Raw genomic sequence first — 69,607 nt, forward strand, 5'->3', positions numbered from 1 at the left:
GCACATACAAGAATGAACCGGTGAATACATACATAAGTGAAACAACGAATCGATGTTTCTCTCTCAAACCAATAATAATAATCAATATATATCACGGTTTGGACTAGCCGCATGCCGAGCCCAATGCAAAGAGCCCCTTACTATTTGGACTTTGGTTATTACTGAACAGTGAGCCTCTGCCTCCACTCATCGCTCATTCATTGGTCAACAAGCACGGGGGTGTCTACTGTGCACCAAGCATCATGCTGGAAACTGGAAATAGAAATGTGAATCACACATTGATTGCTCTAAAGCTCAGTTTTTGAAGGCTAGAAACACATAAAGAAGCAGTTATAAAATAATGTGAAAGAATCATGCCTGACATAGATGCACTGTTTTATCAGCACCTGAAAGGGAAAGGAAGTGACAAAAATGTAGTTTTAGAGGTGGCCCTGAGCTGGCTTCAAGAATGTAATGTTATGTCTATGAAGGGGATGGGAAAGGGCACTCCGGAGGTGCCAGCTTGAGCAAAGGCCCTGACACAAGGGAGAGTGGGGCCCAGGAAGCCCCTTAAGAGTGCATGTGAAGGCAAAGATGAAAGAGGAAAGCGGATACGTACGCAATGCCAGTTGACAGGCCTGGTGAGTTATGTTTAGCTTCTAAAATAAAGTATCTCTGACAATTCCTAAAATTTCAGAAGGGATGAAATGCAAATGACGTTGGATTTAGGCTTTTGCTGGTAACAGTCTTGGGTCCTCTGGATTAGCTGCTCCATGAGGGCAGGGCCATCCGCTTTGCTCACCACCCTACCCCAGGGCTTGCAACACTGCCTGGCTTAGAGCGGGCGCTAGAGGGTTTCCGGTAGCTGGAGTTCCCCCCATCATTCTTTCCCTTCCAGTTCTCCCCAACCCCCTCAGCAGAGTGGGAAACGGGGGAGGTTGCTAGTCTGGCCCGGAAACCCCAAGCTCCAGGGTGACTAACCCAGGGGGCGCCTCCACCCTACCCCTCCGGAGGTAACCTGACTCTTGACCGCTTCACCCGCCTCTCGCAAAGGCGCCACCTATGGACGTGGGGAGGAGGAAGCAGTCGCGCCCCTAGACTGAGGAGTAGCCCTGGTAGTCTCCAGGGTGGGAAGCCCTAGTCGCCCCGCCCGCGCCCCTAGAGACCCCACGCAGCCGAGCGCAGTCGACCCCGCCAGAGTGTGGGTCCGCGGGCAACCCCTCCCGACGCGTCGGCGAGGAGAGGAGGGTGGAGCGGCCAGACTCCCACAGCCAATAAAAGCAGCGGGTTCCTGGTCCGATCTCCCGCGCGGCTCGCCATTGGTTGCCACCTGGGTCTCGGCCCACCGAACCTTTGCAACCCGAACCAATCGTGAGGCAGCAAGGCGACCCCCGGCTCACTAGGAGCCGGCAACTGGAGCTGGCGGGCGCAGGCGGGAGCTGAACGGGTGGCAGTGACAGGCGACGCGAGCCGGCAGCCCCCTCCCCCGCGCGGCGCGCCGCCGGCCCCACCATGGAGCCGGCTGTGTCGTTGGCAGTGTGCGCACTGCTCTTCCTGCTCTGGATCCGCGTGAAGGGGCTGGAGTTCGTGCTCATTCACCAGCGGTGGGTGTTCGTGTGTCTCTTCCTGCTGCCGCTCTCGCTCATCTTCGACATCTACTACTACGTGCGCGCCTGGGTGGTGTTCAAGCTCAGCAGCGCGCCGCGCCTACACGAGCAGCGCGTGCGGGACATCCAGAAGCAGGTGAGCTCTCCCTGGCGGTCGTCGGAGCCTCGGGCCCACGCGATTAGGTAGTCAGCTTGCACAGCGGGGTGCGAGGCGTGGACTGTTGTACTGTGCCGGGGGAGCCCAGACTGCACGGAGTGGGAGACGTTCGAGGGGGATTTGAACTCAGAAGTGTGATTGTGGTAGCTTCCCTGTGAGGGAGTGGGGTAAGCAAAGGCTTGAAGAGAACAAAAAATTGTTCCTATGCTTATGGAGTTCCCACTATGTGCAGATTACGTGACAATACCAGGAGGAATATAAAGAATCATAAGATAGGGGGTTGGTGGGCAATGAACGTGTAGCTATCACAAGGCCTGAGCGATTTCAGAGGTGGGAGGGCTTCGGGGAGGTGGAGCTGGCTAAAGACTGGGAAGTAGGAGAAATGATTGGGGAGAGATGTATGGGGTGGAGGGTCGAGTGTGAGCTGAAGGTTGAGTTAGGGATGAGGTTGGAAAGTCAGTTTGGAGCTAGGTTATGGAGGGGCCTGGAGTTTAGAGTTTACTCTGTAGCAGCAAGAAGCTTTTGACACACTTAGAATAAAGGACTAAAGTGGCAGCCTCTGGGCCAGGTGCTCACTCCTGGGCAAGGCAGTGAGTGGGCCACCTCCCAGTACCTCTGCACATCCTTGCATGTGTCAGCACCCAGAGAGCCTTGCCCTACTGCTGCTCAGAGCCGAGCCTCCTTCTTGTGTCCAGGGCTGACATGGGCATTGGGCCTGAGCAGGTTCTTGGCTCCTTCTGCCCCTCCTTAGGTTCCTCTCTCACTGGAGTCAGGTTGCAAAGGGTTTCTGTTTCCTGCTACCCCTCTCACCACAGGTGTAGCAGCCTCCATATTCTTTGTGCACTGGGCTGGGTGCTGCAAGCAAGAGTGTGAAGATGGATGCTGAGAGCATTCATTCCCACAAGAGAGAAGAAACCGTGGGCCGGGTGGGAGAACACAGGGTCTGCAAGTACTTTACTTGGGCTGCCCTGGGTTTTGCTAGTCACAGTCATTGCTCCAGAGCCCTGCCTACCCGCTCTCCACAGCTGCACCCTCTTTCATCGATCTTTCCTTGCCATCAGATTCTCCATTCACCTGTTTGTCTCTCCAATCAGAGTGCATGCTCCTCGAGAGCAAGGACTGTTATCCAACTCACCTCTAGCCCATGGGACCTGGCCCAGAACAGCCTACTGAGCTCTTATTTATTTAAACTAAACCAAAGTGTTCACTGTGGACAGGAAGACAACAGGCTTGGGACCTGGCCTACTGCCCTGGACCTGCCATGGGCCACATACAGTACTGCTGATGTTTATTATTTCTAGTCCTGATAGCAAGACTAGCAGGTCTTATACCTGTTCTACAGATGGGAAAAATTGAGGTTCAAACTGTAGGTCATCTGATTTTGGAGGCTGAGCTCTGACATTTTTTCTCTCCCATTCCATTCCACCCTGTAGGTCTGGTTCTGTTGCCTCACACCTGGCATGTTGTAATAGCTACCAGACTAGTTGCCCCTGTCCTACCCCCACCCCCCTTTTGCACCCCTACCTTTTTGGCCTGTACATAGTCACAAGGGCCACTCTCCACAGCATTGCCTCCCTGCCCAAAACCTTGGTTGGCTCCAATCCAACCACTGTTTCAGCCTTTATGGCTTCTGCATGCACTTCCTGTCTCATGGCCCACCCTCCAACTTGGCTGTAGCACCCCATCCAATTCCCACACCTCTGAGCTTGGATTATGTCCTGGGACTGCAAAGCTGGGCAGGGGCAAGGCCTACGTGGCTACGGAATCTCCCTCCGTGCCTTTGCTGCTATTCACAGGGCCCCTTCCTCCATAACTGCCCCCTGCTCAGACACCTCTCCTTCCCATGGCGCCCTGGGCTCCAGTCACAGGAAAGTTCTTATCCATGCTGAGCTGTTTGTTCGATCAGCTTCAATGCACTACCTTCCCAGACTCTTGGTTGCACGTGATAGAAACTTAGTTTAGACTGTTGAGCCAAAAAAGGGACTTCATTGACCCAGGTCCCGAAAACTCTGGGAGTAAAACTGGCTCAGACATGACTGGATCTAGAATCCCCCATCTCCACCTTTCTATCCATCTGCCATCTCTTGGCTCTGCTTTCCTCTGGGTTGACTTCATTCTCAGGGAGGCTGTCCCCCTGCAGAGGCTCCAGCAGTTTCTAGCTTTCATCCAACCAGCTTAGCGGCCCCAGTACAGCAGGAGTGCCTCTCCTGGAGCCAGTCTTATTGGCTTGACTTGGATGGCGTGTCCCATCCATGAACCGGTCACTACGGCCGGGAGGGTGGACTCAGACCTCGGTCATATGCCCACCTCCTGGGGCAGGGGGAGAAGCAACATCACCTGGACCAAAGGAAAACGGGCGCATTAGAAGCAGACAAGGAGAAATGGATGGCCACAGGTTACAGCAACAAATAGCCACCCCCCTGCTCTTGCCCATCTCAGCAGGAAGGGAGCACTTTCTCCCATGTTCTTGATGGCTTGTCATCTTCTAAGCCATTTGTTCCCTGTGTTTTGTGCTCTGGTCACTTACAGCAGAGGGTTTGCAAAAGCTCTTCCTTCCATTGGTTTGGTGGCCCTTCCCTGCCTCTTCTCTCCTCTACAAGTGATACATGAGTTACACATGCAAATGCTTAAAACAGGGCTTGGCGCATAGCACACTTCTATACATGTTAGCTGTTACTCTCTCGACTGTTAACACAAGCACTTCTGTCCTTCCAGAAGTCTGATAGTCCTGGCTGTGAATCTGGGCTCTGCCCTTCATTGGTTGTGTGACCTTGGGCAAGTTACTCTTTCTCAGTTTTCTCATCTGCTAAAGGAGATCATCCCAACCTCCTGGAGTTGTTGAGAATTAAATGAGATGGTGCCCAGCACAGTGCAAGCACATAATAAACGATCATCACTTGTATGGTTGCTACTATTACCATTACAAAACCTTCCCTGGCCTTCCCAGTTAGAGTTAGTCTTCTGAAAGCACTTTGATCCTGTAGCTTGGCTCTTTCTTCGTTCTGCCTTGTGGTGTGACAACACCCCAGCTTTTCTCTCAGCCTCAGTGACCAGAGAGATTCCAGAGGGTGAGGCCAGTGGGCCTTCCAGTGCCTGGAAGAAGGCAAGGGCTCAGAAATTAAAAGGCAGGGATTGTTGGATTGTTTTTTTAATATTTGTTGACAAGCAGAGGTATGCTTCCCAGCTCCCTCTCCTGAAAACAGGGCTGCCAGCTGCCCTAGGGATCCAGGAGGAGCTAGCTCAGCCTCTGTCCCCGGTTGCAGGTACGAGAATGGAAGGAGCAAGGCAGCAAGACCTTCATGTGCACAGGGCGCCCGGGCTGGCTCACCGTCTCGCTCCGGGTTGGGAAGTACAAGAAGACACACAAAAACATCATGATCAACCTGATGGACATCCTGGAGGTGGACACCAAGAAACAGGTGAGAGCGACATGGTTCCCTGGCCCTGGCAGTGGGCACGTGCTGCCCCTGGTGCAGTGACTTGCAGGGAGATGATTGCAGCCCAGGGTGTCCCAGAGGGGACGGGACTGAGAACTCCGGTCAGTACCGGAGGCTCTGCTCACTGTTGCCATCGTCCAAGGCCTCACGGCTTCGAACAAGGAGATTAGTCGTAGCCCCATCACACAGAATGTTGTTCAGTTTATTGAGATTTACTTGGTGGCCCAGAATGTGGTCTGTCTTGGTAAATGTTTCATGCACAATTTTTCTTTTCACAGATTTTGTTTCTTCTAAGTTATTTATTCATTTATTTATTTATTTTACTTACATTCAACATTATCTTGTATTCAGGTGTACAGCATAGTGGTTAGACAATCATATACTTCATGCACATTTTAAAAAATGTGTGTTCTGCTGTTTTGGGGTGGTGTGTACTGTACATGGCAGTTAGGTCAAGGTGGTCGATAGTGTTCAAGTCTATCCAGTTTTTTTATATGACTTGTGGTAATATGGTGTATCTTTTCCATCTTTTTAATCTATATTTTTAATATACACATTCAAGATATGCTTCTTGTAGGCAGCATTGAGTTAGGTCTCGCTTTTTTGTCCAACTTGACAGTCTCTGCCTTGTCATCGCCGTGGTAGACCATTTCTGTGTCGTGGTCGTGTTGACAAGGTTTGGCACTTGACTCTGTCACCTTGTTCTTTGTTGTCGCTTTTTCCCCACTTGTGCTTTGTTCCTTTTTCCTTTTTTCTTTTTGTTTTCCCTAGCTTCCTTTAGATTACTGATTAATTTTTTAAAGACAGAAGAGTATTTATTGAATATTCTTTTTGTTGTTGTTTTCAACTAATTTGTTTTTAACATTTTTTTCAGTGTTCACAGGTTATATTCAGTGTTATTTTGTATTAGCTTCAGGTAGATTATCAAATAATTTTTTTGATTCTATTTTAGATTTTTTGTTGGATTATTAACTACAACTCCCTGTTTTGTTATTTTGGCAGTAGCTTTAGGATTTCTAGTATACATTTTACTTACCACACTCTGCCTTCAAATGATCTCCTATGTTGTGTACAGTGTAGGAATCTTGTAGAACATCTATGCTTCCATTTCTCTCCCGACTCCTGTGCTGTTGTTGACACACTTTTATGTATGTTGTAAAGCGCACACTGTATTATTATTTTTTAATAGCTATCCTTTAAGTAAATGTAAATAAGAAAAAATCTTGTATACTTGCCCATAAGCTGCCATTTCTTCACTCCATTGTGTAGATTTGCATTCCCATCTGTTTTTACTTTCCTTCTGCCCGAAAGGTCTCCTTTAACATCCTTTGCTGGTGATCTTGCTGTGATGAATCTTTTGGCAATTGTGTATCTGAAAACAGTTACCTTACCTTCATTTCTTTCCCAGGTTTTATTGTGGCAAAATACACACAACATGAAATTTACAGTCTTAACCATTTTTACGTGTACGGTTCAGTGGTATTAAATCTGCGCACAGTCGTAAGTTTACGTAGCCGTCACTGCCATCCAGCCCCATCAGTCTTTTCCTCGTGCGGAACAGGACGAAAGCAGTGACTCCCGTTCTGCCCTCCCCCCAGCCCCTGGCGGCCACTGTTCTACTTCCTGTCTCTGTGAGTTTGACCACGCTGAGCACAGCTGGTTTCGCACAGATTTGCCTTTTTGTGACCTTTCGGCTTATTTCACCAGCATAATGTCCTCAAGGGCCATCCCTATCATAGCACACATCAGGATTTTTTAAGGCAGAATAACATTCTATTATACGCATATGCCACATCTTCCTTATCTGTTCATTTGCTGTTGGGCACTTGGTCACTCCCACGTTGCAGCCATTATGAACAGTGGTGCTGTGGGCATGGATATACAGATGTCTTTTCAAGACCCTGGGGTGTACATTCAGAAGTGGCATTGCCGGCTCATATGGTGATGATGTGTTTCATTTTTTGAGGCACTGCCGTATTGTTTTCCACAGTAGCTGTACCATTTTACATTCCCACCAACGGTATGCAAGGGTTTCAGTTTCTCCACATCCTTACCGATGCTTGTTATTTCCTGTTTTTGTTATAGTAGCCATCCTAATGGATGTGCAGCTGCCTTTATTTATTTTTTTTATCCTCACCCAAGGACATGGGTTTTTTTTTTTATTTTGGAGAGAGAGAGAGAGAAAGAGAAACATCAATTGGTTTCCTCTCCCACGTGCCCCCAGCAGGGACAGAACCCGCAACCCAAGCATGTGCCCTTACCAGAATCGAACCTGTGACCTTCTGATTAACAGGACGATGCTCCAACCAACTGATCCACAGCGTCCAGGGCTGCAGTTGCCTTGATATTTTCACTGGGCATGGAATTCCATGTTGACTTTAAAGATGCGTCACTCTCCCCTGACTTGCATGGTTTCCAACAACAAGTCTCTCATCCTTATCTTTGTTCCTCTCTCACATCTTTATTTCCTCCGCCGGTTTTTAAGGCTTTCTCAGTGTCGCTAGTTTTGAGCAGCTTAATTATGATGTGCCCTGGTATAGTTTTCTTCATAATTCTCTTAGTTGGGTTTTGTTATAATTTTCATCAAATTTGGAAATTTGGGGATCTTTATTTCTTCACATATTTTTTGGTCCACTACCCTCTCCCTTTGAGGATGCTGTCACATACACATGAAGGCCACTTAAAGTTATTCCCCTGCCCAGCACACTCTGATACATTGTTGATTTTAATTTTTTTCCTTGAGTGTTTTTTCATTTTGGATCATTGCTCTTCTGTGTATTAAGTTCACTACTCTTTTCTTCCACAATGTCTAATTTGCTGTTGGACATTGTGGTTTTACTTCTAGATGTTCAACAGGGGTCTTTTTGCTATCTTTTTGTGTCTCGACTTAACTTTTGAGCGAAAGGAATACAGCAATAATTATTTTCATGCCCTTGTTTGCTAATTTTACTCAACAGATTAACTGAGTTTTCTCCTCATTGTGGGTTGAATTTGTCCCTTTGCATGCCTAATAAACCTCGACTGGATTTTAGACATTGTGAGTTTTACTTCACATTGTGAGTTGGGTGCTGGGTATTCCTGTATTCCTAGAAATCTTCTTGAGCTTTTTCTGGGATATAGCTAAGTTCCTTGGAAACAGTTCGATACTACTGGGTCTCGATTTTTCAGGTGGGGCCAGAGCAGCATTCAGATCCAGGGAGAGCTGTTCCCCCGTGTGAGGCACCACCCTGCTGAGTACTCCACGCAGTGCCCCGCGAAGCTGAGGCTTCCAGGCTGGCTGGTGGGGACAGGCGCTGTTCCCTGCACCGTTGCCAGTTATCCTTTCTCCTGGCTCTTTCCCCGGCCCAGCCTCAGGTGTTTCCTCGTGAACGTGCACTGATCTGTATCGGTCGAGTACTCAGTGGGCACCCTTTGCAGCTCCTTAGTCTTCTCTCCGGGAGTTTGTCCTCCAGGACTCGTCCTGCAGGTTCTCTTCGCCTCAGTCCCCCGGGGCTCTCAGCTCGGAGGCCACCGGGCCCCCTGCTCCCCTCCCGGCACTGCCTCACCCCCAGCAGTGAGCTGGGGTGTCCCCAGAGCTCCCTGCGTGTGGTTTCTTGTCTCTCAACGGTCATTAACTTCCTTGCCTGCTGTCCGCTCTGTTGAAAACTCTTGTTTTATGTGTTTTGTCTGTTTTTTTTTTTGTTTTCAGGCAGTAGGATAAGTCTGGTCCCTTTTCTTCCATCTTGGCTAGAAACAGAAGTCTACATGATGGCACATTAATGTGTACATTAACAATCACATTTTCCAAGGACAGTAGTTATAGTGTCAGGTTGGATTTTAAAAGCAAGACAAGAAAGTGTGTGTTTTGTGTGTGTGTATGTATGCATTGTATTAAAACATACAAAAGAACAGCATAGGCGTGCATGGGAAAAGACTGAGAGTAAATACACTCCAGTATTAACAGTGATACAGATGACTTTTCTTCATATATGCTCTTTCTTCCACATATAGGGTTACTTCTTCTATAACCCAGAAGAAAAATAAACTAAGTATTAATTGTAAAGATATTAGCAAGGACAAGATTGAACTGTTGCAAAGCCAGGTTCAGAATCCCCACTTGCTGGAAGGAAAGATACTGGAATGTTCTGGAAAGAGACTGAGGGCTGACAGGGACCTCCGCAGTGATTGGTTGGGAAGGTCTGAAGGACACCCTCTGCGTGCAGACGCCTGAGTTAGGCCCGGCAGCCTCCTTGTGACTCAGGGTTCCTGTTCTTGTGTCAACAGATTGTCCGTGTGGAGCCCTTGGTGACCATGGGTCAGGTGACTGCCCTGCTGACCTCCATTGGCTGGACCCTGCCTGTGCTGCCGGAGCTCGATGACCTCACAGTGGGTGAGGACTCAGTCTTAGGACCTTGGCCCACCTTCCCTCCAGCACAGGGGTCACCTCCATTCCATCTGTCACAGAAGTCCCCCCACTTCCAAAGACAGGGAGCCCCTGCTGGCCATTGCGTTTCTGAACAGCTCGACGACCAGACAGCGCTCTTTACTCTGGGGCTCGAACCCGCTTCCCTGTGGCATACCTGTGGCTCCAGTCCTGCCCTGGGGCACATGCAGAATAAGTGTAGTCTCTCTTTCCCTCTGGAGGACTCGTGGGCCCCACAGCCTCCTCTTCCCCAGGGGAAACACCTTCAGTTCCTTTAACTCTTCCCACGGGACACAGCTTCCTGCCACCCGCACAGCTCCCCTTGCCATTAGGGTCCCTCTGAGAAGGAATGCACACAGCTTTGAAGGTTGGATCTGGCCAGAGATGAGGGTGGGAGAGCCCTGCACGGGGTCTAATATCCGTCCCCTTCCTCCGAGCAAGCCCTCACGCTCCCATCTGAGCCCTTCCTGCTCTCCAGATCCACAGAGATGGGAACTGTCCCCAAGGTGGACAGCCCATTTCTGCCAGCCCTGTCACACCACCCTCGTGCTATGAGCTCCCCAGCTCCAGTGAAGTGCCCTTTACCCAATTCCCCTCCCCCCACCACCCCACCACACACACACACACACACACACACACACACACACTGGAGCTCTTCCTCACTAACATGTGTGTCTCTGCAGGGGGCTTGATCATGGGCACAGGCATCGAGTCGTCGTCCCACAAGTATGGCCTGTTCCAGCACATCTGCACCGCCTACGAGCTGGTGCTGGCCGATGGCAGCTTTGTGCGGTGCACACCGGTGAGTTCAGAGAGTGGGGATGGATGTCCCCACCTGCCTGCCTTGGGGGTCAAGGACCCTGTCACTGAGGAAGTGGCACCTTGGGGTTGCTTCACTGCAAACACACCTGTTCAGTCTGGGTCTCAATTCATAACAACAATAAAGATTTATAAGGCCCCTTTATGTGCTCAGTCACTGTTTAAATGCTTTACATATATTAAGGCTTTTAATCCTTCAACAACTTTATGAGGTTCGTACAATTAGCCACGTTTTACAGATGGGAAACGAAAGCGTAGAGAGGTTAACAAGCTTACCCTAGGTCACGGAGCCTCTTAGTGCCACACAGCTGGCATTCAAGTCCAGGTTACCGGGCTCCCAGATCCACGTCCTTAGCCACCCATTACACTACACTGCCTGTGTAGGGGGAGTCAGGCCTTGGTGACAAAGCTCTACGCCAGATGGTGTGCGGGGCAACTGAAAGTGGTAAGAGAGGCTGTTTCAGAGAAATAAAAAACCAATTCTATTGCCCAAAGCAAGACACAGACATTTGAGGTGTTTTGAAACCTTAGAGAAACTCAGGTCTCCCCGGGCGTGTCCTCGGGGTCCCTGGGAAGGGGGTGACAGTGTGAGCCTTTAGAAGCAGGTGTTTGAGAGCCACTGGAGTCGCTGGCCTCTCAGAAGAGTCCCGGGCAGAGCCCCTAGCTTGGGAGCTCAGGTCTTGAACAAGCGTGACCCCTTTCACATCGGTTTCACCCGTTTCCCCAACAGGCAGGGCCTGCCTTCTAACATTTATTGCCAGCAAAGAAGGGAGACAAACATTCATGAATCACTTACCTTCTCTGCGGCCCCGTGCCCTATGTGACAGATGCATTGTCGGGAAGAACAAGTAGATGCCATATGGGCAGCTCCTAGCTCAGAGCTGGGCCCGTGGCAGATGCCTGGGTGCTCCCCCTGTGATCTGGCGGTGGGATCAACGGGCTCGCTGCGGGAATCCATTGCCCACCTAGGCTGTTCCAGAGGCTCCCGCCGGCACGCTGCAGGGCTTCCCTCCTCCAGCCCCTGCCCTGCAACGCCGCGGGCAGCAGAGACCACACCGCTGTCCTCTGGATAAAGCTCAGACAAGGCTGGACTTTTTCAAAAGGTGCTTTATTGGAATCAAAGAATCAGAGTTAGAATGGCCAGATGAAAAGTCGGTTGTCTGTCTCTGAGACAGTTACGGAAATAAGTAAATGGTGATTTTGGAAGAGGATTTGGGGAAGCGGATGAGGCTTTGCAAGCAGAATCCTGGATCGGGAGTCAGGGGATCTGGCCTGAGCCTCAGCATCTCGGCGCTCCCAGCGGGGAAACTTGGGTGAGCTGTGCACCTCCGGGCACTTGGCTTTCCTCCCCTGTCCAACTAGAAGTGTTAATGCTCTCCCTAGGCTGTGGGGCGGGTTCTGTTAGGTAGGAGAGAGAGTAAACCAAGGCAGAGAGGAGGAGAGAGACATGCCTCACCCACTACTCAGCAGTCCTGAGCCGGGTCGGATAAGGTTGCCAGGCGTTCTGAACATCACAAGCAGGGATAGCCCAGGAGGAGGGGAGTCCTTGAGGCTCTGTGCTGGGAAAAGGAGTCTCTGTAGCAATTTCACTAGGACAAAGAGCCTTTACCAACTGAGAAAGAAAGCCTTTGTAGCTGTACCTTACCCCCAAGCTTTAAAAGTGGAGTAGGAGGAGAACCTCGAAGCTGACTAAGGTATGTAACCCCTGAACCGCATTGGTCGGCACACTCAGGTCAGCTGAGTGTCCACTTGTAGCCTGGACTCAAGTGTATAGAACAAACTAACTAACAATTTTATTTCCTCTGTACGTGGGGCATTCAGACTAGCCTGGTGCCTGCTTGCAGCTTTGTGCTTATATGCATTTCTTAAACAACCTTGCCATCTCATTTCCACTGTACATTTTTGTCCCTCACTTGAATTTGTCTCTTGCAAGCAAGACAAGAACCAAGGAAGCAGCTCAGGGTGGGAGGGGATCCCCTGACCTGGGTCTTTCCCCAGTGATTATTCCACAGCTAATGGACAGGAAAGGCTTTGTAAATGTGGGTAATGGCCCAGAAGGGAGGTGTTTTAATGTCTCCTGGGGACCATCACCCTCTGTAAGGATTCAGCTCCTTGTTTAGCCTGGCCTGGGCTGGCCCTTAGCCCTCCGCTTTGGGTCTTTGGGCAGTGCCGGTCATAGCCTCTTCCTGGGCAGCCTGTGGTCGGGGGCTGTGCCTGGGTGGAGGGGGAGGAGGCAGTCTCCGGAGTGCACATGTAAGGTCCCGTGTCATGCGGAAGCTGCAGCGGGAAGGCTGAGGCCTGGGAGCAGTGTGTGAAGTGCCTTGTGGGGTTTACACAAGACGGGACAGAACAGGAATTTAGCTCAGGCCCCGGGCTCTTTGTGCCCCTGCTGGCAGCGTGTGGCGATGCGGGGCCCAGGGTGTGAGTTCTCAGCGTGTGTTGATCTGCCTACAGTCCGAGAACTCAGACCTGTTCTACGCCGTGCCCTGGTCGTGTGGGACCCTGGGATTCCTGGTGGCTGCTGAGATCCGCATCGTCCCCGCCAAGAAGTACGTGAAGCTGCGGTTTGAGCCAGTGCGGGGCCTGGAGGCGATCTGTGAGAAGTTCAAGCACGAGTCCCAGCAGCAGGAGAACCACTTTGTGGAAGGGCTGCTGTACTCCCTGGACGAGGCCGTCATCATGACGGGGGTCATGACGGACCAGGTGGAGCCCAGCAAGGTAGGCCAGGCAGCAGCTGCTGCAGACTGAGACCGGGGGCGGGGGGGTTTGGGGCGGGGGAGGAAGGCCTTGCGGGGGCTGGGGTGGAGCCTGTCGCCCCACTCTGGCCCAGACAGCCACCCTCTTCCAAGGCTGCAGCCTGGGTCAGCTCACCTGGGGTGTGGCCAACAGGATCTACAGTCAGAGCTGTTTTAGGCTGTGACAAACGCTTCCATTCCCGCTGCTCCACCACCTGCTAGGTGTGCGTGTGTCAGTTGACAGGTGTGATCTCTGATCCTCACAGCAGTTCCAGTTTATAGATAAGGAGACCGAGATCCAAGAGGTCGTACAAAGTGCCGCCAGATGACAAAGCCAAAATTTGAGTGATTGATTTGATGCCGCACAGTCCAGATGGACACTTCTTCAATTTACTATATAATTTTTAATAGCAGTTTTCATGAGTTTAATACGAGAGACTTGGAAGTATAAACAAGTAATAGGAAGGAAAAGACTATCTACAAATGTGACCCAAAGCCAGCTGTTGCTAACGTGTTTCATATAGTTATTTCCTCTCCTTTTTGGTGCATAGATCTTTTTTTAAGTTTTTAAACTACAAAAATAGTAGTATAACAATGTTGAAAAGATAAAGAAAAAGTTAAAATGTGCCTCTTTACCCCCAGGCATACAAACACTTGTAATAGTTCAGGTGTGTGGGATCTTTAAGGCCTAGTTCTGTGTGTGTGTGTGTGTGTACACACACCCTTATTTCATTCCACAGAGTCCCATTATTGCATGGAAATACTTGGCCTCACGGACTGCTTACTGATGAGTATTTATATTGCTTAAAATGTTTTGCTCTTAAAGACACAGTTGCAGTGAAGATCCCCTTGCATGTGTCCTTTGCCTCTTGTGGGAGCATTTCTGTAGAATCGAGTCCAAAAGGCGGGCTTTCTGACCCCAGGGCCTGAGCACACTCCGTGCAGACCGCCAAGACCGGACAGCTCTGCGGGCAAGCAGTGCTCGGTCCGCTTCCAGCAGCGGAGTGTGACGCTGCTTTTCCCCTGTGTTGTTGCCAGCGCTGAGTAGTTTCGGTCTTTCATTTTGCCAATCTGATAGGGTTAAAAATAGTATCTTGCTCTGTTTTGCAGTCCTCAGGTCACTTAGGAGGTTGACCATCTCTTTGCACGGTTTTTTGGGTTGTTTGTCTTTGGCTGTGATCACCTATTCAAATTTGTTTTTTCTTGTCTAGTGTGATAAGCATTTCCCCAGGTTTTTATAGTGTCTTCAGCAATGTCATACTTAATGCCTACAAAACATTGCCTTTAATGAATGCCCTGTTGTTTGCCAAACCCCTGCCCCAGAGCTGCAAACTTAGGTTGCTTCCAGTTTTTCATATTTAAATTAATGTAGCAATGACCATCTTTTGTTTGTAATTTAAACACCATCTTAGAGTAGAGTTAGCACAACAGATCGAAGGATAGGCACTCTTAATTAAGGTGCTTCATCGATACCTGCACACTTAAAACATTTTACAATTAGCAGGGACTTGGAGATCATCTGATACAACTCCCTCCTCAAACAGGGAGCCAACCGAGGCCCAGGGGGAGGAGCCTCCTGGGCGCCCCGTGGCTAGCACAGGGCGGACACCCGTCTGGGTCTCTGACTCGGACTTCACTGTCTCTTCTCCTCCATATCAGCTTCTAGAACGTAGCACCGTCCACAGATACTGACTGAGCACCATCCCCTGTGGGACTCTGGCGAGCACTGGAGGATGGGCCCCCGGACCAGGGGTGGGAGCACCTGACACTGAGCCCAAGTGCCCGCGCTCCCTCGGCCCTGGCTCCACTGACCTGGGCTGAGCCCAGTCCTCCCATGTTCCCTAGCCGCCCAGCAAGGACGTCTCGTTCAGAGCCTCTCCAGCATGTCTGATGCATCCCCGTCAAGGCTGCCAGGGGCAATAAGCTGAGGAAGGGGCCCAGGGGAACCGCCGCCCCCACTGGACCAGCTTCTCTGTCACCTGTTCGATGTGTTAGGTACTCCCTATACTTACAGTTGGACAGAGGGGTTTGTACAGCTTTTAAAATAACAGAACACCCTGACCCTTTTCCCCGAGGAGAAGACCAAGACCTTCCCCAGAGGCTTGTCTGGTGTCGCTGGCAGAGGGGTGGGGCCCCGGCCCTGGCCATCAGCACAGGGTCCTGATAAGCAAGACCCTGACGCCCACTGGGAACAGGGCTGGTGGGGGAGAGCGAGAGATGCCCTCAGATGTGTGGACATTTCCTTCAAGGAAGCTGCTCAGGAATTTATCTCCGTGTGCCACTGCTATTGGCCCTCTGCAGACCCTGGGCGTCTCACTGCAGCCCTGGGACAAGGCAGCCCATCTCCACTCTCAGGGAGGCTCAGAGGTAGGAGGAAGCTTGCTACCTAAGTGCCAGGGCTGGAACCGGAGCTCAGGCAGCCTCCTGGCGGCCCTGGCTGTGTGCCCTGGGAGAGGGGAACAGTCTGGGTTCTTGACCACACCCTGGACTTCTCAGGCACAAAGGTTCCTGAAGAGTCAGTCCACGAGCATCAGGAGCACCTGCCTCCAGATACCCCCAAGTCTCGATTTTATTCTGCAGTTGGTGCCACTGGCAGGTGTGTGGCCAGGCCTCACCGGGAGTTAGATCAGGTTGCCGTGCACCTGCGGGGCTTGGTCTCCTATACCTCAGCAGCAGAAGCCAGCATGCGGTGTCTTTCGTCCCGCCCCACACTGTCCTCTCAGAAACTGACTTGGACAAACAGGTTCTGTAACCCGAGTTCCCTGGTACACCGTGGCCCCACGCTTCCTCCCTGCAGAGGGCCTACCAGCACAGTGGCCTGCACAAGAGGGTGACATCCAGATAAGCAACCACCCACAGGGCTGGCTGGCTCCAGGGTGAACAGGGTTGGTGAGGGGATGAGGTGGGGGCAGGGGTAGGAGGCCAACAGGGACCGGGAACTGGATACTGTGCCGCCGCTGTGGGCAGGCAACTGGCACGGCACTTTCTACACTACCCTTTTGTCTTCCCACCAGCCCAGGAGGCAGCAGTGTCTCCAGTTTGCCTGCACAGAAAATGAGGCTCGAGAGGAGAGGCTGACCGACCCAGGGCCCCCCTAGTGTGTTATGTTATAAGTGAGAGTATGCACCCGATTGTGCCGTTTTTATAAATCTGTGAGTATGTGCTCACAGGAAATTTTCCATCAGGAAAAATCCCTAATGGACACACATTAGTTTCGGAAGGCTGCAGGGCTACAGGGCTGAGGGTGAGGCTGCAGAGGCGTCTCTCTCCAAGTTACGCATTTTTGCAGTGTTTAAAGCTGTCGTAGAGCATCCGTGGCTTTTAGAACCAGGAGGGAAGTGAAAGCTTTTGTGTTTTGTTATGACAACACCCCCATTTCCAAGCCCACCCTTCAAGGTTCTCTGCCCTCCAGCCCCGGCCTTGTGGCACAACATGGGGTGCATCCTTGCCCTGCTTCTCGCCAGCCTTGTGGCCTCGGACAATCTGTCCAACCTTGATGATTCTCAGTCTGACCCATGAAACAGGGACAGCCCCCTTCCCCCGCCCCACCCCACTCCGTGTAAGGTCATAGCGGTAGGGAAAAGGGATGGACTTGCTAGGTGCCTGTGAGGCTGCCTAGATCGTGGCACTCAGCAGCACTGTGATCATTCTCCACCAGCTGCTCTGGGCTGCTCACTTCTTGCCTCCTCTCCTGCCTTTCCCTCCCCGATGGCCCCCTGGCCACGTCTTCCCTCTCCTAAGTGGCCTCCACTCTCTACTCCCTAACCCTTTGCTGAGCCCACCCAGCTGCATGGGATCTCACCTGCCCATAAAACTCTGTGCCTCTCCTGCCCCCCAGGAAAGCTGGTCTGCACGGGGCCTGAGCATCTGCGTATGTGTGCATATTGTATCATCTCCATAGGCCCCAATTAAACTTCCACAGAGCATATATTTTTAATATCATTTTACATGGGAAGAAACAAGCTGAGAGGGTGACTTGCCCAAGGTCACAGAGCTAGTGGGAGACTGGGCCAGGCTTTGGCACCAGCTGCCTGACACTGAAGCCCACATTCCTTCGGGGCTGCTGCCCCACCTCTCTCCGAAAGCACCTGCCCAGAATTCATCTCATGGGTAGGAGGCCGGGGTCCAAAGAAGCTAAGTCACCCTAGAGCTGAAGAAAACATCAGCTAAACAAAATTTAGGCCTTAGGGGCCACAGGGCCCGGTGCTAGAGGAGTGCATGGGTTACTCTGCAAGCTTCCTCCACTGGCGGTGGCTGCAGGGGTGAGTGCCATGCTCAAGGCTGTGGGACTGGTCTCAAGTGGCAGGAAAAGGGCCATGGGTGATAAGTACCGTTGGCCATGGGACCTGGCGAGGAGGAGAGGACCCATGCTCAGTGGTTATGCCAACACCAGCCTAGTGGCAGGGAGGGAGACATTTGCACTTCGATTCTCTCAATGAGACAGAGCAGCAGACTAGGTCAGGGTCGCTCAGCCCTCTAGACAGTCAGAAACTAGTGGTTGGGCCCTAGGCGCACCCCTTAACCTCACTGAGCTCTCGCTCTGCTAGAGAATATCCGCGGTGCCTAACCTTGCCAGGCTTTCGAGAGTCTCGGAAGTGACAAGAGACATGAAAGAGCTTTGAAAGGGCCAGGAGCGCTGAACAGAAGCCAGGTATCACTGTTACACCCTGATGGCATTTGGTGCTTGTCTGCGGGCTGACACAATGCCTTCTGTCATTTCAGCTGAATAGCATTGGCAGTTACTACAAGCCGTGGTTCTTCAAGCACGTGGAGAACTACCTGAAGACAAACAGAGAGGGCCTGGAGTACATCCCCTTGAGACACTACTACCACCGGCACACGCGCAGCATCTTCTGGGAGCTCCAGGTGAGGCTCGGGTTTCCCCGTCGGCCTGGCTCCTCCCGGCCTGCTGGGCAGGGAACCAGGGGAGCTAACGCTGTGGCCACACGCTCTGTATTAGGGGAAGAGTGTGGCTTTGTCCTAGGAAACTGGAACACCCTCTTACACAGCAACAAGTCGCTTCTTTCCAAGGGATCACACCATCTTCACTTAAAACGGCAGGCTGTCACCCGACACCAAAGAATGGGGCACCAGGCATGCACTTGGGGAACACTGACCTGTCCCGTCACTGAGGAGCTGTAGCCTAGCCAAGCAGACAGCCTTTGCCCTGTAAAGGGCCAGAGGAAGGGGGAGTGGCCAGTCTACTTCTCTCTAGGGTTGGAGGCAGCCAGCAAGCTTGGACTTGACCGGTGAGCAAGCATTTGCTGTTGTGTGTGGAAGGATGGGCAGCAGTGACATTTCAAATGAGGGTGTCAGGGAAGGCCTCTCTGAAAATGGCTTATGAACAGGGACCTGAACGCAGGGAGGACACGCCATGCAGAGCTCTGGGAGAGTGCGCTCCGTGCAGAGAAGGTGTGCGATCCAGTGGCATTCAGTGCATTCACGATATTGTGCAACTACCGCCTCTGTCCAGTGCCCAAACATTCCTTCGCCCCAACGAGAAATCCTGTACCCATTAAGCAGTCATTTCCCATTCTCCCGTTCCCTGGCCTCTGCCGCCATCCATCTGTTCTGCCTCTGGATTTCCCTGTTTTAGATTCTCTCATACAAACCGAGTCAGACAATATTACAGCCTTTTGTGACTGGCTCCTTTCACTTAGCACAATGTTTTCCAGGCTCACCCTGTCGCAGTGTGTGTCAGCACTGTCTCCTTTTCGTTGCTGGTGTAGAGACCACAGCGTGTTTGTCCGGCCATCTGTGGTTGGATGTGGGGACTGTTTCCACCTGCTGGCATTGTGAGTGAGGCTGCCTTGAACATTCGTATACAGGAATTTGTTTGGGCACCAGCTTCCACCTCTTTAGGGTATGCCTGTGAGTGGAACTGCTGAGTCACGAGGTAGCTTTGTGTCTAAGTTACTGAGGAGCTGCTGGGCTTTTTCCACAGCGGCTGAGCCATTTCGCCCTCCCAGCTGCAGTGTTCAGTCCCTGCATTCTCAGTAGAATCTCACTGTGATTTTGATTTGCATTTTCCTATTGACTAATGTTTCACATTCTTGTTGGCTGTTTCTACATTTTTTGGGAGAAGTGTCTATTCAGCTCATTTGCCCATCTTTAGTTGCGTTGTCTTTGCTGTTGAGTTGTAAGAATTCATATGTTCTGAATACTAGACCCTTACCAGATATGTGACTTACAAATATTTTCTCTCAACCTATAGGTTGTCTTTTCACTTTCTCGACAATATCTTTTGATGCACCAGAGTTTTTAGTTGTGATGAAGTCCAGTTTATCTCTTTTTATTGTTGTTCTTTGTGCTTTCAGTGTCATAGCTAAGAATCCATTGCTATGTCCAAGATCATGACAATTTATCCCTGTGTTTTCTTCTAAAAGCTTATGGTTTTAGCTCTTGTACTTAGGTTGTTGATTTATTTTGAGTTAAGTTTGTTATATGGTAGAAGGTATATAGTTATCCAGTGTCATAGCAGGTCACATTTTTGAAAAATAGCAAAGAGGCCCTGAGCTAGAACCGTGGTGGAAGATGAGGTCACACAGCAGCCAGAGCCTGGATCAAATGTGCCCTCACAGGTCAAGGAGGGACTTCATACTGTACTCCAGGTACAATGGGAAACCGGTGGAGGACTTTGCATAGAAAAGTGATATGATCCGATTTTTGTTTTAAACGAATAACTTGGACAGCTAGGTGGAGAGTGGCTAGGGAGGAGGGGGGGGCAGCAGGAGTGGAGGAGAAGAAGAAAGAAGATTTCTGTTGTCCAGGGTGGTAGCAGTGGAGGAGGAAGCAATGTCAGATTGGGGGGCTCTGGGAGGGCCACACCATCCACTCGTCCAAACAGACTGGCTGTGGGTGTGAGTCCACACTTAGGGGCCCGAGCAGCCGGGAGATGGGAGGTACCATTGTCCGCTGCGGGTGCCCTGGGGGAAAGGTCTGGGAAGGGAAACGGGAAGTTTGGTCTGGGGCATGTCAGTCTGAGATCCTTTCAGACATCCAGACAGGACGTGGAGTGGGCAGCCGATCCACGTCAGGGCTTCAGGGCGAGGTGAGGTTGCGCGTATCAGTGTGGGCACGGTCGCCGCATTCCTGTCACACCTGGGCCGAGCCGGCTGGTCCCGCCCCTTCCTCTCACCCAGCTTGGTCGATCAGCCATATTTGGGGTCAGGGCCAGCTACATAATTTTCAGGGCTCAGTGGAAAAAGTTGCCATGAAAAGTATTAAATTACAAAGTTTTTTCCTTTCTCGCATGGTTTCTTTCTTGTCATAAATATTTGCTATTTCATGTTAAGTAAAGAAAAATCAAACATTTAACTTCTTAGCATAAGTTTTACTGTTCATCTTTTAAATACAGTGTAAGAGCGTTTAACTCTTCTTGCATATGCGTTTCATTCTTAAAAGACCAGTGGAAACACGGCACAAAACTAGCTCAGCTGTTTCTATTTCCCTTGCTGACAACATTCACGCTCTACCAGCACTGCATCTCAGGAACTCGTGAGCAGGCAGGGCTGGAAGGAAAAGGGACTCCGAGCAGGCCTGTCTCTCCCTTCCCTCCGATGGCCTCATTCTCCGCAGTGTCGATGGCTGGCCGATACAGGGAAGTGAGGAAAGGTAGCTAGGTCCTTGGTTGTTCACGTTTCTTAGAAAGCCATTGTCACAGGGCCTGTGTCTGGGGTTTGGGATCCTGGGCCAGCAGTGGGACCCTGTGGCCCAGGAGAGCGGCGGAGACCAGTAGCACCTGGGCCCAGACAGAAGCCAAGGGCAACTGGAGAGCACGAGGCCAAGGAGGGAAGAGGCTGTGATGAGCGGGGCATGCAGACGGCTTTTGGCTTTTAAACGTAAGAAACGTGATCCAGTCTCACTTGGAGTTAAGGCGGGCGAAACAAGACTACAGGAGTCTCGTGTTCCACCTGTCTGAATGAGAGATGCGCAAGTTCGATAACGCGCGAGGCCGGGGTGCAGGGAAACGGCAGCCTCCTCCGTCGTCTGGGAGCATATACCATGGGACTGGCTCTTAAAATCGTGTCCATTAAAATTGCATTCACTGTCTGAAGCAGAATTTTCCACTTCCAGGAATTTGCCTTGCAGGTAAACATACGTGTAAGTGGGCAAGGATGCATGCACAAAGGGCATTCACTGGACTTGTCAGGAAACAATGTAGACGCCCATCAGCACCAAGCTGATTAAACACATCAGGCTACTCCATCCAGTAGAGCAGAGGTCAGCAAACAGTCTCCGTAAAGGACCAGGCGGTGGTGTGGGCTTCATGGACCCTGAGGTTTCTCCAGGAGCAACTCTGCCCCCACAGCCTGAAAGGAGCCATAGATAGTCTGGGGATAAGTGGCATGGATGTGTTCCAGTAAAACTTTACTTACAGAACCAGAGGGTGGGCCTGCTCTGTCCCGGGAGCCGCGGTCTGTGGGTCTCTGCAGTGCAGCGGGAGGCTCCACGACAAAGAATGGGGTAGCACACTGGGCGCCGGTGCTCAGGACACGGTGATGAGCAGGAGGCTGTTAGATGCCTCCATCTGAGAGCTGTGTTTTTGTAAAGCCCACCTGCTCGTGTGCATCGAATGTCTCTAGAAGGTACACAACAATTCCTAACGATGGTTGCCTTTGGGGATAGGAAAGAGGGCTCAGGGGCATGAAAGGAGGCTTAACATTTTGAACTGTTGGATTTTGGCTGTGGGCATGTGTGGCTTTTCCTAAGACAACCAAGGAAGCATTGTGTTGCTATGTCTCACACCCTTGTTGTGTGCCAGGCATTGGCGTAGGTGGCGGAATCTAACAGAGAAGGGAGCAGGCAGGTCCCTCGCTGGCGGGAGTGGTCTGGCAGTCAGAGCGTGATTCCAGGAGGGTGGAAGGAAGGAGTTGCTCAGCCTACAAGGCTCAGCATGGCTGGCGGCCTCTTTGGGAAGCCGCCCCTGATCTGTAGTCTGATGGGGACCCTTTCATAAGCTGCCTCTGCATCACTTTGTCCCAGCCCTTTCCATACTGTATCCCACAGCCTGTCTCTTGCACACCTGAGGGCAGTAACCATGTCTCAGTCATCTTGGGCTCTCCAGTGCCCAGCACAGAGCCTGGTACCTGACCTCATGGGCATCTCGTAATTGTCTAATGAACGAAAGAATGTCCTTGGCTTCGAGGGCCCAGGAGCTGTGAGAAGAGGGTACCAGGAAGACACTGGTGCCCCTCAGGAAGGCAGCAGACTGGGCACAGATCTTTGCTGTTCACTGGTGGGCAGGACTGCCAGCTGGTGGGGAGCAGAGCGTGTCTCTGGAAGGCAGCAGTGCTGGGTGAGGAGGGGCAGCCCCTGCTCAGGAGGGTTTCCAGGGAGACAGCTGGGGTAGGCAAGGGGGCTGCTCCTGTGAGGGCCACAGGAGCACGAAGAGGAAATGGCTGGTCTTGTCCAGGGATGAAGGTGGCCATTAAGCTTGACTTTGAAAGGTGAACAGCAACTAAAGCAGCAGCCACAGCTACTTGTTTTGCTCCAGGCACTGGGCTGAAAGCCTTGCATTTGGTAGGTGTGTCACTATTCTCAGAAGCCCCATTTTACAGATAAGGAAACTTGAGTTCAGAGAGGTTAAGTAACCAGCCCAAGGACGTCAGAGCTGGTCAATTCCAGAGCTGAGAACAAACCCTAATCCAACTGGGTAAATCCCGGGCACCACCACGCCCCTCCAAATGGGAGAGTGGACCCTGTCATACAAGCTGAGCACTGAACCAGGACCTGGTGCCTGGCACAGAGACACCCAGCCCTTACTGGATCCTCCTCCCCATCTTCTAATTTTGTCTTTCAGGACATCATCCCCTTCGGCAACAACCCCATCTTCCGCTACCTCTTCGGCTGGATGGTGCCCCCCAAGATCTCCCTCCTGAAGCTGACTCAGGGCGAGACCCTGCGCAAGCTGTACGAGCAGCACCACGTGGTGCAGGACATGCTGGTGCCCATGAAGTGCCTGGAGCGGGCGCTTCACACCTTCCACAACGACATCCATGTGAGTGAGCCGTCCCACGGGACCCACGGCCTTCCCCCCGAACTGTGGGGCTGACCGAGGGCCTGCCTGACCCCAGGCCTCAGTTTCACCCACAGCCAAAATAGACCTGCTCAGCCACAGCCCTGATGAGAGACAAGTTGTAGGGCCCAGTGAAGAGCACTGCCATGAGCTGCTCAGACTGTGCCCTCTCGGTGGCAGAGTTGGGTGCTCCCTACTGGGGCTTGGGGGTGAGGGCGAAGCTGTGAGCAGCCAGGGGAGGGGCCCCTGGAGAGAGCTGAAAAGCCTTCCTTTGAGTAGATGTGTGGTGGGCCACCTGGGGGCCTGCAGCCTGCTGGAGAAAAAGCACCAACACCCTCCTCCCGGGTTCACGCAGGTCTACCCCATCTGGCTGTGCCCGTTCATCCTGCCCAGCCAGCCGGGCCTGGTGCACCCCAAGGGAGACGAGACTGAGCTCTACGTGGATATTGGTGCTTATGGGGAGCCGCGCGTGAAGCACTTTGAAGCCAGGTCCTGTATGAGGCAGCTGGAGAAGTTTGTCCGGAGCGTGCACGGGTGAGTGGCCCAGAGCGTGGCACAGTCCCTTCGGCCGCCAGCCCCAGGGGACTGCTGCAGAGGGGTGCAGGGCAGGGCCACAGTGGCCAGCTCTAGAGCCAGACCAGCTGGTCACTTCGGGACTCTGTCCCTGGAGCAGCCTCTGCTTCAGGAAGTGCCTTGTGAAAGGTAAGGAGGTGGGAGTGCCAGGCTTCCCCCCCTCTCCTCTCTGCACCCCCTCCTCCAGCCAGCACACCTGCATCCCCGCAGCTGCCTGCCCCAGGGCGGATGATGGGGTGGCGTGCCATAAGTGCAGGGCCTGCCACTCCAGATGGGAAGACCAAGACTAAGGTGGGGAGGGATCCATGACCGTGACGGCTACGGGGAGGCCTGGGGCAGAGCAGTGCTCACAAGATGGCCTGGAACAAGCCACTGGGCTACACACACAGGTGGCTCTCAGAACACCTGCTGACTGGCAGAAGCCAGGAAAAAGGAGTAGTGATGTTCCCATGCATGAAATCCCTGAATCCGTGACAGGAAACAGACCGGCCTGGGATGGAAAGGGACGGTAACCTGAGGGCATAAGGAACGTTGGGGAGGTCGTTTTTGTCGTTATCTCAATGGCGAGGTGACAGTTTCTAAGTTGTATACATGTGTCAGACTTAGCAAGTCGTCCACGTTTAATCTGCATGGTTCGTCAACATCAGAAAAAGATACAAGGAGAGCAGTCTGTGGCCCCTTCAGGGAGGTGGTTTTGGGCGCACCAGGCACAGGGGAGGAGCCGGCAGTCTGAGTCTGCCCCTGACTTGGCCTCCACAGCCAAGCTACTTCCTACCCTGAGCCTCAGTTTACCACCTGCCCAGTGGGGGGTGAGAATCCCCACACCACTCTCCACGACTAGGTCGTTAGGGGACTGAACAGAGAAACCCTCCAAACGCGCCCCCTTCACTGCAAAGCACGCTGCACATAAGGGCGGTTGGGGTTCTGTCTCATCCCCTCCCCCTCCCTGTCCCACCAACATCGCTGCCCCTGTCCTCACCCCCATCTCTGCTCTGCAGGTTCCAGATGCTGTACGCCGACTGCTACATGAACCGCGAGGAGTTCTGGGAGATGTTTGACGGCTCCCTGTACCACAAGCTGCGGGAGCAGCTCGGCTGCCAGGACGCCTTCCCCGAGGTGTATGACAAGATCTGCAAGGCCGCCAGGCACTGAGCCTGCGTCCGCCTGCAAAGAGACTGACGTGTGGGTGACCTCGGTCCCCCACTGGCCAGGAGGCATCTTCTCTTCACTCAAGCTTGGCTGCTCTCCCAGACCACACTTTCAGAAACAAGCCCCTCCAGAAATCCCACGCAGACAGCCTCAGCGGACTGCTCCCAGCTTCCAGGGGCCACCCTCCCGGTGGAGAGGGAAGGACATGGGACTTGTAGTCAGATGAACCTGAGTCCAGTTCCCAGTTCAGCCACTCGTCAGCTGTGTGGCTCTGGGTGAGCCACTCGGCCCCTCTGAAGCCGGCTCTTCCTCTGGTGACAGGGGCAGCAATGTCTGCCTACAGGCTGTGGTAGCTATTATTGCTTCCCACTGAGCATCACATCTGACCAAAGTGCTCTGCTTTCAGTGGTTGAATCCTGAAGCCTCCATATTAGGTCACCCGGGCACAGGCGTGGCTGGCGTGATGAAAGCATGTCCTGGAGTCGCACTGCCACTGCTTCCATCAGCCAGAATTGCTCCTCACGGAGGGGTGGGAGGGTCCTCTCCATCCCTGGGGTCTCAGGAGGGCAAAAGATGGGCGGGCAGGCCTAAGACGTGCTGTGCCAAAGCCAGGTCCGATCCCAAAGTTTTCTCTGCCATCCTTGGTGATGCTGTCCTGTCCCTTCCTCCTTCACGCTCAGGCTTGCATGCACCACCCCCTGCCCTTGCAGCCATCACTGAGTCTACTCCTAGAGGACCATGTCCCCGGGGAAGACATTTCAGGGTTGAATTCTGTCCCCAGCTTGGGCCTGGGACACCTGCCCAGGTGGAATGAGTGGTTTCTGCTCCGAATCGGATCCAGAGGATCTGGGCTCATCCTTGGCTTCCTAACCCTCCATGCCTCTTGCCCCAAGAACCCACGTGGTTCTGGTGGGGTGCGTCCATGCTGCTTCACAGCGTCAGGGGTGGGGTGGACCACACCTGCAGGACAATGGAGCCTGCCGTTGTTAGGTTCCGTCACCAGGCGGCTGAAAGAAGAGACCGTCAGCGTGACTTCTCCAACCACTCATCCCTCTTTTTCTTTCTCTCCCCACCCCCAGCTGTAGTTAATTTCAGTGCCTTACAAATCCTAAGCTCAGAGAAAAGTTAGCTCCATTTCCGTTCCAGAGGGAAGGGACCCTCCCTAGGTCCTTTCCCTCTTATTAAAGCTTGGTTGTTTATGCAACTCCATCCTAAGAACTGCCCAGCCTCAGCGAAAGACCTGGAATCTGCAGAATTGCGTCCCATAAGGGAAGCTTGAGTTAAGTGAGCTGTGCCAGGCAGTGACCTTCCGAGAGAGGGAGGGAGCACTGTACGAGGAGTCAGGAGACCTGGGTGTCAGCCCCTGACTCATTGTCCATGAGCTGTGCACCTGTGGGCACGTCGTCTGTTCCTCTGAAGTGCAGTTCTTCCTCGTCTCACGTCAGTACAGACAAGACCTCCCTGGGGCCATTCTGCTGTCAAAGTGCATGGCTGTCTTAGACCTCGTGGTTGCAAAACCCGTGCAGAGCCTCATTTGTGTGGAAACCAGAGGAAAAATAAATGATCAAGTGTATACTTGGGGGTGGTGTGCTCATCTCTTTTTCAGAAGGGCTTGCAGGAAGTGGCAGTGTTGTCACTGCAGGCTGCCAGAACCCTCACCATCACGCTTCGGGGACAGATGTTCACCCACCCCGCCCAGGGCTTGGCACGCTGCAAAGTAGCTCAGCTTGGTCCTGTGAGCGCTGGGTGCATTGATGGCACTCAGAAGGCAAAGGAACCCTCTTACCCATTTGGCCTCTGAAGGAGGCCTGGGGAAAATACGAGAAACCTCACTCCCTGGCTTGTATGCAGAGCACATGGATCCCGGCACTAGTTCTCAGAGTGGGCCCCTGTGCTTCCCGCTCGGGGCGAAACCGATGATCCTGCTTGCTGCAGTGTAGAGGAATGGTTAACCCAGCAGATAAGGCTCCATCATCCCACCAGTGGGGCCTGCATCCCCAAGCCACTGGGAGGTGGCCAGAGATGCCAGCAGCCTCTGCTGTCCTTAGTCCAGCAAGCCAAAATCCTGTCCGCAGACCTCACCTGGAACCTGGGGCGTGGAAGGGGAGTTGTTGGCATCGTACCAGCCCCAGCTTGCTGTTTTGCTCCAGTAATCTCTTGCCTGGAAAGGGCAGTCTTCAGTCTTCCCAGCACGGTGAGCTGCCAGCTCTTCCTTGCAGCCAGTCCCTTCCCTGTCCAACTCCGTGGTGGTTTCAGATGGAGGTGACCTCCCCCCAGGTGGGGAGTGGGGATGGGGGCAGGCAGTGCGTGGAAAGTGAAAGAATAGTCCTCTCCCTCCAGAGCCGTGAGTTTCTTGGCTGCACGAAGGTTTTCTGTAGTCAATTATAGCCAGTTTCTTTGGCTGGAAGGATGCATAACTGGGTATTACTAAAAGGGAAGCGGGGGTGGGGGTGTTGTGTGATTTTTTTTACCTCCTTGATCCTGGGTCCAAGGAGAAAGGCCGGAGTCTCCCTTTGCAGACTCTATGCCTACTGTCCAGAATATCTCACATCCCTGCGGCTGTGTGGCCGCTGCTTCTGTAAAAATAAAAGTGTGACCTGGAAAGCAGCCTTTGTCGCCTCTTGCTCTGGGGACCACAGTGTGGAGTCAGACCTGGCTGAGTGCAGGCGCTGCCGCGCACCAGGTCAGTTTCCCTCCGAACCTGAGCACCATGAACAAGGACCGAGGTGACAGGTTTGTCAGGGCAGTGAGGTTGTGGGTGACTCTCATTGGTCACAGTGTGATCCAGCGTAGGTGTTCATAGGCTCTCCCGTCTGCCAGGGGGAGAACGCACTGCAGCAGGGAAGGCTATGAGCCAGGAGACCAGAGAAGAGTCCTGGTGAGGCTGGGGGCTCAGATCCAGGTGGGGGCTGTGCTTTTTAAGGTCCCAGACATGGTTGTCAGGCACTGTGGGACGCAGCCCTGGCTTTATCACCAGGCTGTGACCTAACAGATTTTGTCAAGTTAACCTGTTAAGACTATTCCCCCACGGATTATTCCCTCACAGTGGAGACTACTAGCTCTCCACTAAAATCCATTCCTCCTTTCCTCGGACACTGCTGGACTACATTTCCCAGCCTCCCTTGCGCTGAAGTGTGTCCTCTAGAAGAACCTGGACAGGGTGGTAAAAACCTCTGTGAGGTTCTGGCTCTGACACCATCTATCAGCTGGATGCAGACGACAGCCAGGCCACAGGCCGTGGCAGAGCCACAAGCTGGAAGGAGCCTGGATCCCTGAGTCACTGGAGATGGCCCATAAACCTGTAGCCTGGCGTGGTTTGCTGTGGGAGCAAGAAATAAAATATTTACTGTAGTTGAGCTACTACATACAGGGGTCTGACACAAATAATGCCCCTTTTTATTACAAAATCATAAGCATGTCATTCTGCAACATAACAGTATCACACTCAAGCACACCATATGACATTTAAGGTGAAATGTTCAAATAAAACAATAAATTATTACACTCATTACCCTACCAACCACATTCAACAGGCTTTACTTCTGTTGGACCCTGTATTTGGGACTACTTGGTAGGGCAATTTAGCTCCCCCCAACTGTTGGAGGGCTGTTAGAATTAAATGAGCAGAGAGAAGAGTTGAGTTCAGTGCAATAAAGTCGTGTGCAAATGCACAGATACACACGGTAGACACTTTCCTAAAATGTCTGTGATGAGGGTGTTCCTTCCTAAAGTCATTTGAGAGGACCCTTTTATTTATTTTTTTTTAAAGATTTTATTTATTTCTTTTTAGAGAGGGAAGAGAGGGAGAACGAGAGAGAGAGAGAGAAACATCAATGTGAGGTTGCTGGGGGTCATGGCCTGCAACCTAGGCATGTACCCTGACTGGGAATCGAACCTGGGACACTTTGGTTCCCAGCCCGCGCTCAATCCACTGAGCTACGCCAGCCAGGGCGAGAGGACCCTTTTAGGAAACTCCTTTTCCAATTGTTCAGTTTCACAAATCTGGGTTTTGTGAATTCTCCATAAAGAGGGAGGGAGACATCTACAATGTTTCTTAAAACAGATTTCATAGTTTAAGCCTTTGATCCCACTTTACATCTGAATCGCACACAACACGCAATGTCCCATTTAATCCTCTCCATCCTGTCACAAAAGCAGGTCCATTTCTATCTCCACTTTACAAATAAGGAAGGTGAAGCTCCAGGAAGGCCAGGTGACTTGCCAGAAGACCACGTGGAAGCGATTCAGGAGTGAGACAGGGATGCAGGCGCACCCAGTCCTGCAGCACCGCGGTGCTCAGAGAGCCCTAGCCGGGCCAGCGGAGGCAGGCGCGCCAGCTCTGGACACGGTGGGAGGAAGCCTTCCCGGGCGGCCAGAGAACCTTTCGCTGCATTCCAGTAGGTGGCTGTCCCTTCTCCGCATGCACAGCTTCTGTAGCAGAAGGTTGTTGGTGCCTCCTGGCCAAGTACTTAAAAAACTGCCTCATTTAAAGCTGTCTCATAGGTGTGTCTTACAAAAGGCAAGCACTCCAAATTTGCCGGCTTTATGGTGACGGTAACTGTCGGTAATATGACAGCTAATATATTTGAAAAATGTACTTCTTCTGTGAGGTAAAAGAGGTCTAACATTTTTATTGCATATTTTTTACCCTTTATTTTGAATTAATTTAGACTCACAGAAAAGTTAGGACGATGGTACTGATTTCCTATCCCCTTACCAGCGTCCCTAATAGTAGCATCTGCTGCAAAACCACAGGGAAGTGGTCAAACCAAGACATTAACACTGGCCTGGTGTTAATTTAACCACAGCCTTTATTTGAATTTCACCAGTTTTAACACTGGTGTTCCTTTTCTTTCTGGAGTCCTTTCTAGGATCCTCCATCACATTTTTCCTTAATGTCTTCCAAACTGTAACAATTTATCAAGGTATAATGAACATGTAGTCAACTGCACGTATTGTAAGTGTGCAGTTTGCTCAGTGTTGACACATGTATGGATAAACCACGAATACTTCTGCATTCGCCTGTTGATGGACATTTGGGGCATTTCCACTTTGGAGCGATTAGGAATAAAGCGGCTGGACCATTGCTGTACAGTCTTTGAATGGACAAGTGCCTTCCTTTCTTGGGGAGATACCCAGGAGGGGAGTGGCTGGATCATCTGGTAGGCGTGTGGTTAACTTTGTATCTCGCCAAACTGTTTTCCAAAGGGGTTGTAGTGTCTTGCATTCCCCCCTGCAGAGTGTGAGCAGGCCATCCCAGCAACCGCACCAACGCTGGGTGTGGCCAGGCGCTTTGATTTCAGCCATCCTAACAGGTGGGCCGTGGTATCTCATTGTGGTTTTAATCTGCATTTTCTTGGTGACTGAATTCTGGATATAAGTCCTTTATCAGCTCTATGATTGGCAAATATTATCTGTTGCTAGTCTTTCCATTCTTTTTTAAGAGTGTTTTTAAAAGAACAAGTGTTTCTCTCTTTTTTGCTTTTTTCTATTTTATTTTATTTTAATCATTGTTCAAGTACAGTTTTCTCCTTTTACTCCCATTCCAGCCCACCCACTCATCCCTCTTCCCTCCCATTACCAGTCTCCCCCTGGTTTTTGTCCATGTGTCCTTTAAATTTGTTCCTGTAAAGCCTACCCATTCTCCCCTGAGTGTTTCATTTTAATGAAATCCAATTGAACAAATTGTTAACTAGTTAAACATTTGGATAAGTAGTTACATTGGTATCTAAGAAATATTTGCCTAACTCCAAATTCAAATATTTTCTCTTATGTTTTTTTCCAGAAGTTTTATAGTTTAGATTTTACACTTAGGTCTATGGTCCAGGTTGAGTTAACCTTTGTGCATGATGCAAGTCTGATTGGTCATGGTTCTTTTTATTTTTTGCATGTCAACATCCAATAGTTCTAGCACCGTTTGTAGAAAACGCCACTCTTTTTACACTGGGTTGTCTTTGCATCATTGTTCAGCATCAGTTGTCCGCGCACGCGTGCGTGTGTGTGTGTGTGTGTGTGTGTGTGTGTGTGTGTGTGTGTTTCTGGGCTCTCCAAGTTCTATTCCTTTCACCTGTCCACCTAAACACCCATTCCACACTGCAGACTCAGGTAATGTTAATTCTGCAACTCCGTTCCTCTTTCTAAAATTTGTTTTGGCTATTTCCTGGCCTCCGTTCTTCCCTGTAAGTTTCAGGATACACTGGTCAACTTGAAACTGTGACTGGGATTGCTTTGAATCCGTCTCATCAACACGGGGTCTCTGACCCACGAACACAGCATGTCTCTCCCTTATTTGGGGCCTTGATTTCTCCCATCAGTGTTTTGTAGTCTTCAGCATACAGAGCTTGTATAATTTTTGCCAAATTTAAACCTGAGTATTGCACAGTTTTGATGTGATTTTAAAGGGCATTTTCAATTTTTGATTATTTATTGCTAGTACATAGAAATAGTTGATTTTGGTATGTTGAGCTTCCTAAAACCTTACTAAATAAGCTGACTTACTAAATCTAATTTGTGTCTAGTTTGGCTTATGGGCTTTTTAAAATTTTCTTTGAGGTTTTAGTATGATTTTTACACAGATTCATGTTGTCTATGAATAAAGACAGTGTTACTTCTTTCAAAACAGTCATTTTTCCATGAGTGAAAAAGAAACTGCTTTTTGTAACACACTCAGGCTCTGGAGGAAGCATCTGGAGTACTTTTCAATCATCATGTGGGTTTATGGCTGAGGCTATGGCGTCCTAGTCTCCCTTCTCTAGGGACAGTGATCTCCTATCCTCCCAGCCAACCTCTCACCAACAGAAAAACAGCTCAAGACACTGCAGCCACTGCCCACAGCCCACCTTTGCCCTAGACGGGTGTGCTTACAAGGCGTGACTCTGGGGGAGGCAGGTACCATTCCAATGGCTGCATATTGCTTACAGACCAGCAAGGGTCCTTATCGCCGGAGGACCTGCCGAGCTTCCAGAAGCATCCTGGGGTGGAGACGGAATACTCCTGGAGGGGACCTTGAGCTGCCTCATGACAGACTTCACACTCTCTCGCCTCTTTTTGGATTTTAATGAACAGGGAGCCAAGGACTTTGACCTTAGATTGGAAGGGTCCCAAAAGTGTCCACCATGTTTCACCCTTTTGGTCCATCTGCTGTCTGGCTCCCGTGTTTATGTCACTGGCCAACTTGAATTCTCAGAATAACTGCTCTCTCTCGTAGCAAAAGGTATCTGGCTCCAGGTGTTCCAGCAGACACCACAACCTCCAGGTAGATGACTCCAGTAAAAGTGATCCCGCCACATCCCCACACCTCTCTTCCTCCCATGCGTTCCCGTGTGTCCTTTCTCCAAGACCCCTCCATTCCCTCTTCTGCTCTCCCGTCCCCAGGTTTTTCTGCAGTCCTTTGGGCCCTCTGGCCACCGCCGGCTGTCCTTCATGCGTGGCTTTAAGGAGTAGGATCTGAATTGTAATCCACAGTTGGAGGGCACTTCCCCTTAGTAAAAGGTGTAAGCCTTTCCCTTTAAAAAGACATAAAAAAAAGAAAAGAAAATGGAACTGTTCCCTTGGAAAAGAGTGCGCCGCCCCCCATCCCTGAAGAGCACCCACAGCGATGAACAGGTAGCTGCTGGCTGTGCTTCCCGGGGGACCCTGCACTGGGTGCGAGGCCAAACCGACGACCTCCAGAGCTTTTCCATCAGAACCGCCTGGTTCTAGCCACCACGCTTGGAACTCAAAGGCAAGGGAGCAAAGCCTTCAAAATCCTGAGGGATAATCATTTCCAACCTAAAATTGTATTTCCAACCAAACTATTGACTAGTTGCACAGGTAAGAAAAAAAATTTTCAGGAATGCAGCCTATCAAAAATGTTACCCCCAATTACCTTTTCTATGGAAGCCACCTACTCAGGGAATAGATCAAAGAGGAAGACACAGGACTATTTCGATAAAAATAAACACTTAAAAGCTGGTTTTCCCTGAGCGCTCTGAGCCCCAGAGCCTGGTCCTCATGCCCTCACCAGGGTTTCCAACAAGTGATCAGCGCTGAGGTGCACGCTCACTCTCGCTTTCCCATTTCTGAAACCGAGAACACACGGCAACCGACGGCCGCTCGGGTCCATGAAACGTGGCAGCTGCTAACATTTGTGACTTGTTTCACAGCTAGCCATGGTATTTCATGCACTTTTTCTTTTGGCTTCACAAAACTTCCTCTAATGCTTTTTACCAGCCCCATTGTAAACACCGAGAAACGGAGATTCCATGGGGTGAAGCCCTGCAAGGCAGAGCCCAGAACATGTGGGCGGTGAGAGGAGGAGTTAGTGGTGATGCCACCCTTCTCCTCACCACTGCTTTAGACAGAGTGTCTCACTTCACTCTCCACAGTCCTCTGCTCATTTGACAGTTGAGGGAAATGACGCTCAGAGAGGTTAAGCGACATGCCCCACCTCACACAGCCAGGAAAGGGCAGAGCCAGGCTCTGAACTCTCTCCACTGCCACAGCTATTTGCCTGGCACTAGGGGCATCAGCTATGTTCCCATGGGAACCAAGCACAAGGTGGGGGAGGACCCCGCCCACCCCAGAGTGAGCCCTTCCGCCCCTGGCCCCTCTGCTGAAGCTCCAGTGGCACTCACTGCATGAACTTGTCCCAGTTCAGGTCTGAGAGGTAGCGCTTGGATCCTCCCAAGAACAAGGACCGATATCGCTGCCTTTGGTCCTTCGTCTCCACCGGCCAGGTGTTGAAGTAGCGGCCCACACCCACAGGGTTCTGCACCAGGGACAGGAGGCAGGAAGGCAGGATGTTAGCCGGCTGGACACCTGGCCCTGACACTTGATCTCAGGCCTCCTCCCCTCCCCCAGGTGCATCTCTACTCCATCTGTTATGGGTTGAACTGTGTCCCCCCCAAAAGATACGTGGAAGTCCTAACCCCCAGTATGCCAGAGTGGGACCTTATTTGGAAATACTGTAGTTGCAGATGCAATTAGTTAAGGTGAAGTTGTACTGGAGTAGTGCGGGCCCTTAATCCAGGGTGACTGGGGTCCTTTTACAAGAAAAGCCAGGAGCAAGATGGCCGTACAACATGGAGGCGGAGACAGGAGGGATGCATTTGCAAGCCAAGGAATTCCAAGGACTGCTGGCCACCACAGCTAGGAAGAGGCCAGGGAGGATTCTCCCCAGCAGGTTTCGGAGGGAGCACAGCCCTGCTGACAACTGGGGTTCAGACTTCCAGCCTCCAAGACTGAGAGGATAAACTCCTGCTGTTTTAAACCATCTTGCACTTTGTTATGGCAGCCCTAGGAAACCAGCACAACATTGCACCCAGACACCTGGGTTGGCCGCAGACACAGGAGGCACCAACAGAGGGTCAGAGAGGAGATGCAACCTGCCCAGGGTGACTAGTGAGGGCAGGAGAATGTCAGGACAGGGACCCGGCCTTCTGCAGAGAAGTAGTGCCAAGGGTGAGCTGGGAGATGTTAGGAGCCAAACACTAGTCCCCTGTGAAGCTGAACTTGCAGCCAACAATGAAAAGGCCTGTTTCATGGGGGAGCAGGCTCCCAGCCGGGTGGGCAGGCAGAGGGCTCCCCAAACTGGGCACAGGCAGAGCTGGGACTCTGGAAACCAGACTTCACTTCAGCCCCTCCCACTTTGGCCAGCCCTGGGACAATGGCACGGTCGTTTGACTCTTTTCTGAACAGGAGATGCAGGCTGGAGGTGAGGAAAGGAAGGATTCAGGGGACTGACCCGCTGGTCCTCATGAGAATCAGGTAGGGCAGAGGTGGGGGAGGCTGTGGGCATGCTGGGGGTGAAGCCATTGCTCAGGGACGTGCGGAGGTGGGGAGGGGAGGTGGGAGGAACGCTGCTCTCTCCTCAGAGGAGTGGGAATGGGGCTTGGGGGTGGGGGAGCGGGAGTGAAATGAGAAAGCAAATAAGCTACAGCCCAGATGTTCCTAGGAGAGGCCTTAAAAAGGTACAGTGGTTCAGAGCCAGGCAGGACAGGGAGATTACATCCCACAGGTGGTGGGGCTGGCTGCCTCTGGGGAGGGGGAGAAGAAGGGAACACTGGGGCTCCTTGCCCAACTGGGCATGAGAAATAGGCCAACTCCACGAGCTGCCCCTGAGGCCTCAAGACAAATTCACAGAGAGAATGGAGGGAGGGGAAGACATTCCAGGGAAAAAGTAAGGGAATGAGTTGGTTCCTGGGTGATGTAGCACAGTAGTTCTCAACATTTGGTCCCTGCAATAGCAGAGAAAAGAGGGGGAATCCGCTCATTCAGAGCCTCAGTTCCCAGGGGCAAGAAGGGTTCGGGAATGCTCATAGCCCCACAGAGACCCACTCACCCAGCTTCCCAGGAGCATCTGGTAGACCCGCAAGCCTGTCCGCTTAGAGGACAGCAGGAATGGTGGCTGGTTGGTGTGTATGTACTTCTTCTCCGGAGGCATCCACATACTGGGACCCTAGGGGTAGGGAATGAAGACTGAGAGCCGGGAGGTCTGGCAGTGGTCAGCTGGGGCAGGGCAGGTGAGGGCTCCCTGGGCCTCCGGCCAAGGACCCTGGAAGGTACACAGCCACCTCCCAACACACCAGGAGCCCACCCTCCAAGGCTGCAGGGTCCTCTGGTGCCCTCGTGAGCCATGATGCCCGTGCAAACCCCTGGCCACTAGTCTGACACCTCTTTCCAGGTTCCCAAGGGCCTCCAGGCCTAGCAGAGTCCAGAGAGATGCCCAGACCCAGTCTGGGGAGAGAAGCCACTCAGACTCCGGAGCTAGACGAGTGGGGCTCCCATCTGCCCCTTCACACCATCGCTGGGGGAGCCTGGGCAGATCCCTTCCTATCTCTGGGGGCATTTCCTTTTGTGAAGTGCAAATGGTAATGGCTCCATGGGGGAAAGCCCCAGAAGGTGCCTGGCCCAGAGCAGGCATTCAGAAAACACTGGTACCCTTTTTCCTTCCCCAGGCCCCACTCCTTCCCAAGCCCTCAGCAGTTCTCTCCAAGGGGGCAGACCCTGCAGGGTGGGGAGGGGTGATACTCAGCTACGGTCAGGGGTCTACTCCGAGGACAACAGATCCGGAGCCTGACACTCCCTCGGCCGGGGCAGATGTGCAGCCCTCGTTCACGCTCTGCCCTGGCCCAGGGTCCCCCTCATTTTCTGAGGGACAAGGTAGAGATCAGTGCCAGCCAGGTCCTTTTGGGTACCAGGCTCCTCACTGTGGGCGCCAGTCCTTGACCTCGTTTAAAGCTCACTGTGGTCTGGTCCCGGTTAGATCAAGTGTGAAAACCAAGGCTGGGAGAGGGAGAGGGCTGCAGCCAGCAGGACTGTGAGTGCAAGGCTGGGACCGGGTGGGTCCGACACCGAGCCTGAGCTTCCCCGTGAGACAGCCAGCCCACCCCACCCCAGCCCTGCGGGAGCGGCACCCTCCCAGAGAGGAAGGCAGGCAGGCCCTGGCAGGGACACTGACTAGTCTTCCAGGACACTGGCTGAGGGTGCACCAGTAAATCTTCTCTGTAGGGGTTGTCGGGTAGCGGGAAAGCTTCGAAAACACCCCACGCTTCTTATAGTGAGGGGAATTAAGTTCTTCCACGAAGCTCTTAAAATCCACCAGTTCCCTGGGCTTTTTTTTCTGTGAAACAGAGCGGGGAAAGGGTATCTGTTATGCCAAGACAATCCACGCTCCCCTCTCTGGACGCTCACCAGCAGTCGGAGGAAAGCGGGTGGCCACACAAGGAGCCATCACTGCCACCCTGCCTGAGGACCTGCTATGGCCAGCCCCACCCCCGGGGAAGACGGAGAAGCATCCCCCAGCCCGGGGCTGGGCTCAGTCTGGCTGAGCCCCTAGCCCCACCCCCTCCCACCGCCACGTGCCCCACCCACCCTGCAATCCAGCTGGAGTTTATCCAGTCCTTCTTTCCTTCACTCCTGTGAGGAACACTTACTGAGCTGGGCACAGCTCTACGCAGGTGTAGTAGTCCAGATATTTAAAAGCCAGGGTGATGGGGGAACACAGAGGACTTTCAGGGCAGTGAAACTACCCTGTGTGACACTACAGTGGTGGGTACATTTGTCCAAACCCACAGAATAAACGAACACCACAGAAAGTGGCGCCTGTGTAAACTGTGGACTTCGGTGAGGGCGCATCAGTGTGGCTGCATGGATTATAACCAGCACTCCACTCTGGGGCGAGGCGCCCGCAGGGGAGGGGATGTGCGTGTAAGGGGGACAGAACGCACACGGGAACTCGGTACTTTCCTCTCAGTTTTGCCGTGAACCTAAACTAGAAATAAAGTCCATTATTTTTTAGATAATAAAAAATTCATTCAGAATTCATTCTGAATGTACTGCATCCAGAATGGACACCGGCTACCAGGCCTGAGGAAGGTCCCGAGGTCCCTGCTGCGCTGGGCAGGCGCACCCCAGTAGCCGGTCAGGGAAAGGCCCGAGGAGCCGGCACCAGGTGGAAGGCTCAGTTCAACGGCTGTTTACCAACGAGCACTCCTGACGCCCTTCACCACAGCACTCACCACCTGGCAGCATGCTACACGGTGTTTTACTCAGGACTGTGTTTCTATTTCCATGAGAATGTAAATGCCAGAGGGGCAAGTCTCCCCTGCACCCAGACTACTGCCTGGCCTAAATGTACACACTGAGCGAATGCATAGCAGAGACAAAACTAGGTGATCACACAAATGCTTAAGTCCAGCTGCTATGAGCAGAAGACAAAGCATGGGGTGGTACCAGTTACACAACAGGAACTTCCTAGGTACAGGAAAGGGAGGATGGAGCTAAAATTCCACCTCAGTTTCCCCTCCTGGCCCTGCAGTTCCCTGCCTTGTTAGTAGTGTGCCACTAACCCAGCCAGCTCCGTGGAGTCTGTGATGTCTGGAAGTGTGTCCCGGACAGCAGGACACCCAGACCTGAGCTGGCAAGGTCCCTGCAGGCTGTGTGGCCAGTCTGCCACCCATCCATCCTCGCACTGTGGCTGTCGGCACTGCCCCTGGAGTTCACGCCAGTGCAGAGGAGTGAGAACTGGCAGTGAAGTCAAACAGACATGCTGGCGTTCAAACCCCAGCCCTGGGCCTTAGCTGTGGTGGGCCAGCCTCAGCGTCCCCTCTAACGCTGCAAGGGAGAAACGTGCAGGACGTGAGGAGGGCCCTGCACAGTGCCTGGCACGCAGAGCAGTGCTCCCAGTGGAGGTGAGGCCTGTCATCCTGCTGGGGAACGGCTCCTGCCCCACCCGGGCACACACCTGCGTGGAGTAGTGTCCATACGGCTGGGGCTTGCTTCGATCACCAGTGAAAATTTCATAGGGGCCGCGGGTGCCCGTGGATCGTTCCAAGCAGGCCTCTATGCCGCTTTTGAGGGTGTAGGTGCATGGTGCCAGACCGCTGCCCTGGAACAGAGCACAGACGCCAGTCCCTGCGGGAGGGCTGCTAAAGCAGGCGCATCGCCCCCTCGGGGTCTTGCTTTCCCCATCTGCACCAGGAGCCTATCCCCAGAACTGTGTAGGAAGGCAGCCAGGCCTGGCCAGGCCTGGCCAGGTGAGGGGGATACCTGATGAGCCAAGGCGGGTGGCTTGTTGGTCATCCTGCACAGGAGGTCCTCGGAATGAGACCGGTTCCAGGCCTTCTCCTCCAGCTTCGTGTATGGGTTGCCCTTCTCGCCGTAATTTCCAGGGCCTGGATAGTAGTTCTGTGGGGGGAGGGGGAACATGAAGGCCATCAGTCCCACTCTTCGTGCTAAGTGCCCCTGAGGAAGACACGCCCCCAAGAGGGGAACAGGATTTTCAGGGACCCTGGGGGTCAGCCACCTCCCAACACACAGCACTGCTGTCCCGCGAGCCTCCGCCGCCGATCAGACCTTCGGGCCCACGCTCCGACTCTTCACCAGGGCCCTCTGCCCAGTCAGCTCATGTTGCCTACGTGGGTCCTTGCGGGTCCCCAGACACATGCCGCTCTGCCAGCCTCCCTGCCTGTGCTTACTGGTGCTGTTTCACTGCTACCCGAAATGTCCTTCCTGCCTTCTCTCCCTTGGGAAATTCTTCTGATCCTGCACATCTTCTCTCCTGGGAATGAAGCTTTCCTTCACCTGTCACCTCACACAGTTGCTTGCTTTGGTGGCCTCTGAAATTCCATCCATTGCACCCATGTCATAGCCCTGCATTTGCATGAAAGGGTCTCACACTGTGTCATGAACACTGATGTGACCAGGAAGGATCCGGAGTCCTGGGTTCGAATCCTGACTCTGCTGCTTCCCAGCTGAGTGATGTTGAGCAGACCACTTAATCTTTCTGAGCCTCATGGTTCACCTTTGTCACATGGGGATAGTAATACTTTCTTCCAGGGTAATGAGGATGAAATTTTTAAAGTATCCATAAAGCCTCTTACACAGTTCCCAGCCCATGGTGGGGCAGCTGTCTTGGAGGGGGCGGGAAGAGGTGAGAAAGGCTGAGAATTATGACTGGAAGGCTGGAATGACCTTCTGGAACTTTGATTGCCAAGGTCGGAAATATGTTCTTTGTAGGTAGTGCGAGGAGAGGCACGCTGCAGTGTAGGTGGGTGGGGGTTCTTGGGCAGAGAACCAGCAGGATATTTGTTGCTACTCTGCATCTTTTGGTCACCAGGGGTCGCTCCCGCTCCACGATCGCTCAGCTCTTCCCACCTCGACTCCTCTAGGAGGAAGAGCCCCAAACCAGGCAGGGCGGAGGGGACAGGGACTCTGTTGGGGGAGTCAGGGCGCTGCGGGCGTCCGAATTGTTCGCCTTCAGAGGAACACAACTGAACGTTGCCCTCTTCCAGAGCCGGGGGTTTCCAGTGTGTTCCACAGAAAAGCCCCAAGGTAGGAAGCTGGACCCCGGCCTCATATTTTAGCTGTTTCACCAGCCTACTATCTCGGTCCTGAAGACAACCAGATGAGATCAAATCAGCGCCATCCACAATTAACAGATGGGGAAACTGAGGCTCCAAGAGGCAATCCTTGGCTCCAAGGCCTCACCTCCGGAAAGGGGCAGCTTGAGGGTTCCAGCTCCAAAACCCAGGATCTTTCCGAGCCCCTACGGTTTGCCAGGCACCGTGTAAGCACCGAGGTAGGAGGGCAGTGAGCGCCACAAGGCGGGGGTGGTGGGGAGAAGGCATTAGAAGTGACTGCTGTAAAAGGGGTGAGAGTAACCTCTGCCCTGCTCCTGGGCCCAGTGCCCGGCACTCTGCTGGCAGAGCCTCACCCTTCCTTCCAGGTCCAGAGGTGTGGCAACACATTTGGGAAACCCCGTGATTTCACTTTATTTTTAAATATTTTACATATTTATTTTTAGAGATAGGGGAAGGGAGGGGGAAGAGAGGGAAAGAATCAGTCGCCTGTCGAGCACCCCCAACTAGGGACCTGACCAGCAACCCAGGCATGTGCCCTGACTGGGAATCGAACCAGCAATCTTTTGGTTCACAGGCCAGCACTCAAGCCACTGAGTCGTACCAGCCAGGGAGAAAGCCCATGATTTTAAATAGAATAGTATGCTGTCAGAGCTTTGGGATCCAGGCAGGAGGAGTGATTAATTCTGGGGGGAGGGGTGCATGGGAATAGAGGAATTGGCACTTAAAGATTTTTTTAGCTGGACCTTGAAGAGTGAGAAGGATCCCAGGAGATGGGTGTGGGGAAGGGGCAGTTCCCCCAGGCAGAGGGGCAAAGGCAGGGAGGCTGGAACACTACTGTGAGGTCAGTTGGGAGAGGTATGCGGGGAAGAGGGTGGGAAGGTCCCTAGAGGCCCCACTGAGGCAGGGTAAGACCTGATTCTGAGGTGTGTGGGTGCTTCGGGAGGTGCTGGCCATGTAGCAGACCAGCGAATCCATCCAGAGTCCACCCCTGGGTTGGGGGGGAGGCAGTGGTCTGGGCCAGGGCAGAGGCAGTAGGGATGAGAGGAGGAGGAGAGAGAGAGGAGGCTGAGAACACAGACCCCAGCGACTGCAGGGGAGCGAGGTGTGCTGGGTTCCTGGCTCTGGCAGCTGGGTGGAGCCATTCCCTGGAAAAACAAGAGATGCTGGCATGTGATGGGTGGGGGCTGCAGAGTTTGAGGTGCTGAGGGACCCCAGGCGGGGGATCTGGAACCATCTGCATGGAGCCTGGCTGGGAGAAAGAGCTCTCCCAGGGGGTGGGGTGCTGGGGAAGAGGAGTTATGGAGAGAAGCTGGCAGAGGAACTTCAGGGCTGCAGAGCCCAGGGTCCCCAAAGCCAAGAGAAGGGAGGGTGCGCGGGGGGGGGGGGAGGCGCAGCAGCACCCAGTGCCAGTGGGGGATGGGCTCAGAAACCAGAGGAGAAGGCATTGCCTTTGCAGGGTTTGACACCCCATCCTCCTTGGGGAAGGAGTCACGGGACCCCAAGGCAGGCACCCACAGCTTTGGGAAGTGATGTTTATAGAGCTGTAGTGTGGCGGGGGGTGGGAGGGGGGGCAACAGTAGGGACCAGAGACCAGAAGAGGCCATCAGGGTTCCAGCCCAGGTCTCACAGCAAGACCACGACTAAGAAAAGCAGGTGTTGGACCTGAGCTCCCCCAGGCACTGCCCTCACACCCCACCCTGCCCCCACCCCCAGCAGCGATGCCGCCTTGAACCACTGTCCGGGGCTGAGCCTGTGAGAGTGACTCAGAAAGGTCATTGCAGGAGAAGGTAGTGGCACCACCAGGGAGAAGAGACAGCCGGAATGGAGGGACCCACCATGGCAGTGTCGCCCTGCTCAGCCAGCACTCCCAGATGCCCCAGAGCTGGGAGCTGGGAACACAGGCAGGAAACACACAGTATCCATTATGTTCCCTCAACTCCTCTGCCCTCGGCTGGGCTGGGCTCTGCCTTTAGGCCCCGCCCTTCCCAGTGAGTTGAGGAACAGTAGCTGAGCCTACAGGTACAGTGCAGTGTTAGACGTGAATGCCTGCATTCAATCCTGCTTCTGTCCCTTAGCAGCTCTGCCACCCTGGGCAGTTCCCAAAACCTTCTGTATTCCAGTTTTCTCATCTAGTGCGTGGAGGTAATGACAGTGCCTAGTTCACAGGGTTATTGTGAGGATTAAGTTAATGAGTACACTGAAGTCCTTAGAACAGTGTCTAACTTATGGTAAGGGTTGTTTGGGGTCAGCTATGACTTCTTCAGACTTGAAGGTGATGACTCATTTTTAAATGCCTGCAGGCAGCCCCTCTCCCTGAGTTGCAGTTACAGCGTCTGAACCTGAAGATGCAGGTGATTGTCCCCTGGAAAAGGGGAGAAGGAATTTCCAGGCCTCAGAGAAAGCTTCCCAGTGGTGAGGTGTCGGGGAGAGGCCCTGGGTGGGGGCCTGCACGTTCCTCACTCGCAGCTGTGCAGCCTGGGGCCAAGCTGCTCATCCTGTCTGAGCCTCCAGGGCCTCATCTGGAGCGAATGCAAAAAGGGAGAATGTTTTGGAGAGCCTGGTACTCAGGAGGCATGCCTGCAGGTCGTCCACAGATAACAGTGTGCCGACTGGGTGCCAGGCACTGCCAGGACCTGAGAGTTCTGCAGTAACTAGGCAGACGTGGTCCACCCTCAGGGGCTGATGTCCAGTGTGGGGAGGGGGAGACACTAAACACGCGACCACAACAGGGACTCTCAGGAAAGGGAGATGTCACCCAGTGGGGCTCAGGTCAGACCTTGGAGCTGAGAGCTGAGGGCTGAGTGGGCAATCTTCAGGTGAAAGGCTACTCAAGGGAGAAGGGCATTTCTGACAACAGGGAAGAGCAGGCGCAGAGCTCTAGCTGCAAGAGTGCGGCACAGGTGAGGAGCTGGGAGAGGGCCGAGTGTGCCCAGCACAGAGGGCGTGAGGGCCTGGGAGGTGAGGCGCTCAGCGAACCACAGCACTCACCTGGTGTGGTGGGATCCCTGCCTTCTCTCTCATGACCTAACTAAGCTTGAACCCCACTCAGTGCCCCCTACATACACACACACACGAGGTGTTCATGTGGGCCCAGCCTACCCCCACCTCCCATGGCCACCGCCTCCCATCTGGACCACTACAGCCTCCAGCCCTCACCCCCAGAAGCAGGGTGTCCCTCTGAGCACATCAGTCAAGCCCTTCCTGTTAAAACCCTGCACTGACTCACACAGCACTTGGAATCAAACCAGAAGCCCCCACATTGCTGCAAGGTCCTCATGGCCGGCCCTCCCTCCTCTGCTCTCTCCCTCCTTGCCCACCCTCTCTGGCCACACTGCCTCCTGCCTGCTGGTCTGACTCAGGCCCTAGTCTTTGCTGTTCCTGCTTGCCCAGCATGCCCTCTCACAGATACTGTGAATCTCAGTTGCTTGTGTCCTGCAGGTTTTGCTCAGATGTCACCTCCTCCCAGAGGCCATCCCTGACCACCCTATAAATTGCTCCTCTGTCACTCTCGGACCCCTTTCCTGTCTCAAGTTTCCTGCTTGATCATATATGACCTGCTTCTTTATTCTGCTGTTTCTAGCACCAGGATGCCAGCTCCAGGAGAGCAGGAACCTTGTCTTCATCACTGCTGGGTCCCCAGGACCAACAACAGTGCATGGCACGCAGTGGGTGCTCCATCATGATTCTCTGGCTGGATGTCTGGATATAAAGATGAATGTGTTTGCTGAGCTCCGAATGTATGCCAGGCTCTCTGCTGGGGACTCAGAGATGAACCAGACCCATCCCTGCCAGCGGGAAACTTCCAGTTTAGTTGGGGGACAGGCGCAGGAATACACGACAGCCAGTGGGCTTGAGGCCGTGGCACTGGGAAGCTGAGGGCTGTGGGGACCCCAGGGAGAGCCTGGCCAAGCCTGGGGAGGAAAGGGGACGAGAGGGGCACTTCCAGCCCCACCCAGCCTTCGGGCTCGAGGAGAGCAGAGGGTGGGAGGGCTCCCACTCCTTTCAGGAGAGCACCTACCCCAGTGGGTCCTCGGAAGCGGGCCTCCCCAGAGCTGAGCAGCCCCCGGGTGCTGCACGGTTTCTGCTGCAGCTGTTCTAAGAAGTCTTTGAAGTTGTAGGAGCCAGGCCCCAGCTTTTCCTTCTGTCCCAAGAGAAGAGAGAAGGTGAAAACCTTACACTTGGGGATGTCCACACAGGAAGGAGCCTGGGGATGATGGTGTTCCTTAAAGGGTGAGCTCTACCTGGGCCCTGGAGGACACTGAGGCCTCCCCCGGAATGGGGAGGGGCACGGCCTAGGGACCTCACCTGCAGCCTCTTCTGTTTCATGATGGTCTAGTACTGGAAGTGAGGCATCTGGGTCAGCCTCGTGGCTTCCTGGGCCTTGGCCCAGCCTGTGCCCATCTCCTTCTTCAGCTTTTTCTTGCTGAAGCAGGTGCTCTTGCAGCCATAGGTCCCAGGTCCTATGTGGGACTGAGTCAGAGCACAGTCAGGGCTAAGGCAGCCGCACGCACTCAGTCCACCCACAGGGCAAGCTCGCACGCAGCTGCCACCCTGACCTGGGCGTGACCTGCCTCTGGGCCCACTGGCAGCACCGAGCCTGGCACCAAGGTGCCACCTTGGCCCCTCCCACTTCAGGGAGGAGTAGTAACTCACTCAAGAGCCCACAGCCAGTCAGCGCAAGAGATGCAAATGGAACCCAGTCTCTGTGGCCCCAATTCATGCTGTTTTCACTAGAGCCCTGTCCCAGCTCTGAACCAGGCTCAATGCCGAGGACTAGGGGCATAGAGAGGTGTAAGGCACATCCCTTACATGGCTCAGCTCGCCCACCATGCTGGGGGACTCCAAGGGCTGAGGCCTGACCATCTGGGAGAGTCGGCAGCTGGGCACACTCACCATATCCACTGAGTACAGCCTGGAGTAGGGGACCTCCGTGAAGGTGCTCATCTTCTTCTGGTTGGGGTGGATAGCAGAGACATCAAACCTGGGGAAGGACACAGACCCAGTGACAGCCCGGGGCCTGGCCCCCAGCTCTGGCACAAGCGGTTCTGGGGTAGGGAAGGCGCTTTTAGAATCAGCCTGTGAAGGGTGAGCAGAGCTGCCCCCACCTCAGGGTCTTCATCCTTCCCGGTTACCTCTCCCTGGACACCGCCCTTGCCCAGTCCCCTCCCCTATGCTGGGAGCCTTTACCCAAAAGCCGTTTTCTCAGTGCAACCCCACCCCACCCTCCAGCACTCACCAGGTCCTCCTCCCAGCTTTCTTTTCCTCTAGCCCTGATCACTACCCAACATTGTATACATTTTTCTTTTTGGTTTATTATCCATTCCAAACTCCCTACCCCACACAAATGCAAACCCTCAGTCCAAGGTTTTGCTAATTGTTGTCTCCCCAGATGCTACAACTGTGCCTGATTACACAGTAGGTGATATATGAGGGGGGACCCCCAAAAAATCCCAGAAACATCTTCTGGAAGGTGGTGGCCTCTGGGTAGTACAATCAATAAGTGTTGTAGGAAACCCATCCATATCAGTGTACCAGCTGGCGTTGCTGTGAGAGGCGGCGTTCAACTTAGGTGGAATTTTTCTGAAGACTCAACGTATTTGTCCATTTCATGATGGGTGATTACAGGCACACCTGCCCAAACCTCACTGAGTGTTCAGCAGTTCTTGGCCAAGAACGGAATTGACCCCCATGCCCACCCTCCCTATTCACCAGATCTTACCCCAAGCAACTATTGTTTCCCCAATGGAAAATTCCTCAAAGGGAAGCATTTCGCTGATGTGGGTGAGGTAAAACAAAAAACAGCAGAAGCACTCAAAGGCGTCAAAATCAACAAGTTCAAAAACTGTTTTGAGCAGTGGAAAAATGTCTCACAAGGTGTACAGCATCAAACGAAGAGTACTTTGAAAGTGACTGAAGTTTAAATGTGAGAATAAATACACTATTTTTTACAGATAAGTTCCGGATTTTGGGGGGAGAGATTATATATACATATCCCCCAAATCATATATCACCTGTATCAATTATATCATTCATATATATGAGTATAAAATAGGTGGTGTGCATATGTATGTGATATGAATATACATATACGTACAACTCAGTATCACATGTACGTATGAATAAAGAGACACCTGGGCTGAAACCCTACCCAGCACTTTTAAGCTGAGTGACTTGCAGTGGGCCAGGCTACTCGACCTCTCTGAGCCTGGCACCTTACAGGTGCTTTTGAGATGGTTTTAAATAACTTAATAACGGTGATGAACGGACTTCTGGGCCGGGAAGCGCAGCAGATATGAGGCAGAGAAAGTCCAGCCCCCCTCATACAGCTCCCCCCTCCCGCAGGCTCCCGCCCTGCTTCGAGGGCCCTCTCTCCCTCCAGTCCTCTAGCCCAGCCCCACCTGTGGCTCTGCACCCCGAAGGGCGCCCCGCTGAACCGCTTCACGGCCATGGTGCTCGCTGGCCAGTCCCCAGCAGCGAGGCCCTTCCCTCTTGGCGGGAGTCCGGCGGGACTTCTCCGCACAGCGGGTCCGCGTGGCGCTGCCACAGCAACCGAGCCTTGAGATTTGTGATTCGCCAGACAGCCGCGGCCGCGTCTCTGCCGTCTCTGCCGACACGGCTCCCGCGCCGGCCTGCCCGTGCTGGGCCCTGACTTTTTTCTTTAATTTTCTTTTTCCTTTTTCTTTTTTTAAAGCCTTTATGTATTTATTTTCTAGAGAGAGGAGAAAGGAGGGGGAGAAAGAAAGGAGGAGAAACATCGACGGGTGAGAGAAACCTCCATCAGTTACCTCTCGCATGCCTCCACCCAGGGCATTCGGCTGAGACCCAAGGAAGGCCTGACTTGGGTAAAGATGGCACCTGGTTCCTCCTCCACTTGGAGGAGAGAAGGAGAGCCAGAGGGGGAAGGCACGAATAAGGCTGCAGAGAGGGAAGGAACGGTTGAAAAGGTAGAGTCAGGACTCATCCTCCTTCAGACATCCCTCAAAAACACACTCATCTCGATCTGCAGAGGCTGTACAGGGTGCACGGGACCCACATGAGGTCCCAGTCCTGAAAATCTAGTGTGAAAAACAATGACCACAAAGTGTAGCCAGGCCTATGAGAGAGGAAGGTCTGTGACCCAGCCTGTGGGTGGGTAGATCAGGGAAGGCTTCCTGGAGGAGGAGGATCCCAAACTCATCACTGAAGTATATGTATGACCTACTAGGTAAAGAAAGCAGTTGAGATTATGTGCTCTCCTCTCTCCTCCTTGTTTATCTGGGACAGCAAAGAGCTACATCTCATTTATGATGACAAGACGTAAGTCAGAAATAGGACTTCCTTTGCATCTAGCCCATGGTGGAACTGGACTGCTGGGGCAGTGGGTCTCCTTTCAGGCCCCACCCAATGCCCTTCTGACATCCAGTGTAGCATTTTTTTTAACATTTTATTTATTTATTTTCAGAGAGAGGGGAAGGCAGGGAGAAAGAGGAGAGAAACATCGATGTGTGAGAGAAACATCAATCAGTTGCCTCTTGCAAGCCCCCAAATGGGGACCTGGCCCACAACCCAGTCATGTGCCCTGACCAGAAATCAAACCAGTGAACTTTTGGTTTGCAGGCTGGAGCTCAATCCCCTGAGCCACACCAGCCAGGGCCAGTATAGTATTTAGATAAGAAGTTCGGACCCCCAGCACAGCCATGAAGCTCGGGCACCAGGCTAGGCGGGCCACAGCCACAGCTGCTGAGCCGAACACACACAGAACAGACACCTGGGTCATCCAAGCACAGACTCTGCCCCTTCCCAACTGCGCTACTTTGGGTAAGCACTTCCTTTCTGATTTTCATCTTTCTTACCCATAAAATAAAGCTAATAATCTCTGTCTCTCCAGAGTGCTGTGAGGATTAAATGAGCGAATTTAGGTGTTCTCCTGGCAAGTAGCAGAAGCTCAGTAAGAGGTCATTACCTGCCCTTGGATAGGTACCTTCAGAAGGTGCAGGGCAGAGACTGGGCCTCACTCACTCTGGGGCAGTACCTGGCACATAGTAAATGCTCACTAAATAGTTGTCGAATGACAAGTGAACAAGTAAATGAATCTAGTCCAGCTTCCCAAGAGTGCATGAATCCTCAAAGGGACTCATGTTTGAATCCCAGCCCTGCTGCTTCCTAGCTGCTGACCTTGGGCAAGTTACCCCAGCCAAGGTTCAGTTTCCTCATCTGTGACATGAACATGGGACCGCAGCCTCCTGGAGGAGCTGCGTTCCTATGTCAGTGAGGTGTGGCTGTGTACATTACCAAGTCCTGTGCATGGAGAGTCCTTGCGACCAGCCCTGAGCCTGCTCAGGTACTCTCAGCGTGGCCCAGACCTGCCTGGGTGGCTTCTATCCCACCCTGAGCCTCTTGGTTGTAGGACTCATGGAGGAGTGACCACAGGATGTGGGCCAAGGTCCACTGGGCTGGGAGTCCTGGCTGCCAGACAGACCAGAGCAGGCCAGGGGAGTCAGCTGTGCAGCGAGGCAGCCTTCCCTGGTCAGTCCACAGCCTCCCCACCACAGCAGCTCACTCTCTCTCTGATAGGCAGTGCTGCAGGCCTCCTCCTACCCACATTACACAGAAGAGGAAACTAAGGCTCAGACAGGGAGAGTAACTTGCGCTGGTCCCATCTAGTGAGGTATAGAATCAGACAGTGGGTAAGGAACCCATAACTGGGGTTGGGAGTTCCCTGGCTGCAAGAGTTTCTAACTCTTCTCTCCCTCTTTTTCCTTCCCTTCTCTTCTCTCTAAAAATAAATAAATAAAATCTTTTTAAAAAATTCCTAACTCATCCAGATTCTGGAGCCATCTATGTTATCAATCAGGTCAGGTCAAGCCAGGACTCAGGCGTCTGTGACGGGGCTGTGGCCGCTGCTTCAGTCCCCATCCCCTGCGCTCTCCTGTCCACGCTCCATGAGCTTGGCCTGTGTGGGCTGCTCTGTCCCCACGTACACCCTGCACTGCAAACCTCCAGGCTTTTCATGTGCCCTTCCTGCTGTCGAAGTACAACTCCTACTCACCTTCTCTGTCAGGTCAAAAGCCATGACGTAAAGCACACAACGAAAACTGGAAAAAAATAACAAGGGTTGGCGAGGTTGTAGAGAAATTGGAATATTTGTGCGTGGCTGGTGGGAATGTAAAATGGTGCAGCTCCTGCGGAAAACAGTACAGCCGTTCTTCAAAAAATTAAACGTAGAAATACCACACAAACAAGCATTTCACGTCTGGGTATAGACCCAAAAGAATGGAGAACAGGGTCTCAAGTAGATGTTTGTATATCCGTGTTCGTAGCGGCATTGTTCCCATGTTCATAGTCAAGAGGTGGAAGCCACCCTCTTGGGGTGAATGGATGAGCAGATAAACAAAAGGTGTAATATACATGCAATGAAGTACTTAGCCTTAAAGAGGAAGGACATTCTGACATATGCCACAATGTGGATGAACATTGCCGACATTAGTCTGAATGAATAAGCCAGACACCAAAGGGCGAATGTTATATTATCCGTTTACATTCCACTCATTTGACGTAGGTAAAGTAGCAAGTTAGTTGAGACAGCAGTTGAGTGAATGGTGGTTCCCAGGGGCTCGGGCAGGAGGGGCTGGGGAGTTGCTGTTCAATGGGGGCAGAGTTTCCATTTGAGAAGGTGAAAAAGTTCTGGAAGTGGATGGTGGTGATGGCCGCACAACAGTGTGAATGTACTTAATGCTACTGCACTGTACGATTAAAAATGTTTAAAGTGGTCAATTTTATGTTAAGTGTGTTACCACAATAAGTACTTTGTAAAAAGCCAAACACTCTGGGATCCTTCCTGGTCCTTCTGAGCAGGTCAGAGGCCACGTTTTGTCTCCTAGTCTCCAGAAATTTATAGTAACAATTTCTCATTAAATTATTGAATCGTATACTTGAAAATTACAGGGGAAAATAGCACCAGAATGTTGTTTTTGTTTACTTTTTTACTGTTCAAGTCAAATGTTTTTATAAGTTTACTAGTTGGCTCTATTTCCTCTTTTGAAAATAAGGCTCTGTTTTTCAAAAAGTCAAAGCAGCAGGGTCTCCAGGAGCCAGCCCCAGTGAGAAGAGAGGTGGGAGGGGCTCAGAAGTTCAGACTTGCTCCAAAAGCCAAGCACTGCAGGATGAACAGCCTTGTAGCAGGAGGCACAGCCCAGGCGTCTAGAGAGTAGTGAACCTATGCTTTTCAAGGCCTCGGGTGGGGTGCAGGATGGGCTGGGAACTAAGGGTAAGGAGTGGGAGCTGGCAGTTATGCAGTGATACTTACCAGGTTTACCCATGATATCTCCCCTGACCCTGGGTGAGAGGATGACACCTTCACATCAGAGATGAGGAAAGTCTGAGATGTGAAATTATTATAAAGGTCACACTTCAGTGGTGGAGAACCAGCATTAGAACCAGCACATGGAGCCCCTGGGTCTTCCCAATGGGGCCAACTGCAGGGCAGAGAGGAGGCATCGAGATCCCAAGTGCAGAAGCCTGATGAATAAGGCTAAAGGAAGAGCCAGAGGGAGGTGGCAGGCTGTGTTCCGAAGAAGAAGGACATTGGGGCACTATGGTGAGGATGGGACAGCAGCAGGAGTGAGGGGGACTGACGCACGCAGCTGGAAGGGCCACTCCTGACCCTCCCAGTCAGGGAGCTCACTCAGGGCGGGTGGCGCAGTGCCCACCGAGGAGGGCCTGGCTGAGCACGTCTCAGTGCTGTGACCTCGGCAAGTCCTTTTTCCTCCTGAGCCTCAGTTTCTTCAGCAGAGAATGAAGATATGCCTTTTGCCATGCGCCGGGGTTTGTGCGTCTGCATTTGGCAATGCACCTGTTTGTCGGGCACACCTGGTCGTGCAATGCAGGCGTCTAAGAGCCGCAGAGCAGCGAAAGCGGAAACACCCACAGGGACCCACCCACCGGCGGGAGGCGCCCGGGGACCCGGAGGTGGCCGCGCCCTGGGCCGCCGAGCGCTGACCTTCGCCTCGCGCCCCTGGCTCGCTCGGGTGGGCGCCTCATCCACCGCCCTCCGCAGCCTCCGGGTCAAGGGCCAGGTCCGGGGGGCAGTGGGGCAGACATGGCGGACTCCGAGGCCGTGGCCGAGGACCTGGACGCCCTCATCGACGACCTGGACTACCTCCCGGGCCACTTCCACCTAGAGATGCAGCTGAACTTTGAGCCACGCTCGCCGGCCTCTCTCCGCGCCCGAGACCTGAAGCTGCAAAGGGATGGCCTGCAGCAGGAGCTCGAGCTGGCTGCTGCCCCGCAGCGCGCGGCCGTGCGCCACCTCCTGGGCACCTTTGCCTTCTACCTGGAGGAGGTGGACGAAGCCCGAGAGCGCTTCCTCGAGGTGGCCCGTGAGGACCCGGGCAACCTCAACGCCTGGGCCAATCTGACACACGTGTACGGGCGACTAGGGAAGGAGGAAGAGGAAGAGGCTTGTGCTGGGAAGCTGGCCAGCCTCATGGGCCTGGCGGGTGACCCCAAGGCCGACGGGGACCCCCAGCTCCGAGCCGCGCGCTGCCTGGCGGAGCAGGGCTATGCACATGGCTTCGACGTGGGCTGCGCCAGCCCAGAGGAGCACGCACGGGTGCTGGAGGCGGGCATCGCGTTCTACGACAAGGCGCTGAGCTACGGGCAGCAGGTGGGTGACCCTACCCTAGGCTGGGAGGGCTGAGGTCGTGGCCCTAACGTCTACAGGGATGCCCCACGCCCCCAAGACCTCCCAAACCCTGGCCCTTTGGCTTCCGGGGGAACTTCCGGATGTGCCTCTTCTATCCAGCATCGCCCTTGGGTCCCAGACCAAGTCTGTAGCTTTTCTCTGCTGGATTAGGGGTGGACCCTCTTCCTAGTGGGGCAGCCTGTGTAGATGTTTCTTCTGGCAACACCACAAACTCAACTTGGCCAACTCGTGCCTCTCACTGTACCCCTCCCAGCAAGTACCTGTCCATGTGGCTGTGCACACCCACCTAAGCAAAGGCTCAGCCAGACATCCCACCAGAAATTTGGGCTCCTCGCCCCCTCTCCCCACCCATTCAGACCTCACATCCTATCCATTCTGCCTCCTCATCTCTGAGGTCTTCCCCCTCCTCTCCAGCCTCCGTCATTCCCTGCCAGGACCAGTGCCGTCACCATCATCCTCCTGGGTTCCTGCCCTCTGGTTTGACCCTTCTGCCTGGTCCTCCGCCCTGCTGTCAGTGTTGAGTCTTGCTGGCCACGTCCCTCAGCTGCTTACTACCCCCAGGGACTCCCCACTGCCTGGCAGATGAGTCTGCGGCGGGCATTTGAGGCCCTGCGCAGTCTCTGCCCTCCCTCTGCCATGTCCCCCTCCAGCCAGACTTTTCCCGTGCTCAACTCCCCCTCGCTCGCCCTGAGCCAGGTCCCCTTGCCACTCTCTCGGCCTCTTTCTGAGGTGCCCCCTTCTGCTCACCTTTGCCTGGAAGGCTCTCACAGTCCTGGACATCCCTCCACAGACTTCTCCAGGCTGTGTCACATGCCCCCCCGGCCCCCACAGCACTGCTCACACTGTGCATTTACATCTGTCTCCCCAACTCAACCTCAAGATCTTTGAGAGCGAGGACACCTGTGTGGCTTCCGCTCTAAACTCAACCCCTGGAATGGCGCCTGCTACACCATGGCACTCACTAAAAATGTATCTTGAATGAACGTGGGGGCAGCATAGTGCCTGGCACTAAATAGACAAATACTAGGTGTATTAATCGCCTATTGCTGCATAACAAATACCCTCCAAAACTTAGCAGCTTAAAGCAATAAGCATTTATTATCTCAGGGTTTTTATGGGTCAAGAATCCAGGCGTGGCTTAGCCGGGTGCCTCTGAGCGGCGGCCTCATCTGAAGGCTCGCTTGCTCTCCTTCTGGGCTCGCTCGCTCGGCAGGTGACAGGATTCAGTCCTCTCTGGCTGTGGCCAGAGGCCTCCCTCAAATCCTTGCCATGAGGACATCCCATCATTTTTGCTGCCCTCTGTTCAGTGGAAGCAAGCCCACAGGTTTAGCCTCACTCAAAGGGAGGGGGCTGCACAGGTCACAGGTGTCAGGAGGTCGGGATCACCGGGGTCGTCTCAAAGGCAGCTTGCGTTGGGTGACAGGTGAATAGAGGGCACTGTCCTCCTCCCTGCAGAGGAGGGACCCTCCCTTCAGAGACACACCATGAGTTTTCTGGGAAGGCTCAGCAGAGGCAGAGTCGAACTGACAACAATGGCATTTCACAATGGTTTAGATCTGTGATATTCAAATAATAGCATGCCTTCACACCGGGCTCCCCTAGCAAAGCCTCTGCGCACCTCCTTGGAGCCTCTTCCACAAAATCTCTTGGCTTCAGAGAGGAAATGTGGGGTCCAGACCCCACAGGGTGCAGGGTGGAGGGTATGGACTTAGTAGGAGCAGTGTGGGGTGCAGGTGAAGACGGTAGACTCTGGTCAGGGGGTCCAGGTCCAAACCCCACCTCCCCCGTGCTCCCTCACCTCCAGTCAGTCCTTAGCATCACTGAGCTTCTATTTCCCTCTCTGTAAAACGGGGTTACTGATGGTACTCCTGTCCTTGGCTTCCTCACCTGTAAAATGAGGACATTCTCATCTGGTTGGTGTTGTAACTGCGAGTTGATATGTGGAAAGCAACTGGAACAGAGCCTGTACAGAGACCGCAGGACCACAGACACCCCTTCTCTCCCGGCCTGGGAGACTCACCTCCACCCCACACCGGGTGTCGCTATGGCCAGGGAGTGGAACCAACAGGTCTCCTGTTTTAAAGCCGGAGCCTGAGGCCCTAAATGCTAGCTGCCCTCGGTGGGAAGGCCCAGCCAGCTTTGTTTGCACTGAGCGTGGTCTTGGCAGCAGCGTGGGGCCTAAAGAGCCCTGGTCTAGGAGCCAGGAGGACCGCTGGGAGGTCTTCTGCTGTCTGGGCTGTGGTTTCCCCAACGATGAAGTGGGGGAAGAGAGGGGACTCCATGGTCTCCACAGTCCCTCCCTGCTCTCCCCAAGAGGTCTCCTGGGAAAAGGCTTCCTGGAGGTGAGCAGGGAGGCAGAGGTCGGGCATAGGAATGGACTGGAGGCTGGCTACTCAGTCCCCGGCAGGGGTCACCTACCTAGAGAGGTACCTCCCAGAGGAGGGAGTGTCGAGCAGGCCGCTGCCCAGTGCCCCAGGGAGACAGCCGACTGTGTCAGGTGGGAGGTGGCCCCCAGGCTGTGTGCTGAGTCCTCAGGCCTGCCCAGCTGCTGCTCCCCAGGTCTGGACAGAGAGGCTGTAGTCACTCCTCCCGCCCCCAGCAAATCCCAGGAGAAAGCTGGAGATTTGGAGCTCAATTTTGTCATCTGAGGATTAGAAGAAGCGGTGCTTCTAAAGTAGCTGGCGCGGAGTAAGTGCTCAAGAAATAGCAGCATCAGGATGATGATGATTTCATTATAGTTAGAGGAAGGAGGCTGGGTTCGAGCCCTCAAGTCTCATTACTGTGCTGTGTGGCTCTGGACAAGTCACTTTCGTCTCTGGTCTCAGTGTCTGCTGCATGAACGGTAAACAGTAGTGATCTCAGTTCACTGATTATCTGACTGAAGCGGGAGGTGAAACCGTGCATAAGCTGGTCGATTCTGGGCATGTCTGTGAGGCATATACTCAGCATCTTAACATTTATTGAGCCCCTGCTGTATGCCAGGCCCTAAGAAGCTCATGGACAAAGGGAGGAGATAACATTTGTTCCTTCATCACTAGTCTTGCCTGAGCACCCCCTCTGGGAGCAGGAGCCAAAGGGACAAGTCAGAGATGTGTCTACGACAGGCTGAGGTCACAGGCACTCATTACATGGCCTGTGCTGTGGGACAGTCATGTCTGAGTACGCTACTGAAAGACCGTACTTTCTGAACCAAAACAGGCCCCCAGAGGCTGACAAGGGGCATGTGCTTCAAGGATATCAGGGACCATGTTGGAGTCCGCAGTGACCTGGAGAGTCCAGGTCCTGGGGACAGAGTGGCAGTGACTGAATTTCAGAGAAGAACACTTCCTTTCTGCTCAAGTAACTGAGGGAGGCTTCTGGGTGAGGCCGGAGCGGACTGGCAGGAAGGGTGTGAGGGCACTCACTCCCAGCAGTGGGCCCGTGGGGGCCTGCAGAGCCTCAGAGCTTTGGTGCAGCTGCCCTGGTGCGCAGGGGTGAGGCCTGAAAAAAAGGCAGCCAGAAGCTTCACGGGGAAGAGCGCAGCGTGGCCCTGAACAACCGCTGGTGGTTCCCGCCCTCCTCTCCTCTTTAGCCGCAGTCCTCTCACTTGCCTTGAGCCTACTTCCCGGCCACGCTTATCCTTCTCCAAACACCCTGTGCTGCGTCATCCCTCCCTGGGCAGCTACCGTTCCCTCTGCCTAGAAAGCAGGTTCCACCCATAAGAACCCAGCTCAATGTCACCTCCCCCTTGAAGCCTTCCTTCGTACAACTTACAGCTTAATCAGCAATATTCATGTCCTCTGTGGGTGCCTTCCAGACTCTATCTTTGACAGGCCTCACAAGAACCCTCTGACCCCATCTTACAGATGTGGGAACTGAGGCACAGCCAGGCTGAGTAACTTGCTCAGGGTCACAGTAAGTAGCAATTAAATCCACTCCACTCCCCTCCGCCTGACTTCAAAGCCTTTGCTCTCTCTGGAGAGGTCAGAGAAGTAGGGGTATGATGACTGTAGTGCAGATGGCTGGCGGGTGGTGAGGGCAGACCCCTCACAAACCACCTCCTGGAAATCTGGGGTGGAAGAAGTGTTGAGAGAGAGGTGGTTTTGATACACAGAGATCTGATCAGACCACTGGGGAGAAGTAGGGAGGGGCCATAGGGGGAGGCAATGGTAAACAGTCTGGGACGGGATTGGCTGAGAGGCTGAATGCCTCCAGAATGCATGGAATTATGGGCCAGAAGATTTGCAATAAAGGAGGCGCTCTCAGACTCTCAGCCGGGCTGGCGCTAGCTCAGGCTCTTCTCCCTGGAGGAAGCCTGGGTGATTGCACGTAGCTGCCTGTGTTTCCAGCTTGGACGGTGTTTGGGATGGGAAGGGACTCTGGGCGCAGACTAGGATCAGGCTGGCCTGGCAGAGGGGAGCAGGGTAATTCTTCTTTGGGGGCTCTAGAGGGGATGAGTTGTGAGGCAGAAGCCTGCCATTCTAAAATTGTGTAGCTTTTGTATCTTAGGTTGTTTTGGTTAGTAAACTAACCCTATAGAAATAAGATCATTGAAAACAGGGAGAATGCTAGAACTCAGGTGTTAAAGGGTTTAGCCTTAATTGGTAGGTTTAAGTGACTAATGCCAGTGGAAAGCTGTTATTCCAAAACTGTGAAGCTTTTGAGTAAAGACCCCTTTCCTTTATCACCAAACCTTTGCCTTGGGAATTTTGCCTAGAGGGTGGCGGTGGGCAGCGGGACCCCAGGTGCTGTTTGTAAACAGTTTTCCATGTGTCATAAGGGGTCTGGAAGGATGAGGGCAGAGATGAAGTCAGAGTCGGGGCCAGGGAGGAGGCAGTGGGACAGCAGAGCAGTAGCTGTGGGACCCCCACCAACAGAGAGGGCCACCCCCCACAGGAGCAGAGCTGGGCTGAGCCGCTGGTGGTCAGGGGAACCTGTGCTGCAGCTCCGAGATGTTCCATCCTAAGGGGCTGGGACAGTCCCAGGCAGGGAGGAGTCCCTGGAGTTCAAAGGCTAAAGAGCCTCTAAAGAACCCATGAACAGCTGCTCCTCTGCTAACTAAAATTACAAGAGAAAACATGACAAAAGCTAATAATCTGGCCCATAATCCAAAAGCAAGCAGAGTGTTTGTGTGGAGCAGATGAGTGTTTATGGCTTCCTTTCCCAGCTCTTCACACCCTCCTTTCCTCTTTCTCGTTGCAAAAGTGTGATCAGGCAGGTTGCTTTCACCTGTCATTCTTCCCTCCCTCCGCCCCCTACACACACACACACACACACACACACACACACACATGGTCACAGAGGGAAGCTTGTGGCAAATCACAAGCGTGAGTGGGTATTGAGAGCATTTTGGAATTAGACAGACCTGGTTAAAATTCCGCCTCCGTCACCAGGTGGCTACAGGCAAGTCATTTCACTTCGCTAAGCCTGGGCTTGCTTATCTGCAAACAGGAATTTTAACAGCTGTCTCACAGGGTCGCTGTGAGGGTGAAGCGAGAGAACACGGGAGGCTCCCGGCAGGACGCAGGTCACCTCAGGGGCCCAGCCCTTCTCCCTGCGCACTCCTGGCCCCACAGCGCTCTGCGGTTGCTTCTCAGCAGAGCCATCCCCAGCCTCTGGCTCCTCTCCGAGGGATTTGCCCCCCAAGGGTCGGCGCTCTGTCCCGGGCCTCCCCTCTGCCTTCCCCAGCAACTAGTGTCTAGCATAGAGCTGAACACCCAGAAGGAGTTTGCGACTACTGTTCAATTTAGTTGAATAACTGAATTTTAAGCCTTAAAATTCCGAACCTCTCTTATTTTTTTGTAAATAAGGCAACTCAAACTCATGTTTCTTTAAAAAGTTACATTCCTGCCCTGGCCGCTGTAGCTCAGTTGTTTGGAGTGTCATCCCATAAACTGAAAGGTCACGGGTTCAATTCCTGGTCAGGGCACGTACCTGGATTGCGGGTACAGTCCCTGGCCAGGTATGTATGAAAGGCAAGCGATTGATGTTTCTCTCTCATATCAATGTGTCTCTCCCTCTCTTTTGCCCTCCCTTCCCCTCTCTCTAAAATCAATAAGTATGTCCTCGGCTGAGGGTAAAAAAAGAAAACAGAAAAAGTAACACCCCGTCCCAAGCTCACTCGTTATTTGTGTGTCTCCCCCTTTTCCCATGGTTTGACGTCTGCCCTGCCACAGGCAGGTGTGCAGGTTCCCTCCCCTGCCCCCAGTTGGGGCGGGCCCTGGGGGGTGAGGAGGCCCAGCTGCAGAGGGCGCCCTCTATCCCAGCCTGTGCTCGGAGTTTCACGTTCCTTCGTGCATTCGATTTTTATCCAGACCTCACAGACACGCTGCCAGCTGAGTACTGTGGTCCCCATTGCACCCAGGACACATGGGGCTCAGAGAGGGAAGTGACCTGCGCAAGGTGACCCAGATTTCACCTGGCAGCAGGGGCAGGTGGGGAAGAAGGCCGTGCTGGCAGGCCAGCCTTACAAAGGTGTGGACATTCCAATCACCACAGCCACGGGGTGGGGACCAAGCAGGAAGGCCAAGGGCACAGCCAGGAATCCACAGGTCCCCAGCCCAGACACACCCTTCGCCCGTGGCCCCCCCCCAACCTTTCTTTTCCACTCTCCCCTACTTCCCTCAACACCAGAGCCGCCCCAAGACATGGGCAGCTCTGATGCTCTGTACAGAGCAGATGCAGTGTGACCTCAGCCAGACTGTCGGTGTGGGAGGCTGCAGGGGCATCCCCACACCGCTGGCCCTGCTCTGGGTTGCCCCGGCCAGAGGCTTAACCTCCCTGAGCACCGTGTCTGCCTCTGTGAAATGGGGTCAGTGGTACCAGCCCGATGGGTATAGCAGGTGTGACTGGGGGTGCAGAGAAAAGGCCTGGCCCCAAGGATAGCAAGCACCAAGGGACACAGGCTTCTTGTCCTCATCCCATGGGGCTGCCAGGACCAAGGACACACAAGAGCCGTAGACTCCTCTTTTCAGCGAGCCCTGTCCCCCTCTCTGCTCCCTCCTGCCCATCCTGTGGCCACCCTCATCCTGACCCAGAACCCACCTTGGGAAAAGAACAGTGACACTGGAGGAGACCCCCACTTGGAGGTCCCTGGAGGGGCCAGGATATGGGTCCTTGCCCTGACCATGGGACAGCAAGTCATCTCCCCTCTCCGGGCCTCTGTGTCCTCCTCTGTCAAATGAGGGCCAGACTAAGGGGGTGGGCAGGGGGTTTCAGGGACAGGGAGGACTCTGAGAAACAGAGAAGCGGGGGGGAAGGATGAGCCTCCTGGCAGAAGAAAATGCATAAACACAACCACCGAGTGGGAACCACAGCTTAGAGAATGTGGAGGACAGTGTTTTGAGGACTTAAGAGTTGATCTCCAACTTTTGAGCTCATGGGCAGGGTGCTCCTCCTGCAAACACACACACACACACTGCACAACCCTGAGTGCTCTGATGTGGTCCCACCGGAAAAGGAGATAGTGACTGCTGGCCCGTGAGCTAGGCACTGTGGACACTCATGTGCTTTCACAGACAAGGGCACTGGATCCCACAGAAATGCCGAGGAAGGAGAACTGGTATTAACGCCACGCTACTGGTGAGCAAACTGAGCCTCAGAGAGCTGTAGTGACTTGCCCAAGGGCATGCAGCCCTACATGGCTGGCAGGAACTACATCCATGTCTCTGGGGCAGAAAGCCCAGGCTGAGGGGCAGCTGTCCTGAGGCTTTGGCTCTGACGGCATCGGTGCCACTCACATTCGCAAATCAGCACCTTCTGAGTTTGTGGCTGGCTTCTCTCCCTGCTTACCTGGCCAAGTACAGGACCCTAGGGCCAAAGCCTTTAGTGTCATCTGGCCCAACTGCATCTTTCACAGGAGAAAAGATAAAGTTATACAAAGGGTACGGACCTATGGGAGGAGCAGAGAAAACGCCGGCATCACTGGTGTACTGTGCAGGGCAGGACACTTCCTCGGACCCACCCAGCTCCACCAATGCTAGCGCTGGATGTGGGCCCAGGACTAAACGGGACCCCTCTTCTCTAGGGACAGTGGGATAGAGAAGTGGCTGCAGGCAGGCCTGCAAGTCGGGGGAACTAGTGCAGAGCACAGGTGACCCACAGGGCCTGGGTTTGCATAACAGACCAAGACCTGAAAGGGGGTGACAACAGGGAGCTGCAGCTGGTCTGGTCAGCTCTCAAGATGCACACAGAATCCTCCAGGGAGCCCAAGACCGAGACGCATTAAGTGACTTACTTCTGTGGCAGAGCACCCATCTTTCAAATCCCCTCCACCCGGTCACACTGGCCACCCCCAGCAACACTCCTGGCACAGGCAGGCCAGTGGGTCACCTCAATTTGCAGAGGCAGAAGCTGGGGCCCCGGCTGGGCCGGCAGACTTTCCAGGGTCCCTGGGGGAGGCAAAGGCAGGGGTGTCCCTCCAATCCCATCTGTCTGTTTACTCCCCACACCCACTGAGGCAGCAGCTGGGTGGGGGAGGAGAAACCCCTGCCCCTGCCTTCCTGCGCAGGCCCCCAGGTGGCAGGGAGGACCCAGGTGGGGTGGGGCCAGGGCTTGGTGCGCAGGTCCGGGAGGCTGCTCTGTGTCGTCACAAAGGACATTCCGGTTGTACAGGAAGAACACACTGCTGAGACCTGCCACATTGTGACTTTTCTTTCTGCAGCGTCAGCCCGAACAGGGTCAGCTTGGTGAGGTGGAAAGAACTGGGGCGTTGGAGGGAGGCAGATCTGAACTGGAATCCTGACACTTCTGCCTGTCCCGGGCTGAGGGGCTGGGCTGGTCATGGCTTTTCTCTTAGCCTCTGTTCCCTCGCCTGTAAAAGGGGAGGATGCGCTACACCTCAGGCTGCTGTGCAGATCCAGTGCCACAGTGCACTGAGTGGGTATGCCTGGTGGACAGTCGGTGCTCGAGAAATGTTTATTCTCCTTCCTCCTTCCACCTCCTGAGGGAAAACCAGTCAGCTCTCAGGAGCTAACTTGCAGAGGTAGGCTACTACAGTCATCAGGAGCAAAGTTCAAACTGCAAGGCAAATATTTTCCTTAAGAATCAACAGGGTCTCTGTGTAGCCTATTTGGATGTACGTAGAATCATAAGCCATTGGTACACTAAAAGATCTTCTATTAAAATCCCCTCAAATAACCAGGCCCCCAGTATTTCCTTTTGAGGAGTGGGGCACCTTTGGAAATAAATAGAATGGCTAAGACCCATCCTCGTGCCCACGAGTTAACACAAACCTGCTCTGTAATAGTGTATCCGAATCCTACCAGTCTGTCTGCAGGTTCTGCCCAGTGGCCCACCTTTGTCGCTCCCCCGTGGAGCGGTAGCAGCTTGAGTCTCCAGGCTTCCCTGAGCATCGCCATCTCTGATCCTCTGGCTCATTTTAAAAAAGACCCACCAGCCAGCCTGTTCTCGCACGGCCCCCCGCAGTGTGGTGCAGAGAGAGCCTGTCAGTGGTTCTCAAGGGAGGGCGCAGCCTGGAGGTCCTGTTAAAACCCCCGCAGCTGGGCCACACCCCCGAGTTTCTGACTCAGTGAGTCAAGAATCGGCACTTCTGTGAAATGCCCAGGTGATGCCGATGCGGCGGGTCCCGGGCCCACACTCTGAAAACCGCTGGTCTGGGGGAGTTGGGTGCAGAGACTTGGAGGCTAAGCTGCTGGGTTCCCAGCTCTGTTACCTTCTAGCTGTGCCACTCAGGGCCACAGTGCCTCATCTGTAGGATCAGGATAATAAACGTCTCTACCTCATGGGTGAGCCTAGAGAGGGCCGAATGTGTTAACACTTGCAAACTGTGTGCCTGGTGCGTAGCAAGTGCTCGATAAAATTTGATGTTATTAGCATAGCAAAAAATAAAAATAAAAAAGCACCACTTCCAGGTTTCAGTGCAGACTTTCACACCAGCCAGCCACGTGATTTCAAGGACATCACCTCGCCTCAGTTTCCCATCTGTACCAAAAGGGGAATGAGAAGCCACTTTGCACTGCACACAGGGTGTTCTGAGGATCAAGTGGAATCCGAGAGAGTGCACTTTCTAAATGATAAGCCCTGTGCCGACGCCCGAGGCTAGAGGTTGTGGGACAACGTGAACGTGAAGTCGGAGAGACCTGGCCTGAAGTACCAGGGGGAACAGGCAAGCCTCTGCCTCCCTGAGGCTTGTTTCCCCGTCTCTGAAATGAGGGAGATAATGGCGAGAGCCCCAGCATAGCTGGGAGATGTCCTGAGAAGCCCTCGCCCGAGGCCTGCTTCTCACTCATCTTCAGTGAGTACCAGGGTCTGAGGGTTTCAGATCAGGCTCAGTGCTGGCACTGGGTCCTTGCCTAGCCCCTGGCCACGGGGCAGCAGCTTAATCTGAGACTCCTCTAGCCTGAAGCCTGGGCTGACTCACATACCAGCCAGCCCCTCGTGTAGACCCCAGCAGCCCAGCTCATGGGGCCCTGGTGGGAATGGAACAAGAGAAAGGGGGAGGCGTCCTGCCCCGGAGCCCATGCCAGGCAGGCCCTCAGCAAACACTCCCCTCCTGACAGAGATCCTGTCAGCCCCTCCCAGGCTGCCTGCAAACATCTTGCCTCTGGGAGCCATGAATTCTGGAAGCAAATTCCTTGCAGCGTAAGAGGTTTCACAGCAACTTTATTCTCCAGGAGAGAGGTAGAACAGCCCTTCCCTTCTCCAGGAGGGGAGGGAACAGTCAGAGGCCTGTTTAATTTAATTTAACGCACCGTGGCTTGCCAGGTTGCCCCTGGTAACAGCTTCAGCTGCTGCTTCAGTTACAACCAGAAGGATTTTTAAAGAGACAGCCCATTTTAGGGCCAGAATTGCACAGCAGAGGGAACAGCATCCGCCAGCTTCATCTCAGGGAGAGAAGATTACACCTTAGGGCACAGGAAGGCTTCAGACTAGATCCATTTATACAAGTAACTCCATTCTGAATCTGCAATCCCATAAGCCCTTCTGCAAATATAACTCTTAAGTGGGAATCTAATAAAGGACTGTGATTGGGATTTGTCATACAGATGTCACTTGTCTAGCTACTCTTCTGAAAATCAGTTTCAATCTTCAAGTTGAAGGGGAAGGCAAGTGATCTCTTAATAGCTGTCCCTGCAATTCAGATATACTGCCACCAGGTGGTAGTATTGCTTGCTTAGTTCAAACTCATAACCAGGCTGTTGAATTACTCAAGAATATGAGTGATGGAGAAACCACTGGATTTTAAGACTTGATACTAACCGCTGTGTGACCATTGGTAAGTTGCTTCATCTCTGTGGTCTCAAGTGTCCTCAGAGATATAATAAGAAGATTGATCAAAATAATTGAGGGTTGTGGACGAGGCTTGAGTCTAGGACTATGGAGGCATGAGTTTAAGTCCCAGCTCTGTCGTGTACTGTGTGGCTAGGCACACAGTTTAGTTCCTCGCAACCTGAATACCAAACAAGAGAGTGGCTGTGAACCAGGGAGAGCCCTGAGGACACCACCTCCGTCACTCTCCAATACTGGGGAACTGTAGAAGTGAGGAAGGTGCCTGGGGCCTCAGGGGATCCCTCACCCAGGAGCACAGCAGGGTGTGGAGAGTGGAGTGAGGCGGCTGCCTCTGGACTGCAGGGCCTGAGGCCTCGTTGCTCCTTAGGGAACTGAAACAGGCCACAGTACACAATGCAGCCTCCTAGACACCCCCAACTCCATTCAGCTTTAACTGAAACAGGGAGAAAGGGGGCACACATTAATGGAGCAAGTACTCCAGGCTAGGACTGCTTCACAATGCCCGAGGCCGGTTTTATCATCTGCCTGCCCGAGGGGTAGCTCACCGGCCCAGTGCTGGCCACCCGGCCTCTGCTCTTCGTATTACAGCCCCCACATCTACTATACCTGCTCTGACCTGTGGCTACACCTCCTCGTTAGGAGTCTGAGAGGGGGAGCGGGTCCTGTCTCTCCCTACCATGACTCAGTTTGGCCAGCCTCAAAGTGAGCATAAGGTCCAGAGGTCATGAGATCCCACTGACTAGTAGCCAGGGAGCCTGAGACACACCTGCCTTCAATCTTCCCATGGTCAGGTGCCGATATTATGTCCAGGTCTTCAGCCAGCTTGGCCCACAGTAGTTGCCCGTGAATCCGAGTTCCTTCTCACAGCCCAGGTCCTGTGTAGGTGCAGCAGGTAAGGTTACCCAGCAGCCTACCTGAGACTTTCCACCTGGCCAGTGTTCTTCACTGAGCTCTCAAGGGTGCCTTTTAACACTTGGGACCCGCTGCTCTTCCCTCCAGACAGCCCTGTCCTAACTACAGCCCCATACACATATTCCCTCCTAGGTAACAAGATTCCTCTCCAAGTGATGTGAATGTAAAGACACATTGGATTTTGGGACCCCCCCAGCTCTAACCCCTTCTATGGCTCCCTACTGCCCTGCAGATGAGCTCCAGGTTCTAAGCCTGGCACTTAAGTGCTCCTCCTGGTGTACCCCTGCTGACTCCCTCCACCCTCACAGATGGGGTTCCAGCCACTTGGGGCAGCCTGTAGTCCCCCACGCCATGCTCACTCACTCATTTCTGAGCTTTTGCACACAAGGTTCCCCCTATCTGGAATGCCTTCTCTAGCCATATTCACTGGGGTGCTCCTAACTTGTCCTTGAGAACCTGCTCCAGCTCGTCCTCCTCTGGAAGCCCTGGGGGTACCCCTCGGTCGTGTAGGATGCCTCCTCCCCTGCCCCTGGGGTTCCTTTACTCTGTGTCTTCAGTTCTGACTTTCCCACCAGAGCAGGAGCTCCTAAATGCAGGACCTGCCTCTTCCCTCTCCTATCCCCATTACCCAGCCTGGGCCACACAGGAAGGTATTGGGGAACAGTGGCTGAGAAATGCCGTTAGTGGGGCCTCCTGTTGGTGGTCTGGCGGGTTCACTCAGTGGGGTCTGACTCACAGTCCTCCTTCCACTCTTCCTCCCTCCATGCTCACCCATGGCCTCCCCAGAACAGCTGCAGCGTCATTTGCAAGCTTGAGCTCCCAGCACACATCTACACACACCATGCTCCCCGCTCACAGGCTGCCTGCACATCCCCATGCTGAGCCCTCCATCTGGAATGCCCTTGTCCCCACCCACCCTCTGAAGCACCTCTGCTATTCAAGACCCGCATCACAGCCCATCCTCTGCGGGACTTTCTCAGAATCTTCTGGCTGGGATGGCCTCTCCAGCCTGCCGTATTTGTCTGCATCCCTCTCAGGGCCCGCACCAAACCCTGCCTTGTACTGCCGTTATTGGCAACCTGGGGTGGTGAGGGTGGCATGGGCTTAGGAGCCTGACAAAGCGAGTCGGAATCCCAGCTCTGACACCCACACCCTATGTGAACTTGAGCAAGTCACTTTACCTCTCTGAGCCTTAACATGTTTCTCTGTGAAATGGGATGATGCCCACCTCATAGGTGTTGTGAGATTGAGGTGGTTGATATGAGGATCCTGACATGGGCAGGCTCTCAGTCAAGCCCAGTTGTTTAGGCCTGGGTCTGCTTCCCCAGCCACGCGTGAGCCCCTGTGGGCCGGGGTGCAGCTCCCACTTGGTTCCGTATTCCCAGAGTAGCCAACACACACCACAGATTACCAGAGATGCTGGCTGGGCTGAATGTATTTGCCCTGCCTGCTGGGAGTGGGGGTGGAGGGATGAGGGGGTCCTGATCTGAGGACGCCATAGTGCGGAGCGGGGTGAGTGCAGAATGGAGTCCGGAGACCAAGCACAGGAGATGAATGCAGAGGGAGGGGCCGGAGCCTGAGGCGGAGCTGCTGATATGCACTGGGGGTTTTATTGGTTTTCATTAACATTCCTTCCCGAGGCAGGAACAGCTACTCCCATAAATAACAGCATAAATATTTTATCTGGTGCCCAAGTCAGTCTAAATGCACAGCAAGGTTGGCAAGAATAACAATGGGAGACAGTTCAGGGGGGTCCTGGGCTTCAGCTGAACTCACTCGGCATACCCAAAGGAGCTTTCTCAGGAAGGTGGGAGCTGAGGGGCAGCGGGGGAGAGAAGGTGACCAGTGGAGTGTGGGCCCCAAGGTGGGGGCATGCGGCACAAAGGTGGGGAACCAGGGGAGGGGCCCCAGGAGGGAGTGTATCCCACACTGGCTTTGTGATGGGCTCCCCGTGTAGGGCCTTCTCACACGTTACCCATTATGTCCTCTGTGGTCAGACAAATGAAGTGACTTGTCCAAGGTCATCTGGCCAGTCAATGGCAGAGCCAGGAGACTTCTCGGGGTTCAGAGAAAGTATGCGAATCTATGAACGATAGTCTGAGTACCTCAATAACAGCAGCACGGGCCATTCTCTGCTTCCCTAGATCCCCATGGAGGAGAAAAGGGGCTGGTACTTCACCATGGCAACACTTTTCATCAGGTCAGGCTGGGAAGGGGGGCACGGGATGGGGGGAGGTGAGGCCTGGAACCCAGGGGACAGGCAGCTGAGCCCATCTCCATGGCAAGGGCTCCCCGGGTTCCCCTCCCTGCCATTGACCAGGGAAAGGGAGGGCTCACAGCACGCTGGGGACAGCTGGGGGAGGGGATACTGATCAGCTGTGTCCCTTCCTCACCACAGGCTAGATGGCATCTTCCTGGAGCTGGGCAGCGAGGAGCAGAAGAGGCTGCCCACCTTCAACCGCACACTGGCCTTGCTGCGGCAAGTCCTCAAGTCCCCGGACCCCCACCACCGAGGTAGGGCCCTGGGGGAGGGGGAGAGCAGCCTCTGCCTGGCTCTCCCCGCACCTGCCTCTGTCTCTGGCCCCACTTCCAGCACTGCCTCCCTGTGTGGGACCCTGTTTCTCTCCCTCACCCTCTGTCTCACGTTCACTTGTCCATCTCAAGAGCTCACTCACCTTGCACAGGTGAATACATCAATCACAAATCACTACAACTGCATGTTTCCAGACGGGTATCTCAAGACCTAGCATGCGAGAGACAGAGCTTCCGTCTCAGCCTCTCACCCCCACCTTCTGGCTGGGAATGAAGGCCCCGCTGGCCAGGGGTTCGGTCCTGTCTCGCAGGGCCCCACAGCTAGAACAGGGACGAGAACCTCAGAGCCAGTGAAGCGCTGGAGCCAGAGAAGCTGTGCACCTTCCAAGAGGTGACCTAAGTGACACAGTAAACACAGGTTGAGCGCGGTGGCGTGTTCACCCGCTCACTCACACGCCTCCTCTCCCCTCCTTCGTTTCTCTCGGTTGGTCCTTAAGTGGCCCTCTGTGATTTCACACCACTGACCCGCCCTTTGTCTTCCCGGGAGCTGACCCCTTGGTGCGGCTGGCCCCCCACTCCTCGTGGCTTCTCCTCCCCTTTCCTCCCTGCTCCGCCTAGAGACCCCTCTCCCACCCTTCCCCCCAGCTCTGGCCTGGTGCTACCTCGGAATGCTGCTGGAGAGGAAGGACTCCTTCTCCACCACGCCCATGGGCATCCACGACTGTGGGTTCTCGGGGACCGACCCCCTGGACTGCTTTGGCAAGGTATGTGCCCACTGCCCCACCCTCCTCTTCGGGAGCCCTCCGCTCCTCTGGGTGTCATCCCCCCTTCCACTCCCACGGCGTGCCCACCCAGGAGATGCCCTCTCTCCAGACCTTCCTGTCCATCCCAGACGGAACAAAAGTTCTCCCTTGTCATCAATCCCCTTTGCCCAAGAATCAGGCCCTCCCCACACCCAGCGTGGCCCACACCTGAGTCTCCAGACTGGTCTCCTACTTTGCTCCCCGTGTCCCACGTGTGCCCTCAGGCCTCGGTTCACACGTCCCTCCCCTCCTGCAGTGGCCCCGTGGAAAGGGGAGGGGTTTAGCCAGGGTCTCCAGCCAGCTGTGCCCCAGGCCAGGGGACTCTAAGACAAGTCACTTCCATCCCATCCCTGAGCCTCCTTGCCTGTAAATTATATGATCCATCCACCTTCTAGATGATGGAGAGACTCAAAGGAGTTAGTGGACAAGACTGCTCATTGTAAACTGTAAAGTGCCATTCAAGTCTTGTGTGTGGCACCGTGTTTATGCGGCATTTTCCACACTCAGCACAGTTCTGAGTCTCCCCTGGAGGCCAGGGGCCCTGGGATGTTCATTCACCTGTGCAGTCAGCACAGAGCCCTGCAAGGGCACATTCCCCGTGTTTGCTGGTGGGTGATGAGCAGTTTCTTGAGAGACCTTAGAAAAGAGCAGAGCATTAACACTGGCGCATGCATGTTGTGAGAGCTGTGTCCAACTTAAAAAAAAACACACACACTGCTTCCCCTTCCTTGAGAACCTAGTCTGTGCTGGGGCAAAGAGACGGACAGACAGGGCCCCTGCCCTGTGGGAGTTCACCATCTCAGGGGCAGCAAAGAACGCAGCCCAGGTAGCTAGCAGTACAGACACAGGGGCAAGTGTGGGGGCCTGGACAGAAACACTGCACTAGGTACAGGGAGGCAGAGGCTGACTCTGGCCCCTCCTCCCACTCACCTTGGGGAGGTGGAGGGGGACACACTGGACGTGTCTGAGGAAGAGGATTTGTCCGGAACCTGGAGGGATTCACTGGACAGGACGAGTGAACGTGGTGGAGACTGTGGCAGGGGGGTCGAGCTATCGAGACTTGCTTGCCAATGAGCTGCACCCCAAAGTGCTGGCCTCCATGCAGAGACGACTTACTGGCGGGCGGCTCATCCAGCAATGGGGCTCCTGAAGGTCCCTGTTTAGCCATTTCTGGCAGGCAGACTAATTGTGTGTTGTCGCCCTCCGCCCGTACCCAGGCCATCGAGATTGCCAAGGACCAACCCCCAATTCTGAATCGCCTGGCCAAGATCTTCCACTTCCTAGGAAAACAGGACATGGCCATTGGCACCTGCAACATGGCCCTGGACGTCCTGGATCCAGAGCTCAACTGGCAGGCGTATTGCACGAGGGCCAAGGTGAGTCACCCTTTAAGTCCATCTCCTCCTGCCATCAGGAAGCAGAGAACAAGGACCACAGGCCAGGACTCTATTGCCAGAACCCAAAGATATTGGAGCCTTCATGGCAGAAAGGAGCTTAGGAGCCATGGAAGTGCACGGGTTCTGTTCTGTACGTTGCTGAGTGAAAGAATAAAGGACCCTCCTATCCACTGCAGTGTCCCTTCTACAATGGCCTACCTGGTCTGGGACCTGCAGCCTCTTCTTGATTAGTACCCAGTGTAGTCAGACTGACCTGGGTTGAAATCTGACCTCTCTGCATATGACTCTGGGGCTGAGGGCAAATCACTTACCCCTCCAAACCTCCAAATCTGGAAGATATGAATAATAACACCTGTCTTAAAAGGCTGTCAGAAGCCCTGGCTGGAGTAGCTCAGTGGATTGAGCGCGGGCTGCAAACCAAAGCATCACAGGTTCGATTCCCAGTCAGGGTGCATGCCTGGGCGGCAGGCCACGGCCCCCAGCAACCGCACATTGGTGTTTCTCTCTCTCTCTCTCCCTCTCTCTCTCTCTCTCTCCCCCCCTTCCCTCTCTAAATAAATAAATAAATAAAAATCTTTTTTTAAAAAAGGCTATCAGAAGACAGCTAGTCTAAGAGAAGTAACATGGCATGCATCATGCCTGGAGCATGAGCGGTGCTTGAGAAGGGCAGTAGGGGATGTCAGTAGGGGATGTCAGGGGCAGCCTAAGGTAGCAGTCAGTCAGAGCTCTGGCTCTGGACACACTAGTCTTGGTTCAGGTTCCACAGCAGCACCTAACATAATACAGGACTATAGACATATAGTCTGGCCCAAATTCTGAGCCTCACACAGATGATCATACCTACCTCAGAGAGCTGTTGTGAGAATTAAATTAGATTCTTTGTAAAACTCAGCACTGAGCAAGCATAGGAAGAGCTCATAAGCAAAGGGTTGTTGTTACTAGATGTATTTATAACTGATTTCCTATCTCGTGAAGCAGTCCACCATGTAGTCATTCAGCTCTACAAGTTATAAATTTAGTTGAGAGCTATCTCCCTCTGCCTGCCCCCACCGGTCCCAGATCTGCCCTCTGGACCCCCACGTAGCCCTTCTGCTTGGGGACAGAGGCCTGGAGCTCTGACTTGCTTTACTCCAGGCTAAAGAACCCCTCCTATCTTCTCTACTACCTTCCTCAGGACATGACTTCGAATCTGCTCCTTTGTTCTCGGTCTCAATGACATAATCATTCTGCCAGCCGGTGGTGGGCGGGATATTCATTCATTGTAGTTGATGTGGTTACTATCAACAGTAATGATATTAATCATGATAGTAAATAATGAAACACCTCTGTAAC

General features: G+C 53.5%; 3 protein-coding genes across 3 annotated transcripts in view; 2 read left to right on the forward strand and 1 right to left on the reverse strand.

The window, feature by feature from the left end:
• The first annotated feature begins 1,360 nt into the window (after positions 1-1,360).
• Positions 1,361-26,449, forward strand: DHCR24 (24-dehydrocholesterol reductase). Its single transcript, XM_045858001.1, has 9 exons — positions 1,361-1,722; positions 5,007-5,162; positions 9,444-9,549; positions 10,266-10,384; positions 12,856-13,119; positions 17,859-18,002; positions 22,939-23,136; positions 23,510-23,688; positions 24,726-26,449. Exons 1-9 carry the CDS (start codon positions 1,492-1,494, stop codon positions 24,877-24,879), a joined length of 1,551 nt encoding a protein of 516 aa, XP_045713957.1. The 5' UTR covers positions 1,361-1,491; the 3' UTR covers positions 24,880-26,449.
• A 5,241-nt stretch (positions 26,450-31,690) lies between these two features.
• Positions 31,691-46,167, reverse strand: LEXM (lymphocyte expansion molecule). Its single transcript, XM_045858110.1, is given in 10 exon segments — positions 31,691-32,381; positions 33,492-33,625; positions 35,198-35,314; positions 36,311-36,478; positions 38,102-38,245; positions 38,407-38,544; positions 43,738-43,860; positions 44,025-44,189; positions 44,613-44,700; positions 46,118-46,167. Coding segments are annotated over 10 exon segments (1,200 nt in total). The 3' UTR covers positions 31,691-32,308.
• A 4,482-nt stretch (positions 46,168-50,649) lies between these two features.
• The window catches only part of TTC22 (tetratricopeptide repeat domain 22), a 26,958-nt gene continuing 8,000 nt past the window's right edge, over positions 50,650-69,607 (forward strand). The window contains exons 1-5 of the mRNA XM_045857675.1: positions 50,650-51,363; positions 65,688-65,743; positions 65,942-66,057; positions 66,721-66,839; positions 68,096-68,254. Of these exons, the coding sequence (XP_045713631.1) occupies positions 50,797-51,363; positions 65,688-65,743; positions 65,942-66,057; positions 66,721-66,839; positions 68,096-68,254 (1,017 nt within the window). The 5' untranslated portion in view covers positions 50,650-50,796. The remainder of the gene's footprint in view (positions 51,364-65,687; positions 65,744-65,941; positions 66,058-66,720; positions 66,840-68,095; positions 68,255-69,607) is intronic.

This window comes from Phyllostomus hastatus, unplaced genomic scaffold, assembly GCF_019186645.2.
Source record: "Phyllostomus hastatus isolate PE091 unplaced genomic scaffold, TTU_PhHast_1.1 phas_contig_147, whole genome shotgun sequence".
Taxonomy (NCBI): domain Eukaryota; kingdom Metazoa; phylum Chordata; class Mammalia; order Chiroptera; family Phyllostomidae; genus Phyllostomus; species Phyllostomus hastatus.

Excerpts from the sequence above, each read along its gene's own strand:
- DHCR24 (XM_045858001.1), top strand. The coding sequence starts at position 1,492 with ATGGAGCCGGCTGTGTCGTTGGCAGTGTGCGCACTGCTCTTCCTGCTC. Across the intron at positions 1,723-5,006 it reads TGCGGGACATCCAGAAGCAG|GTACGAGAATGGAAGGAGCA; the intron begins GTGAGCTCTCCC and ends CCCCGGTTGCAG. Across the intron at positions 10,385-12,855 it reads GCTTTGTGCGGTGCACACCG|TCCGAGAACTCAGACCTGTT; the intron begins GTGAGTTCAGAG and ends ATCTGCCTACAG.